Source organism: Tamandua tetradactyla, chromosome 19 (assembly GCF_023851605.1).
Source record: "Tamandua tetradactyla isolate mTamTet1 chromosome 19, mTamTet1.pri, whole genome shotgun sequence".
In the NCBI taxonomy this organism is placed as follows: domain Eukaryota; kingdom Metazoa; phylum Chordata; class Mammalia; order Pilosa; family Myrmecophagidae; genus Tamandua; species Tamandua tetradactyla.
In genome coordinates, this window is record NC_135345.1 from 13,586,202 (window position 1) to 13,647,149 (window position 60,948).

General features: G+C 35.5%; 1 long non-coding RNA gene across 1 annotated transcript; it reads right to left on the bottom strand.

Annotated features, from left to right (window-relative positions):
• Positions 1 to 23,242: 23,242 nt before the first annotated feature.
• LOC143663481 (uncharacterized) lies at positions 23,243 to 56,855 on the bottom strand. Its single transcript, XR_013165953.1, has 3 exons — positions 56,765 to 56,855; positions 28,289 to 28,484; positions 23,243 to 23,351 (listed from the first exon to the last, which is right to left on the bottom strand). It is a non-coding gene; the product is annotated as an uncharacterized LOC143663481 (long non-coding RNA).
• Positions 56,856 to 60,948: the final 4,093 nt, after the last annotated feature.

Genomic DNA, 60,948 nt, shown 5'->3' on the forward strand with positions numbered 1-60,948 from the left:
AATATGCATGATTGTGCATCTCCGAAACTTTAGCAATTATTATCACATTATTCTTACTGCCAACAATATCTTTAGCCTACTTCTAGAATGCCTCGCTAAGAACAATCTCTTGGATATGCTCTAGACAGCCAGAAATGTTTTTGGGAGAAGATGCAATTCTTTAGAATATCAAGACTGTGCTTATGTATTAGCAATGACCTTCAGTGCAATATCTTTCCTCCTTACTTCCATCTCTCTTGCATATGCTAAAGAAATTTAAGACTTCTGGAACCATATTTCAAACTAAAAAATTTGCATTCAAAGTCTTCAAAGTTCATTCTTTGCCCCACAGTGTTGTCCCAGCTTTTGTTTCAAAGGCACAAGGAGTGCTTAAAATGTTTCTGGTGGTACAAATCTACCTCTTGACAGAGTCTCAGATACTTTTACTAGCACCCCATATGCAACAAGTAGAAAAAATCACAGCTATGAAATCAGACAAAAGAAAAGGTAAATAAATAAAATAAAAAATTCCACTTTTTTTTTTCATGGGAAGGCATTGAGAATTGAACCCAAGTCTCTGGCATGGCAGGCGAGAACTCTGCCTGCTAAGCCACCATAGCCCACCCTATTCTATATTATTGTATTTTATACATGTTATATATGTTCCCATATATGGTATATTTGCATATTTATTTTAAATACAAATGTGCATATGTATTTTTGAACCTATTTTGTTATGTATATATAATTGAGTTCCTATAGCATTTTTGTTTCTCTCATTTGAACCTTGGAATATCTTGTTGGTAAGTTATCTATCTCATTACCTATCTTTATTACCAAATAGAATGCAAACTATTTAGCAGTGAGAGCTGTTTAAATTTCATTTATTATTCCTGCACACTACTTTGCATTGGTTATAGGAAGAAATAAAGTATAGAAAATTTATGATATTATGGATAATTGTTTGCAGCCCAGTAACCAAAGTGAGGACTGGAAACGTCACAGTAGATATCTAAGATAACACTTCCCTTTTTTCACTTTCACTTCTTTGGGAATGAATTAAGGCATGTAGGTAACCAAGGGTCTGGATTAGGGGACCTTTTAGTCACCATGTAGAAAGAGGATTAATACTGGATAGACTCAGAACAGAAAAGGAAGGTCAAATTTTATGATGAAAGTCAAGTCAAATGGGAGTGGCCATCAGTTTCAACTCAGCATCAGAAATACTTAGAAAGATCACCTCTCCCATCTTTACAACAAGGAAAATAAACTATGCAAGCTGGTTTTTTTAAAATTTATCAGAGAACTAAGGTTTCTGAAAAAATAACTAAACTGAAATCTGGAGCAAAACAGACCCCTGCGAAAAGCAAGACTCATGCATTTATCGATCTGGGACATTGTCATTCAATGTCAAAAGATGGCAAGAAGATTCAAGAAGAAAAATTTCTGAAGTAGCTAAAGGCTGTTTGGACTAGTGGGAAAGAGTGAAGGTGACACAGACATGGGGAGATTCATAAACTTTTGAAGGTATATTCACCAGGTAGGTACTCACAGGAAGATGAAGTAGAATCCCAAGAAAGCTTCCCTTGTGTGATGACTGAGGAAGTGAAATAGAACTGCTGAAGAAGTTCTTTCCCAAACCAAAGATGATCATCTTCCTTATGAAACAAAACACTTATCTGTGTGGAGAAAGGCAACAAAATTTTAGCTTGAAAGCATTGATGAAACCCCCCTGCAGCTGACATAGAAGACATATAAAAGTGTCCTGCTCCTGGGAGATGAGCAAGAATGTAGGAGAGCTGTACATTACATCAGGAGGAGAGCATGAGACCTTATGAAGGCCAGATCCACAAGGCCCAGATTCACAGTGCAGACTAAGGCTGAGGATTAATTAAAACATCAGAGAATGTCCTCAGGAAATACCACCACTACCACCACCACCCTAACAAGTCTGGAGTAAAAATAACACTGAAGTACATCAGGAAGAGAATTGAGAAACAGTTTCTCTCCAGGTAGCAGAGTAAATGGAAGACCCAAGGCCAAGTGGTGAAAGTCAGAGCAAAGTGGGGAACAAACATCAAATCCAGCCCAACTCTAAGTATACTAACACAAAGCACCACATTAAAGGTCTAAAAGAAGAAAAGCTGGATCATCTTCTAGCATAAAAAGTATTTATGTTAGTCTCTACTTTCATACAACATGCCAAGCTTTTTTTTGTAAGCTATACAATGGGGGTCACATTTCATTCTTTTCCCTGTTATTGCAGCACCATTTGTTGATTGTTTTTTCTTTTTCTGGGAAGAGCATGGGCTGAAAATCAAAGTTGGGTCACCTACAAGCATGGCAGACTTTTAACAAGAAATTATGAGGCATACATTAAAGTTTAGAAAAACACAGTCTGGGGAGACAAAGCAAGCATCAGAAATAGAGTCATTTATGACACAACATCTGGAATCATCAAACGAGAAATTTAAAATAAATATGATGAATGTGCTAAGGGCTTTAATGGAAAAAGCAGACAGCATGCAAGAACAGATGGGTAATGTAAGCAAAGATATATAAATTCTAGGAAAGAATAGGAAGGAAATGAAAGAAATCAAAATTACTGGAAGAGAAATAAAAAATTCCTTTAATGGGCTCATTAGTGGATTGAACATAGCCAAGGAAAGAATCAATGAACTTGAAGATAAGTCAATAGAAATCTCCCATACCGAATTCAAAAAGAAAAATAGTGGACACAAAATAAAATAGAAAAGAACATTCAAGAACTGTGAGGCAATTTCAGAAACACCAGACAAATGAGAAAGAGAATGAAATGGAAGAAACGATTTAAGTAATAATGGCAAACTACTTTCTGATATTAATGACACCAAACCACAGATCCAAGAAACTCAGAGAACACAAAACAGGGTGTATACCAAAAGGAACAAACAAACCCACCTACTCCTATACCCAAACATAGCCTATTCAAACAGAAAAAAACAAAACAAAACAAAACACACACACAAAGTCAGAGAGAAAATCTTGAAAAGGCCGAGGGGTGAGGAGAGAGAAGGGAGTCACCTCAAAGTTCCAAAAGTCTTCCTGTCAGAAACTATATAAGCAAGATGAAAGTGGAGTGAAGTGTCAAAAGAAAACCCACCAACCTAGAATTTTATATGCATCGAAGTTATCCTTCAAAACAAAAACAGAAATACTTTCTTAGGCTAATAAACACTCAAGCAATTCATCACCAGCAAATCTGCATTGCAAAACAAGTTCTACATCAAGAAAGAAACTAATATAGGTCATAAAAATCAAATCTACATATAGAAAAAGTTTCAGTGAAGTAATAAATGAAAATAAGATAAATATTTTATTTTTCTTATTAATTGATCTAAAAGTATAACTGTATATTTAAAATATAATAGTATCAATGTTTTTGATTAATATGGAAAATAGATAAGAGAAACAAATTACAGCACTGTCATACAGGATGGGAAAGAGGAATTGGAATAATCTGTTCTTAAGCACTTGCACTCTACATGAAACAGTATAGCATTGTATAAAAGTGGAGATAGAATAAAATGTATATTGCAAATTCTAAGGAGACCACTACTTTAAAAAAAGTAAATATAATTTCTCTTCTAATAGAAGACATTAAAAGGGAATTATATAAATGCTCAATTAAAACCAGAGGAGGGGCAGTGCGTGCGACCATGGCTCAGGGGCAGAAGTTTGGCCTCTCCATGCCGGAGACCCAGGTTTGATTCCTGGTGCCAGCTTGTAAACAAAACAAAACAAAACAAACTGAAAAACCAGCAGAGGTAGAAACAGAGGTGACAAAAGGAAATGAGTTAAAATGTCTCAGATAACAGTTACAAGCATGGTAGATAATAACCCACCATATAAATAATCACTTTAAATGTGTATGGTCCATATATACCAATTAAAAGACAAAGGTTATCATAGTGAAAAATAAATAGTAATACCCAACTATAGTTTGTCTACTAAAATCCACTTTGAAATAAATAAATGAATTGGGAAAGATATTCTATGTCAACATTAATCGAAAGAAAGCTGGAGAAATTACAGTCATTTCAAACAAACAGACTAAAGAGCAACACAAATTATCAAGGAATTTAAGGCATTTAATCATGAATACCACAAAAAAGCATGTTTAAATCTTAATCCATGTCCCTGTGGGTATGCACCCATTTGTAAGTAGAATCTTTTAAAGATGTGGTTATTAATTAAGATGTGTCCAAGTTGAATCAAGTTATATCTTAATCTGTATAATGGGAGGACTTACAAAGAGAGGAAGTTTGGATGCAGTCATTCAGTAGATACCAGGAGTCAGATGAAGCCAGAAGTCAGGAAAATGAGAGGAACATAGCTCTGACAAACTAAGACATGGATAAAAAAGGGCAATATTCAATGATTAAGGGCTCAATTCTCCAAGAAGACATAGACAAAGATCAATATATAGTGATAAAGCACTCAATTTTCCAAGAAGACATAACAATCATAACTGTGTATGCTCCTAAAACAGAGTGTCAAAATATGTGAAGCAAAAGTTGATAGAACTGAAAGGAGAAATAGAAAAAATCCGTTGTAATAGTTGGATTAAATATTGTTCTTTCAAAAATAGAGAGCTCAAGAAAGCAGAAACTCAGTAAGAATATATTTGACCTAAGTGACATTATCAATCAACTTGATTTAATTTATATTTATAGAATACCTCATCCCCAAACTGCAGAATATACATACCCACTAAGCTCACATAATATATTCAATCAATATTTGACCAAATTTAGGCCCTTAAAACACATTTTAACAAATTTAAAAGAGTGGAAGTCATACAAAATATGTTTTCAGAACATAGCAGAATTAAACTAGAAGTAAGAAACAGAAAAAGGTGGAAAATCTTCAAATATTTAGAGATTAGACAGCACATTTTTAAAAACACCTGGGTCAAATAAAAAGTCCACAGAGATATTAAAAGTTATTTTAATGTACATGAACATGAAAATATAACATCAAAATTTGTGGGATACAGCAAAAGCAAAGATAGAAAGAAATTCATAACATTAAATGTTTATTAGAAAAGAAGAGAGAACTAAAATCAATAACTTAAGCTTCCGCATATGGAAACCAGAGGGAAAAAAAAGGAAATTTAAGCCAAGAGCGAGCAGAAGAAAAGAATACAGCAGTAATCAATGGAATTTAAGTCAGGTAAAGAATAGAAAAAAATCAATGTAACCAAGACCTATAAAAACATCAATAAAATTAATAAACCTCTAGTTAAGAAAACAAAGCAAAAGAGACAGAAGACACAAATTACTAATATACAATATAAAAAAGGAGTCATCACAATTTATCTCATGGACATCAAAATAATAATAAAAGAATACTACAGTAATTCCTACAAAATTGATAATTTTTTCTTTTTTGACTTTTCCTTGAAAGGCACCACCTATCAAAACTCACACAAGGAGAAGTAATTCGTATGAATAGGCCTATTTCTATCAAAGCAAATTAACCTATAATTAATAACCATCTAAGAAGACACCACCAGAATCAGATGGTTTCAATAGTGAATTCTGCCAAACATTTAAAGAGGAAATGACACCATTCTTCACAATCTCTTCCAGAAAATAAAAGCAGAGGGAATATTTTCTAATCATTTCATGAGGCCAGGGTTACCCTAATTCCAAAACTGATAAAGACAATACAAAAATGGAAATCTATAGATCAGCCTCTCTCTTTAAGGTGCATGCAAACATCCATATATATATATATAGTAGCAAATCAAATCCATCAATGTGTGAAAAAATTACATTCAAGAACCAAGTGGGATCAGCGGTTGCCAGAGGTTTGTTTGGAGGAGAAGAAACTTGAAGAGGAAAAGTATGAGGTATTTTTTAGGGTGACAAAATAATTCTGCATGATATTTTAATGGTGAACACACATAATAAATGTATCAAAACCTATAGAACTTTATAGCATACAGTAGACTCTAATGTACACAGATTAGCAAAAAGTTCTTTGCAGTTTGGCAATCCTAAGAAGGAACAAAAACTGAAAAATACTCTAAATGTATTAAAAATGTACGAAATAATTTTACAGAAGGTTGTGAGAGAAAAGGTAAATTTAGAAATGATTGGAGTCCATAAGACTGTGCCATGTGAAGCTGTTGTGCAACCCAGAAAAGCCATGTTCTTTAATCCTCATTCAACATTGTTGGGGGGACCTTTTTTATTAAGTTGTTTCCATGGAGATGTGTCTTCACCCATTCAAGATGGGTCAATTACTGGAGCCCTTTAAGAGGGAATTTTGGAAAAAGCTTCAGAGTTGACACAGACAGAGTCGTTTGCAGATGCAGAAAGAAAATGCCTCTGGGGAAGCCATCTGAAATGAGAAGTTGGGACAGAAACCTAGCAGACTTCATGTGCCTTCCCAGCTGACAAAGAAACCCAGAATGTCATCAGCCCTTTCTTGAGTCAAAGTATCTTTCTCTGGATACCTTAGTTTGGACATTTTTATGGCCTTATAACTATAAACTTGTAACTTAATAAATCTTCTTTAATAAAAGCCAATCCATTTCTGGTAATTGCAGAATTAACAAACCAAACAAAGACTAAAGTCTAAAGGAACTGCACATAAACACTGTATTCTAGCTGATAGAATTCTTTCCCCTAGGGGTATGGGTTAACAATACTGATATTGCTCTACATGTCTACTGGAATGGAACAATAAAACAGACGGATGGCGATGGTGGGAGGCAAACTTCTCACTGCTGTAGTGGTATAAATCTATAGTAAACTATATGGCAATAGATTAGGAGTTGGAGACATCAGAATATATTAATCTTTAGTTTAATACAGATTCAGATGGTTACATATAGAAATACACACACATAGGTTGATACATATACAGATTTCCTTGGTTCTGTTGGCTGAGCAGACCTAGATAGAAGTAAAAACACCTCAATAGCAACATATAAACCTAGCTTCCAGATCTAATACCATTCTCCAATAAAAAGCACCTGTGTTCCTTAATGAAATGATTGTGGCAATGAATATACAATATGGGCCTGAAATAACTTATGGTATGAACAAATAAGAGATACCTAAAAATGAACCCAAAACACAAAGCTTCAGTAAGTCAAAGGGACACAGAAGCTTCCAACAGACTTTAAGCAAAAAAAATAAAAGTTATAACATTGTATTGTAACCCAAAGTATAAAATAAATACCCATAAGTCCATACTAGTATAAACAAGTGATAGAATAATTTTTTTAAATGCAAAGAGATAAATCTCACATGTAAAGAATTTATGCAGATACTACCCTTCAAGGATATGAAGCATAACTCCATTTAACTTCCCACTTCTTAAGTTTAGGCTGCACAGTGATTGCTTTCAAAGAGCACAGTATGGAAAGAGGAGAAAAATAACTTTACAATGGAGGAATGTGACCAACACCACCTCAGCCATGTAATCAAGGTTAACATTAACAGTGACATCATTTTAATAGCATGTACCTTCAATAAGCTATGATTAAAATGCCACTTTACCTTTGTGGTCCCCAAATCACAACCCTAGTCTAATTATGAGAAAAATATCAGGCAAATCCCAACTGAGGAACATTCTACAAAGTATCTTATCATTACTCATCAAAACTGTCAAGATCAACAAAAAAAGGAAATTCTGAGAAATTGTCACAGCCAAGATGAGCCTAAGGAGACATGAAGTTATTATTACTAAGTGTAATGTAGTATTCTGGATAGGATCCTGGAACAGAAAAATGATATTGGGTAAAAACTTAGGAAATCTGAATAAAGATAGACTTTAATGATGATGTTTAAATAATGGTCCATTAATTGTAACAAATGTACCATTCTAATGGAAGACATTAATAATGAAGAAATACTGGTGAACTAACAGCGTACATGGGAACTCTCTGTACTATCTTCACAATTTTTCTGTAAACCTAAAATTGCTCTAAAGTTAAAATTCATTTTTAAGAAGTGAAGGAGACATACATTTGCCAAGGGAATTAATTGCCAGTGGATCTCCACCACAAGAAATATTTGAAAAAAGTTTTCCAGGCTTTAGGAAATAAAATTAAAAATTTGGACCTAAATAGAGAAACGAAAACTGTCAGAAACCATATAAATGAAAATAAAATGTTTTTGACTAAAACCATACAGATGGGAAAACTCAAATATATGAGAATAAGCAACAAGCTAGCATACCTAAACCCATGAATGGCCCTGCATGGCTTTGTTCTAGGTCTCTGGGACTCACTTTTGCAACATATTTTACCTTTCCTTAAATGCACTTGGTGCCCAACACCTGGCAATAGCTATGGAATTAAAGCCTCATAAATAAAATTATTTACTCACTCAAATAACTTCTGTAAAAATCAAAATTACTATTGTCTTCATGTATCTGTGATAGTTTTCTTCCCCAGCCTGAGCATAATTTGTCCCTTAGCCATTCTTCTTCAGTGCATTAGTCATATATAGTATAGAACATATTCACTTTCAGTCTAGGCTGATCTGAATTTGAATATGAGATCCATGATGTGGCAAATTATCTTTGGCAAGTTAAGCTCTCTTTAGTTTTCTAGAGCTGTAAAATGGGTCCAAATGCTATTATAGTAGTATTTTGCCAAGCTAGTGTTTTTGAGAAGAATAATCAAGCATAGAGTTCAATGAAAAAAAAAAAACTTTCCTAAATTAGATTTGAGAAATAATTCTACATGGTGCATACTATATGCCCACCTAAAGATTTCTAATGTCTGAAAAGTTTTACAGTCAAGAAATCTGTATTAGTTTACTTAGGATAATTTCACTTATTTGTATACACAACATATACTTTTTTTTCCTTTTTGAAACATGGGTTTTTCAAACTCAAATTCCTTCAGAGGTCAGAATGCCTAAACTCATATGTAATACTGACAGATAAAGTCAACAGGAGATTGTGGAGGAAACGGTTGTTAACCCAAGAGCATATACCACATCTAGTGATATCCAAATTCAACTATTATTAAAACTCTGCACAAATCAACACACCTGCTGATTATGTTAAAGGACTATATTTAATGGCATTTCACAGAGTGCATTCTGGAAAAATTTGGTAGAGATGAGATATGCAATTCACCTGGCACAGAGGTGGCATGGAGGAAGCACTGTCCTGGAAACTACAACTATTTGGCATGGCATCTACTCTTCTTAACTTCCTGGTCAATAATCCATGAATACACACCTGGTGTTCCAGTTTGCTAGCTGCCAGAATGCAATATACCAGAAATGGAATGGCTTTTAAAAAGGGGAATTGAATAAATTACAAGTTTACAGTTCTAAGGCTGAGAAAATGTCCCAATTAAAACAAGTCTAAAGAAATGTCCAATTTAAGGCATTTATTTAAGGGCATCTTAAACCAGGGAAAGATACCTTGGTTCAAGAAGGCTGATGAGGTTCAACGTTTCTCTCTCAGCTGGAGGGGCACGTGGCGAACATGGCGGCGTCTGCTGACTCTCACGTGGCTCTACCAAAAGGGGACTCTTTCCAAAATGTTTCCTCTTTTAAAGGATTCCAGTAAGCAACTACACCTTCAATGGGTGGAGACAGACCTCCATGGAAATCATCTAATCAAAAGTTACCACCCACAATTGAGTGGGTCACATCTTCATGGGAACAATCAAAATGCTCCCACCCAGCAATACTGAATGAGGATTAAAGGACATGGCCCTTCTGGGGTCCACCATAGATTCAAACTGGCAGGGATGGGGGTGGTGGGCTGAAGACTTCACACATAAGCTCTATCTATCTCACAAGTTTCTGTAAGCTCCTGATTTTCTTTGGTGTCTTTCTTAAAATTATCGATAGTTTAGAAACAGGAATGATCATCCAGTTCCTCAGACCTGGAACCCCTTGGAACATTCTCTGAGGGATTTTTTTTTTCTGCTTCTTTGAATAGTAAGCTTTTTATAAAATCCAGAAACTGCACTCCCTGAGTCAAAAGGGTGAGACACAGGACATGTTTGGTGGGATCTGGTGACTCACTAGGATGGTTTCTTCTCTTATTGTTAAATCCCTTCAACTAGATTACAAAAAGTGATACTTACTTTTTCATTAATTTTTTTCCTTATATCAAGCACTTTAAATTTTCTCCTTATATCACGCTGTGGTTTTGAAAAAGAGAGGATGGGGTGAATTAGGCTTTTGTTATTCTGCCTCAAAACTCTAAAATTTCAATATCATCTCTCACCAGTTCTCTAACTGTTCTTGTATTCATTTTATTCCCCACATAATGCCCTTTGCTGGAAAAACTGAAAACCCTTAGAATCATATATGTTTACAACTCACAGAGAGTTGAGGGATAAACAAATTGAATCAAAGGCTGACTTTGCATAGAAAGGATGGTAGGTAAAGGAAAGGTTTCTTTGACCAGGGGCACTATCACTCTTGTGTTTATTGTTTTTCATGTGTGGTACCATATCTCCATTTACCTTCCTTCTTTTTTGCCTGAAAGGCCATCCATCTGTCCCTGAAATTCAGGCATATCACATGGACAAAGTCAGAGTCAGGGGCCTTTTCTTTTAGGACATTTCCACTGATTTTCTCAATCTATGATCCAGTTTCTCCTTCCTGGTATGAAGAAGATGGCTCCTGACGGGGCACATTGACTTACCTCATTCTGCCCAGTGGTCCAAGATTAGGTCCTCCTGGAGCTCAAGGCATCTAATAGCCTTATCATTAGTGTTTCCTGAACATTGTATTAGCACTAAATGTTAAATATATCAGTGTTTGCTGAATACCAATGAGTGCTGTGAAATGATGGTGTGTTTGTGTATATGTGTGTGTGCGGGGGGGGACACACCCTTGTTAGAGTGAGTTTTCAATTTGGTTGGCAAGATTTTGGTAAAAAATTTTTGTACACTGTTTCAACAAATGTTTGGATAGTGAGAATTACAATAGTGAAGGAGACAGATGATACTTCATGCTTGAAAACATATTTTAAAAGGGAGGTAAGGCAATGAAGTTGTTTAAAGTATGGTCTTCAGAGTTTAAAATCTGATTTTGAAACCTGATTCTGGTATAGCCTACTTGTGTGAGTTCAGCTAGCAGTTTAACCTCCCTAAGCATTGGTTTTTTCTACTGCAAAATGGAGTTCACAATATCAATCTCTCATGTTTGTCATAAGGATTAAATGGGATGGTGTATATAAAGACTTAGTGCAGCTTAGTAGTTAGTAAGTGCTAGAATAAAATATATAATCATAGCTAAAATAAAAAGGGAAAGTACATTGGGAGACATGATTCTTTGACATACCTATGGCTGAACAGAAAAGCTGAGGTTACCTTTGAGAAGTTATGTGTTGGTGGAAGGAGATCATACTGAGAATGTTGTAGACTCTATCTACTGCCTATTCTTAGATACATGCTGACAGATGATGGAACCCTCATCTCTTTTTCTCTAATTTTGAGTTTTCTCATCCCTGCAGGCACTGGGGTAGTCAAGACTGGCTGAACTGGAAGGGAGAAGGAGGCAGAGAAAATGGGCTGAAATATTTGGGCCAAGCACTTTGGGCTAAGACAGTATTTATATGTGTGAATAAAATCATAAAATAATCAAGGTCAAGGACCTCTTCAACTCCAGATTCAACACGTGTCATGTGTCTCATTTAAAATATATTGAGATTATCTAGTCCAATTTCCTTATTTTATAATTGAGGCCCTTAAACCAAGAGGGAAAGTGACTAAGCTAGTTTCCCAAGTCACTTTTTTTCTGAGAGGTAAAACAGATAATCTATGTGAGTTGCTGTGTGTATTTCAATATAAAGAAGAGGAATACTTGAATCTCTCACTCTCAAGGTCCTTTATTTCTTTTGATATATGGAATGGTAGGATGTGAAGCCTGAAAGCAATATGGAGATCATTTGGCTTTAAGACCTTATTTTTCAGAGGATGAAATGAATGAATGCAGAGGAAAAATAGATTGCCTCCAAATCAGTTAACAGTACAGCTGAGATTAGAATCTATATCTCTTGACTTTCAAACTGGTGCTCTGTCCACTAAAATAGAATACTTATAGGATGCTGAGACTCTGAAGGGCATGTAATTGGACTCTAAGATGCTGTCAAATATTAAGAATGAATAGTTGCAGGCTCTTCTTTTAACAATGGCCAAGATACTCATCTGAATATCAGGCTGGTGACTGGCTCTGCATGATTTGATTCTAAGATACAAACTTCCCTGGCATGCAATCCTTACTTTTGTCCAGGTGAATTTAAAGTGGCTTGGCCTAAAGCCTGGAGCTTCCATTAGGTTTCTAGAAAATCTTCTTTGTTGCTTTGATGAAGATTAATATCTAATTTACCCTGAAATTTCTCAGTCTTTTAGGAGGTTCTGCTAGAAATTACCAACTTTCAATGCTGGGAAATACAATGTGGCTGTATGAATGGGATTCAATAAGATTTAGGGGTTGCATATTTATTACCTGGAGATAAATGCCTGGAAAAAGATTTTCTTCTCTCTTCGTTAAAGGTGTTTCCTAGAAGTTTTAGATTTAAGATTTCCAATGCATTTAAGCATAGCCAAATACACCTGTATTTTCAATCTTCAGTTCTGGGGTTCTTAGCCTATTCTCTTAATTTTTCCCAATTTTTGGTCAGCCTTGGTTAGAATGTGTAATTTTCAAGTCACGACAATAATTTTCTTGTTTTAAATGTTTTTTATGAGACTGTTTATACTTTCTTTTTAAAAAATTATAATGGATTTTACTATTCTGTTACTTTTTAAATGTGTATAATAAATTTTGTGAGTCAGTAATATAGTCACACAGTTTCACTGCTCTATAATCTCTATTTTTATCTCTACTTATAACTATTTATATCTCTATCTACATCTATATAATCTATCTATAATGGTTTAAAGTGAAATTCTTCTTCCTAAACTCCATTCTACATTCACTCAGTTTCTGCCCTCCCATCCTTCATTAGGTATTCATGTTATTTGGCTTATGAAATCCTAGACATTTTTTATACATGTAAATATGAATACATATTTCCTAGAACTTCCAATTTTACAAAAACAGTAACATATTTACACTTTTTATGTGCACACTGATCTTTTCACTGAACAACAGATCTTGGTTATCCTTCTATATCATTTAATAAATAGACTCATTAATTTTTTTTAAAATTAGGTTAGTATTCCATTTCAATCCTCTTGATTGGAATTCGGATTGACTCTAATCTTTTTCTATTGGAAGCGATATTTCAAGACGTAGTCTTGTAATATGTAATTTTACAATTACATAAGTAGAGTACATGTTGCTAGATGTATAATTGAAGGATCAATGGAAAAACATTTGTAATTTTGATGCTACAGAAAATTGTGCTACATTTGGATTATATTAACAATATACTAAATGCCTATTTCCTCACCTTTGATGACTTAGTGTGTTTTTAAAATTTTGGATTTTCTTAACAATTTGATTAATTAAAATAGAATGTCAGACTTGTGCTTCTATGGAGGGTGTAATATAGTACAATAAGCCAAACTCCAACTGCAACAACCAAAATTAAAAATATAAGTGAAAAGAAATCATATTTTTAAGACATTAGGGAATAATGGAAGCAATAAAGTGTAGATGGACTAAAATTTCATAGGATAAAGAACACTTCATTTGTATGCTGATGGTCATTTGCTAATTCTGAGTGCAGGCTGAGAATCATGCTTATGCAGGCAAGAGAGGTTCTACTGAGGGTGAAAAAAACCACCATTGGGAGAAAGAAAGAGAGGGGGGGAGGGAGGGAGAGAAAAAGAGAGAGAGAGAGAGAGAGAGAGAGAGAGTATCTATAGAGGAAGAAATGTAAGGCTGAAGGATACATTTTCTAGAGAAACTATGGAAAACAGAAGATAATCAAATTTTAAAGTGATGGAAAAGAGAAAAGCTTCCAAACAAGAAATCTATATTCAGAGAAAATATCTTCCCAGATGTGAAAGTGAAATAAAAATTTTTTTTCAGCCTAACATAACTTTGTCATCAGAAGATGCCATAAGACTTGAACAAATATTTCTCAAAAAAGGATACCTAAGTGGTCAATAAACATATGATGTTAAACACAATTATTCATTAAGTAAATGCAATTTAAACCACAGTAAGATATAAGAACAAACATACTAGAATGAATAAAATTAGAAGACTGATGATATGAAGTGCTGGAGAGGTTATGGTACGCATGGAACTTTTATATATATTGCTTGTGGGAGTATGAACTGGCAACATCATTTTGGAAACTGGCAATATCTTTGCCAGGGATATATATTGAAAGTAGTTTCCCTAGGTTGCAATTCAAAATACCAAAACTTCTTGTTTGGTATTTGCCAAAATTCTAGAACCCAAAGGCAGATGCCAAAGAATACATTAAAATGTACCTATTGGACCTTTATGGGTATGAACCAACCCATAAAGTTTCAATAGGTTGTTTTAAAAAGTTAGAGTTTATGGGTTCTTTTAAAAAGGCCTATCTTTGTCATTTCCATACTATATTTTATTAATTTAATTCTCACAACTGTCTTTTTCAAGTCTATGAATTCTTGGCTATATCATAATAAGTAATATTGATTGAACATCAGTTATATGTCTGATATATGCTAGTTATTCTAATATCCTCTTCTAACATACATTCTAACCACAGTTCTATGACGTAGTCCTTTTTTCAAATTTTATATATGAGGAAAATGAGACATTCAAATACAATAACATGTAAATGTCATACAGATTTTGAATAGCTGAAGCAGGAACCAAGCTTATATATTTCCAAAAGATGTCATAGCAGCCCTGGCAAAAATACCACAAGCTTGTTGGTTTAAATCACAGGAATTTATTTCTCCCAATTTCAGAGGCTACAAGTCCAACCCTCAGCTATTTCCAGACTGTGCTTTTTTCCAGAATCTGTAGCTTCAGGTGGTGGCTTGTCAGCATTCCTTGGGTTCCTTGACTTGTAGATACATCTGCTTCCATCACATGATCATCTCTTTCTCCTTCTCTGTCATGACTGCATCCCAGATTTCCATTTCTTGTACGGACTTCAGCAATATTGAATTAAGGCCCACCTGATTCAAATGGGTGTCATCCAAATGGGATCTTCTAAGGTTCTATTTAGAAATGAGTTCATGCCCAGAGGACCAAGGATTAGAACTTGAACATGTCTTAATGGAGGACATGGTTCAGTCTAACACAGGTGTGGTAGATTGATAACCTGAACATGACATTGCTGGTTAGAAAACACTAAAGTTTTAGGGTATGAGGAAGTGTAGCAATTTCCTAAGGGTTATATAAATAATTCACTCTTATAATTTTTTCTGACATGTATAGTTATCAAGGGACCTATTCTAATTAAATTCTTCCTTGCATATCAAACCAAATTTAGGAGACCAAAATCAGACCAAATGTCTAGCAGTTGAACTTCAAACTGACCATTTAATTGAACACACACATTGTCTTCTATCACAAAGCATTGACACAAATTCTAAAAAAATGTGAATGGATCAAAAATACATATATGTGCTCTCTCTTCTTGTGCTATGGTGAGAGTGGAGTCCACATTTTTCCAGATTATGGAAATAAAAGTCATAATAAAGCAGAACTTTTATCCACATGAGTCCCTGAATGACTGTGTGGTTGAGTCTCCTAGCCTCATTAATCAGTAGCATGAATGGAATTCCCTGAGATTTTGAATTAGTTATCATAGGATACTCTAGACTATCCTGACCAAAGTTCTATGCTATAAGGTTTTTCTGGGAAGAAAGTGACGTTGTACAATGCATATCACATGGACCATGCCAACAAATAGATGTTATCAGAATTCATACTTAAATGTGATTTGATTTTTATAATTAACTGCAAAGAGTACATTGAACTTTACTGTGCCTGTTGTGCATGGCCCTTAGGGAAAAGGATTGAAAATATAATCCAATAGAAAGATCATTATAAAAAAGTACAAGACCTGTATGTTAGTCAAGGAAATAAACCCAACAGGAGATATCTGTAAATATCATGAGATTTATAGTAGTGTTTCATACAACTGTGGGGATGCATGAGTCCAAATTTTGAAGAGCAGGCTACAAGCTGGTAACTCCAATGAAGGTCCTCAATGAATTCCTCAGGAGGGGATGGCTGGCTGAATTAGAGATGAAAATTCTCTCTTGTGACTGCTGAAGTTATCACTTCTTCCTTCAAAGCCTTCAACTAATTGGATTAAACATCTCTCATTGCTGAAGTCACTCCTTAGTTGATTGTAGATCTTATCAGCCATAGGGGCAATCAACTTATTTGGTAATTTAAGGCTATGAAATGTCCTCACAGTAACATTTAGGCCAGTACTTACTTGACCAACAAATGGGTACCATCACCTGGGCAGGCTGAGCCATGGACCTAATGTTCACCACCTTTTTTTGGTATAGTGTTCTTAAAGTAATGCAGATAAAATGTTAAAAATAAATAACGTTTAAAGTAATGCAGATAAAATGATAAAAAATTAATATTTTCTCACCATTGAATCTCCCTCCCCAAAGAAAAAAATCCCCGGTTCTTAAAATTTAACAAAATTGATAAAAGTAACGAAAAATTACTTTAGCCCAAGAATGTATCTTCTGCGAAAATTTATTTTTTATTCATTCATTCACCTAGTTATTGTTCAGGTTTCAGTCATTTTACAAAACACATGTTGAGCTATTACTGGCTATTTCTTCCTTGTCTCCGATGGTGAACTCTGATTATGTTGGACATCGGAAGATGTAGAAGATATGGTGGGACACCTGCACATGCAGAAATGGGGGAAATTGGCCAGAGATAGGGGCTGGGTGTCCTGGTGAACATATCTGAGAAAGTAAGAGAGGTCATGACTGAATATATGAGTGATTGAGACCCCTAATGGTAAGTGCGTGGAGAGGAAGATCAGCACTGAAGAATATCTAGGGGCATAGGAAAACATAAAGAGTGTAGTCACAGGATGGTAAAAGTTGAGAAGTTAGAGAAAGGCCTGGGGAGGTCAAAAGGACTGAGCAGGAGGGGCATTTGTGAAAATGCTTAAGATGAGCACCGTTGGTCACAGTAGAGCCTTCAATAACTCTCACAGTGCTGACAATGTTTGCTGGATGTGCCAAACCCATCAGAAGTGCTTCTAGTAGAAGTTGAATTCTGTAGCAGACAATATATAGAATTTCGAATCAGCAGCTCATACCACTGGGGTGTTGGAGGAATAAAATAAAGCTTGCTACTGACATAAGTCAGCGTTTATTACAGGCACAAAGTATTTTTCACTTATTTATTCATATATATGTATGTAAAATATTTTTATTGGTGAGCTACTCTGTGTTAAGTTCAGTTCTAGGTATCAGGGACTCAGTGTGGAATAAAACAAATTAATTCTCTGCCCTCTGAGAGCTGGTGTCCTAATAGGAGAGACAGACCATAAAATCAAACAAATAAAAGTATGATATAATGTCAGGTGGTTATAAGCTCTGTTAAAAGGGATAAAGTATGGTCGAAATGAAGAATGATCAGATGCAGGGAGTATTTTTTATATAAAAAAGGTTAATATCTTAATTTGAAAAAATAAATTTGAACATATTTCACACAAATCGATAAGAGTTGTCAAGAAATTTAAAAAATAAAATATTCCTTGCTGGTAAAGTGAGGTGAAATTGGCTTCTAATACACTGGTGGGGCAAAATACATTTGCATAGCCATAACCCCTTTGGAATTTAGCACTATATATCAAGACCTACAAAAATGCTCCTATTTTTTCTTGTTTTTGCTTTTAATTTAATTAATTAATTTATTATTTTATTTTAATTTGTAATGCTCCTCTTCTTTGACTTGGTACTCAAATTTACAGTCTTAATTCTAAGTAATTCAAAATAATGGTCAGGAGAATTCTCCCTACAGCATTATTTATAATTACTATGTTGAAAAACTGGACACCACATAAATATAATAGAAGACAGTTATATAGCTGTGTTATACCTGATAAAAGAAGGTATATCTTCTATCAAGTAGAAGGTATATCTTCTTTCAGGTTTAATTCTGGTCAATCATTATTTTAAAATAATATTCCAAAGGCTATGCGACAACATAAAAAACTTTGAAGTTTTCATATAAAAGGCTTTGATAACACACATACACTATGGTTAACTAGAAATATGAAGTGAAAAGGACAGCACCAAGATAATTGTCATGAAAAAGTAAGATTTCTGATAATTTCTCCCCATATTATTTTTGTTTTGCTCCTTTGCTGCTTTTACAATATAATTATTAAATTACAAATAATTCACGTCTACATGAGCTGAAGACGTTTGGCATAAAGAAGTGATCACATGGAGAAGGAACCAGTGAATCTGAAAGTTAAGCCAGGATGCAATTAGGAGTTGATCAATCCTTTTTTTTTTTTTTTTTCATTTGCAGAAAACAATCTTCCTCTGTGCAAAGTTTCTATGGGCCTTTCTTCTGTATGTGTAGCTGTGCTAGATGGAACCATGGAAGTACTTTATCTTAGGATGGGCAGATTCTCAGATCATTTTATTCCAAATTTCCATCTAATTCAAGAAGCATCCACCATAAGTAACTGTTCATCTTCTCGTGGATTGAATGTTCCTGGGAATGGTGTGTTCACCCCCCCCACAAAGCAGCCTGTTCAGTCTATGACTTCAGAGTCATGCCTAAGGCTAAACTACATATCATGCCTCTAAATTTCACATGAAACAGGGCTTCTTATTCAATTAATTCCTTTCCACGGTGACTTCAAGCCACAAATCACAAACTAAGGGATATATCATTCTTCAATGCATTTAGGGAAAAATATTAAGTTGAATATAGGAGACTATCCCCAGCCATAAAAGATACAATTCTAGATACTGGAATATAGAAACCCATGGTTATCCTACTGATGAGAAAAAAATATTATGGGCAAAGATGAGTTCCCAAACAAAAAAATCCTACATACAGTTGCCCAAGTTTCTATCTAAAGACTAAAAATGTTAGACTCTCCACAGACTCTCATTTTAAAACTTCATTCAGCTCTTCTAAATATGAGAGAGAGAGAGAGAGAGAGAGAGAGCCTCTTTCCAGTACTCACCTTTCTTTTTTTTAAGGAAGCATTTTTTAAAGGAAGATTGGGGAAAGACTGCTTAGGACTACATGACTGTTGTACAAATATAACATGATAGAAGCAGAATGTTTTTAAAGTCAGACCTATCATGGTGAAGGAAATATTTTGTAGTGGAAAAAATCTTGAGGCAGGGGAACCAGTGAGTGTGAGATAATGAGAAATGTCCTCAAGTGGCAAAAGTGTAAAAAGAGAAGAATGCTTCTGGAGTAATCCCAGAGAGACTATGGCAGATTCAACAAGAATTCTTTTCTCCAAACTATACAAGCACAAACTACTTGAAACACTGCTTTGCAACTGTTTTAGTTTGTAAGCTGCTGGGATGTGTTATACCAGAAATAGAATGGCTTTTAAAAAGGGGAATTTGTTAAGTTGCAAGTTTACAGCTCTAAGGACATGAAAATGTCCAAATTAAGGCATCCAGGGAAAGATTCCTTGGTTCAAGAAGACTGATGATGTTCAGGGTTTCTCTCTCAGCTGGAAAGGCACAAGGAGAACATGGCACATCTTCTAGATATCTCTCTAGGAATCCTCAACAGCTTTCCTGGGTCTCTGTCCCTCCTGTTGGCTCCATCTGTTCTGGTGGCTGTAAAGCTTTTCCCAAAATGATTCCCTCTTAAAGGACTTCAGTAAGCAATTTCACCTTGAATGGGTGGAGACACATCTCCATGGAAACCATCTAATCAATTGAGTGGGTCACATCTCCATGGAAACAATAAAAAAGTTCCCACCCAGCAATACTGAATGAAGATTAAAGAACCTGGCTTTTCTGGGGTATACAACAGATTGAAAGCAGCATGGTAACACTTTTTCCATTTCTGTCTCTAAATGTTATTTAAATATTTGAACAGTTTAAATTAGCTTGTTGACTCTTGGAGAGGGGAAAACTATGTCTTAGATTTTTTTACATTTAAACTTCTAAGTGAAAGTACATGCATGGCAGTGAAAAGATGAGAAAATAAAAATGTATAGAGAATTTGATTAAATGTGTAATGACATCCATATGAAAATGCATTATCCCAACTTTAACATTGTGCTCTAAAAGAACACTTGATAATGGAAGAAGTGATCAAAACATAATGGTAAGTGAAAAAATGAGAGCAACTTTTTGCAGGGCGTGATTCCAGTTTTCTCAAGAATTGTGTGTTTTCTCAACAAGATTGTGTGTGTGTGTATGTGTTGTGTGTATTTATGAGTGAGTTTGTTTGTGGTATAAACCTGGAAAAATGTAAACCAACATATGAACAGCTAATATGTGTGTGATAAGTTTATAATTTTCTGTTGCCCATTTTTGAGTATTCTAAAATCATTTCATAAACACACAGCACATTTATAGTCATACATTGTGAAACATTATTGAAAACTATGAATATTCAGGTTGGTAATTAAATAAAGCAAATGAACAAAAACTTTCCAGCAGAATAAATAACACATGGGCATATGAAAAAAAATCTTCAACTTCACTAGCTATCAAGTAAATGTGAATAAGAACAAAATATCATATTTTTTCAAAGTAGCAGTTTGGAGAAAATTAATAGTCACAGTAAAGGTGTTTATTGAGTCAGCCTCATTCATGACTGGTTGAGTACAAAAGTATGCAATATTGTAAAGCAACAATTTGGCAATATCTAGCTAGAGCTTTACTTATGCTTATTTACTTTCGAATCTACAAAGATTTTTCTTGGAATCTGCCTTGAGGATTTAATTTGGAATGCAAAGGTTTACCTAAATTATGCTTCCAGAATACGTGTTTGATGGTTATCCAAACATTAGTCAATAGGGGAATTATTCAATAATTGACACTCTATAGACATGAAAAATATTTTATATATATATGTATATATATATATGTATATATATATGTATATATATATGTATATATATATATATATGTGTATATATATATATATATACACAAACACACACACATATATATATATTTCCAATGGAGAAGAATTGCAAAATAACCTTTTAATAAAAATAAAACTTTTTTTATTATTCCCATTTTGTATATTTAGTTGGACAGAAACATGTCAATATCCTGAAAGTGGTTATCTCTGCATGATGGAATTATCAGAAAGGTTAATATTCTTTAGTATTTTTTTGGACTTCTGAAATATGTAAAATAAGCTTGAAAAACTAAGCTCAAGGAAGTTAAGTGATATGCACTTAAAACCTAGGGATTTTTTTTTTGTGCAAAGCCCAGGGTTTTCTCCCATGTCATGCTGTATCCATCACACAATGCTGTATCTGAGGTATAGTGGTTACATGAAGCAATGCTGTTTACGGGAGCCTTTTCACACAACACAAAATGCCTAACATTTAAACTTTCCGTGTTTATGAAGATTATAATGTCCTCAAAACATGCCAAAGTCTCATCTAATTTCTGAGCCTCACCCCATTGCATGGTCCTTTCTCTGAGAATTCTCGGGCATGAGATGTTTTGGTGTGAAGTCTAGGGACAGTTAAGGAATGGGAATAAAAATATGGTGGGGTTTAGGTCAAGCATCGTCTGGCAAGCAGATCACAGACAACCAGGGTTCAAACCCACCAGAAGAAGAATTAGAAACGTCTCAAAGTTAGTGCATGTCATGCTCTTAGAATTCACTTTAACTCCTAAAGTCTGAATCGTGTTGGCTCTGAATTCTTATTTAAGGTTATAAATCATGCTCATTTATTATAATTCATAAGTAGATGTGACTATTTAATGAGGAGATTTTCTGTTTTCTCTTTGAAAAACCCCAAACAAGCACCCCTGCTTTCGTACACTTTCTGTCTAACATAGACAAACTCAAATCGGCATATGAAGCCAAAATAAAATCTAACATTTCAGCTTTGAACAATGCAGATAATTCTCAATAAGTTCTAAGATTAATTTTAAGACTATCAGGGAGATACAGACATCATATTTACTATTATAAAAGTCCTTTCTAGTTCTAACAGTTGAAACTTATTTTCTGATTTCTGTAAAAAAAAAGTTTCCGTAAATAACAAAGGTTTTTAAACAAACTATATTATTTTAAAAAATCTATATAAACAACAGGCTATAGTAAAATATAAATATTTCAATTTGACTTGGTGATTAAGGAAGCTGTAAGGATTAGAAAAACAAGTTGTGTATATTTGTTAGTTACGACAAATGGTTAGTGTTCATTTTAGTTTTGTCTTTTTTTAGTTCATTTGCATTCCATTTTCAACATGGTGGTCTCAGAAAGTTCAGCTTCAGTTATTTCCTTTGTCTCCAAGAAAATATTCCATAAAATATTCCCTGGTGAAGCCCTAGAAGACTACACTGGCATGGATGTTACTGAGAAGGGGAAGAAAGATGATAATCACCACCAGGTAAGCAGAAGCACCATCTGGATGGGACTAGGACTTCTCTACAGACCAAAGTCAGCTCAGTTACCCTTTCATCAAGGATCCAGACCCGACAGCTTTCTAAAACAGCCACCTGGAGGCATATCTCTGTCCAAAGTGAAATGAGCTTTCATTCTGTTTTTTATTCTCTGTATACTGCAATGTCTAACAGCTTCTTTCTCTGAGGTCAACTTCTGAAACCCCTAAGGAATGACCACCATTAGGGAATTTGCATTGATGGCTCAAATGATTTCAAAAACCTGTGGCATTTGATGGATTCAAATCTTTCCTGTGTCTTTCGCTTATCATCACTTCTCTGTCTCTTTTTTCCAAACATTTATTTCCAAACACATTCTTCCATCCATTCTTATATCTTAGAATTTAAGCGCTGAAGTATATTTACATTTAAATGGAGTGCTGGGCCCTTTTGGTATTTGAGAAAGCTTTTGAGATTTTTAATGAACTTCTAAAAGGTTCTTGGGCTGAAATTTTGCCAAGAGTAGGTCTATTCCTAAAAACACAAAGCCTGGGTTCAATTTAAAACTACCAAATCATTAATTCAGGACAAATTGGATCTGTCAATGATCTGCAGTTGTTTCCCAGCTCTGTAGCCTCATATTCAAGGCCCTTACTATGGGCCCTGGCCTCCTCTGTCAGGCTCATATCTCACTCCACAAGAACCACTTTACTTACCTGCTGCTCTCTCATTTCCCTGAATTTCCATTATTTTTGTCTTGCCCCCTACTGTTCCTTTCACCAGGTACATCCTGCCTCCACTCTTTGTCAGCTGCCTTTTCAAAATTCACAGACCATCTCAAATTCATCTCCATCAGGAAACATTTTTTTGTTGCCTGTGGATAACTTAGGGAAAGTAAATAAGCCAGTGGTCAGAAAAGCCTGATTTCATGTTTTACATAATCCCTAAGAACCATACAACAAAGACAAGTATATTGCAGCTTTCTTTTTTTTAAATGAAGTATATGATTTCCGTTCCATGACTTCTGGGTAAAAAAAGTCATATATATGAACTTTTGGGAGATAATCATTTCCATTAACTGTGGGAATTACAGCAAGTTACTTAAGCCCTCTCTGTCCCAGATTTCTCATCTGGGTTATGAAGTTAATAATAAGGTATTCCTCCCAAAATTTGTAGTGAGGATTATATTAAAAACTCTATGGAAAAATATTGTAACAATATACAGCAAGTATCAACAGTTAATAAGAGAGTAAGTTATTCTTATCAATAAATGGTCTCTTCCCTGCTTCATGCCTATTTTGATTTAGTTCTCTATGAAATAAAATCAAATACAGTTTTGCCTTAACCAGACACTAATAACTATTCCATGACAAGAATCATATTCTCACAAGGCCAAAGACTGTTCATAGTACATTGTAGGCTTTCAATACACTTATTTGTGTAATATGATTAAAGGAAATCCAGACAAAAATAAGTTCTGCCCTATTTTTAAAGGCTCCATACTTGCAAATATCTCAAAACTTCAACAAATAAAATGAGGTAAAGAATGTGAATGACAACAAGTTTGACTTCAAATGAACATCATTCATCACTTAACTCCCACTCCACTACTTCTGTTGAGAATTGGGAAAAGACTAATAAAATTATTCCCCAAATGACACATTGGTCCCTTTAACTTTTGGCTGTTTTATTTTTCTTTCAAAAGCAGAAACCATGATAGGGTGTATGTTATAGACAGATGACATTTCTTTTTCTAATTTAGATGAAATGACTATGAAATATTGGTATTTGGTTGAATCTACGTGGCTGCTCCAAACTAAGACTTTTGATCCCGAATGCAGGCCTGCCAGTACTCTATGTTTCAGATTGATGGATGGTGTTACCAGCATCATATTTCCATTATTTTATGCTCCCCTGTTCCATGTGCCAAACCACTATTAAATCACCGATACTAAATGTTGAATAAAGTAAAACATCTATTAATTAGAAATGAGTTCTTTCATTTTTCATTCACTTGTCTCATCCTGTGCTACATTTTCCATCATTTTTCTAGTTTTCCCAGTCTCCCAGTTTATCTTTCTTTTTTGACCTTTCTCTAGACCCTTTGCATTTTTAAGGAGGCAGCACGGGGGAGCTTAAGGGGCTTTGAGTTGAAAGTCAAGAAACCTTCCTGTGTTGAATTTATTTTCAACTTCCTTCATGACTTTGAGAATATTATCTCTCTAGACCTTCTCATCTATCAATAAGTACGGTGTACCACATGATCTTTATTTAAATCTCTTACAACTCAAACTCTCAATATTTTCTAATTTTTGTCTAGAACTTGTCCTTTTTACCCTCTATTCTGAAGGAAGGATCTTTTCTCCAGTTCTTTTTTTTTAAAAAAATTGAAGTAGCATTTTAGTTATGTCCCCTTCTTCCCTATTTTCTACCTGGGTCTGCTTTGAAGATTAATGAAATAATCTGCATTGAAGGTCTTAGCACCATCTCCTTTCTTTTATCAACCTTCTTTATTGTGCACTCTCCTCTTCTCCTACTATAACTTTGTTTCTATCCTTCTTTCTTTTCTAAAATTCTCTTTGATTCTACCAGTATTTCACAATCTCAAATCTTAAATCTAACTCATTAGTGAATTATTTTTGAAATTTAGTCTATATATATATATATATATATATATATATATATATATATATATATATATAGCTGCAATGGGCCAGCTGCCAGATTATTTGGGGGGTTTTAGAAGACTCAGCAAATAAAATTCCCATTCTTTTGCCTGAGGTTGAAAGCAATTGAGAGATAGATTAAAGAACCTGAAAGATGAAGATAAAAATATGCTGATAAAGGGTATTAGAAAATGTTTTTTGGTCTATTTACCAAATAAGATTGATTATGATTCATATCTAAATTAGATGACTTACCTGAGTAAAGATACAGCCACCTCCTCACCTTCCCCAGGGCCTGCCTTAGTAAAATACAGGCAGGAAAGAGGAAGGAATGTCTATTTTCTAGGATGAGTCAGTCTACCCAAGTCCAAAATGAGGGCAGTGACATATACCCAATCCTTCTCCCAAACTTAACAGCCAGCTAAGTTCCTTTCTCTGCCCCTGGGAAAGAGTAAATGTGGAAGATCTGTGACAAGAGAGAAGTCAGGGTTTAACTAATGCAATTCCTGCCCACTGTGGAGGGGGGCAGATAATACTAGGGACTGGCAATATGGTGATGGATATGAATTAGAAATGTGGTGGGTTTGTAATGTAGAAGTTGGGAGTGTTTTAGTGATGTACGGGAACATTACATTTTCTGGGGAGTCAAAAAAACTTCTTCTAGAAAGTAATGCATGTACTGAGACCCAAACTATGAAGAGGAACAAGACAAAGAACTAGTTGATGAGATGATAGGAGTGTCTCAGAAAATGGGAAAAACACAGGAAAGCTGAAGGAACATTTGGAGAGCTGTAGTATGACCATATCCTGGGCACTGAGGAGGAAAATGGCACGGGATGAGGAGGGAATCAAACACAGCCCAAATTAGAGCTTATACTATATACTAATGCCAATAAAAATACTTTTGGGGATTTAATATATCTGTAACACATCTATCATGATGTCCAGTAGACAATTGGGTCTGGACTTCTGAAAAGAAGACTGTGTAGGGTATATGAACTTGAAAATTATTAGCAAATAGTTTGCTGCTGAATCCTGGAAAATGAATATAATTCTCTACTGAGTAGACTTAATGAGAGCAGAGGAGACACTGTGAGAGATCTCTGAGAAGCTCCAACATTTAGTTGCTGGGTAGAAGCCAGACGTTAGGACCAAAATGAGAAGTCAAGGAACATATGGCTTAGGCATGAGAAAAAGCAATATTCTCTAATGCTACTGCAAGGTCAAGTAGGATGAGGGCTGCAAAGAGAACATTGGCTTTAGTAAAGTAATAATTGCAGATGCATTAGCAGGAGCAGATTCAGTAGAATAGTGGAGGGGAGGATTCTGAAGTTGGACTGGGTTTAACAGTGTTTTGGAACAAAATTTTAATTTGAAATATTTTTGGATAAAACATTAAATGAACAATGAAGGAATGAACTGTAGAAAATGAGAGAAATTCTTTGAACATGTCTTTCTCTTTCTATTACAGCAGAAAGAAAAGAAGAAAAATGGGTGCACATTCAAAAGGATTTGTGAACTTGTGATGGAAAGGTCAGATATTTTCAGTTTGATGGCTCCTAGTTTTGTGTAAAGTACACGTGATATCTACTGAGATTGCAAGTAGAGAGGAGGGGTCTGAGTTTGTAAAGAGCAGAAGAGTTGGAAAACTAGAAGCACATGTTGAGATTTTTCTGCAAGACAAGTTGTAATCGAGATTAGAGTCTATAAACTTACCATGGTGCAACTATCTGATTATATGAGATCAAAGACCACATGCAGGTGAGGAATTGGAATCCATCCATATTTAGCATTTTTCAGAAGAATGCATAATGAATGGACATAAGGGCAAAACCACAGGTATGAGGTTTTATGTGAATAGGGGTGTAAAGAATTGGGCTTTAAAATAGAATCTGTAGAGAGATGGTAGAAGCTGCAGTAGATTGCTACTGGTTTCAAGGAATTGCATGTTTATTCTAATAAAGTAAAATATTAAGTATAGATTAGCCAATATGCTATAAGGTTAGTAAATTATGGACATAGAGTGTGGAGTCAGCATTTATGTACTCAGAGGCAAAGCTGTTTTTGTGTATAGCATGTTGCAGGATGGTCCTCAAACATGCTATCTGAGGTGGGATAAAAGGGATGCATGGAGGAACACTCACGGATATTTTTCTATTCCCTTTATTTTGATGACAGAATATGAGCTGAAGCAAAATATTGCATGCCATTTTCAAAGTCTTGAATTAACAGGGGGCTTCTTGGTTTTCTCTCTCCATCATGTATTAACAGATCCCTTGTGACTCCCCATAGACATACACTGATGTGAATGTGAAGGAGCCCCTCATCGGATATTTGTCAAGAACAGAGAAGCAGCTTTGGCCAAGCCTTAAATGTTGGTACCTTTCTAATCATCATTGAGGCAGTCAAATCTGGTATCCCCTGTCCCTGTACTCTATTCTCTGACAGTAGCAGTGATAACTTTGTTATCAAGTGTAAAATATGGTGAATATAGGTGGTGGCCACAGGAATGGGGGTGAGAGGGTGAGGCATCACAAGCAAGGTGAAGATATTAAGAATTCTGTCAGACAGTTTTGGAGGGTACAGATGTGATGCCGATGGTAAGTACAAACTTGTATTTTTGCTTTAGGGTAGAAATTGCTAGGTCCTGAAAGTGTAGCAGAGGAAGCACAGTGATGCCCTCAAGTATATCTGTTTACTTATATGTTTACCCAGTTAATGTTTTAGTTATGGGGTTATGTGAACATGGGAATAATTATATTAACTAATTAATTAATTGCTTAATCCATTAGGTAAATAAACTACAGTCAAGGAGAGCAATTGATTCTGTTAACCTGTTTAAAATATGCACATCTGAACAGAGATACTGTTTTCCACCTGCAAGACTGTAAGAGTCAAGGGTTGGCAAGTGGTAGGGATTGAATCATGTTCCCCACAAAAAGACATACTGAAGTCCTAGCTCCTGCTCCTGTAAGTGTTAACCCATTTGTAAATGGGACTTGTGAAGGATATTATTTGCTAATGTGTGCCCAAACTGAATGAACTGGGCTTAACCCAATTTGGCTGAAGTCTTTATAAGCAAAGAAAATTGGCCATGTAAGTAGAAGACAGAAATCAGAGGAAGCCAGAGAATGAGGTATATTACCATGTGATGGAGGCGATCATGCATGCCAAGGAATCCCAAGAATTTCTAGGCACGATAGCATCAGAATACTACAGATGCTGGGGAAGGCAGGGTTTGTTGAGACCTTGTTTGGATTTCTGGCTTCCCAAACTATGAGACAGTAAATATATTCCTGCTGTTCAAACCAAACAGTTCTGTGTTATTTGTCATAGCAATCCTGGAAAATGAAGACAGACAGCATACTATTACAGTGTGGCTGTAGGAAAAGCAGCACATACATCACAGCAACCATGGAAAGGTAAAATGGTACCTCATCTATGGTTTGGCCATATTCTTCAAATCACAAAGCCCATATATTTAGATATAGCAATTCTATTATTCAAGTTTTCTAAGTACAACTTCAGTACTTTATAATTACTCTCCCCCATTATCCCTTCATTCTAATATCTAGCATCATTCTATTTTATTACTGTACACTCCTAGCTTTTTACAATTTCTAGTCAGAAGCTAGGATGGTCCATATGTATGTTATGCATATACCTTGTAATTCTGAACAGCTCCATGTAATACCTGGTTATGGGAAACCCCTGATACTCTATAAAACATTAAAATCTCCCAAGAAAACAGGACAAGTCTTTGATTTTGAAGCTTGCTCTTATGAAACTTATTTTTATAGTGGAGATGCTAGGACCACCTATAATTATGCCTAAGAGTTGTTTCCAGGAAACCTGTTTAATTTGCTTCGTAAACACTTTAAATACTTAAGATCACATTTTACAGGCCAACGTAGTAATCTTTCCCCACTCTTATTTGGGGCCAACCCCAAATTTCATATTTTAAGGGAGTGTTTTTCGAAGCAAACATACCATCACATTTGTTTTGAAATCAATTTTCCTTCGATACCACATGCATACACTGTTCCTATACTCCATTCCTCCATCTTTTTGTTGGAATTGTTACAAATTATATCGTTATATGTTGCATGTCTAAAACCATAGATTTATCATTACATTTTATGAATTTGCATTTCAGAATCTGTAATAAGTAAAAAGTGAAAATAAATACAATATTACTGGTGTTCATAATTATCCATATGATTACCTTTACCAGAAGTATTTATTTCCTTATGTTGTTTTATTTTATTTTTTTTCCTTATCCTGCTTTGATCCACTGTTTGTTGTCTTTTACTTTCAGTATGAAGAACTCTTTTTTAGTACTGCTTTTAGGGTAGGTTTAGTGGTGCTGAATTCTCTAGATTTTGTTCATCTGGAACTATTTTAAACTCATTGGTTAAAATTCTTGCTGGAATTTGTTTTCTTTCAGTACTTTAAATATTCTGTGCCTCAGTCTCCTTACATTTGTGCTTTCTGGTCAGAAATCAGCATTTAAACTTATTGGGGATTTTCTGACACATTGCTTTCCTCTTGTAATTTTCATAATTCTCTCCTTGTCATTCAAAAATTCGGCACCCTACAGTCTGATTACTGTGTACCCAGGTATAGCTCTCTGAGTTTTCCTTTTGGGTTTTATTGGGATTCTTGAATATTTATGCTCATGTCTTTTGAGTTTGGGAAGTTTTATGCCATTATTTCTTTGAATATTCTTTATACCCATTTCTTTCTTTCTCTCCTTTTGGCACTCCTATAATGCAAGTATTGGTGTGCTTGATCTTGTCCAACAGGTCTGTTAGGCTCTATTCACTTTTCCCATTCTTTTTGCTTCTGCTCCCCAGCTTGAATACTTCCAACTTTATTCTCTTTAAGTTCACTAACACTTTATTCTGCCAGCTCCAATCTGCTGCTGAAGACATCTAAGCAATTTTTTCATTTCAGTTTTGTGACTATGTTTGTCCTTGGTTATTTCTCCCACTGATATCCTATTATTATATGTGTATTTCTCCCATGATTATTTCCTTTCTCTGCTGTCTGCCTATGGCATAGATAACTCCTTCTTGGCCTAGATTTCCCCAAAGCACCACTCACAGAAGTTAGTCACATGGAGAATTTTACAGGAGATTTGGATGCAAAGCAGAATGAAGTACAAAGCCAGAGGATAGTGCAAAACACAAAAATCAAATATTGACTAGTCCTGCTATTTAGAATCTCTCTTGCTTATACCAGCCATAGGCGATTCTCAATGCTCACATTTTTCAATCCCCTAGATTTCCATAAAGACTGCCATCTTCTTTTCTTTCTCCTGCTCTATAATCCCTCCTTCTCAGTCATTTATTAAACTTCAGAATTCCTCTAATTAAAGCAGTTTAATAATTTCTTTGTGTCATCCGAATCCATTTTAACTGTTGTCCCCCAACATACTTATTAAGTGCAGCTCTTATATAGGAGAATATTTTTTACCCTGAAGTGAAATATTAAATCAGCTTTGATGATTGGTTATAGTTTACATCTCTCCACATTGACATCCTTCCTCATTTACTATCCTTCCTTCTTCGTTTACCATTTCTTTTATACTGTGCAATTATACCTTGGGAAAATATCATATACTATCCTTTGATAAACACCTTGAGTTTGTGTCTTTTTTGTTTCCTACTATTCCATCCATAAAGCTGAGCTCTGATGGCTGCTGTTTAACCTAAGACCTGACTGTGAATCAAATTAGTGCAAAAATAAACATAAAAGTCATACAACTGCCTTGGGGACTGTAGCACTGTCAAACCACTGTGAGTCACCCATTGAGTTTATATACCAGGTTGAGACATGTCTGTCTTTGAGTTTTATGCTATCCCAGGTGACACTGCCCACATCATTATATTTTGCAAACGTATGTGTTTATTATAAGTATATGTCAGCTTTCACCTTCCTTCAGGCTTCACTATCCACCCGTATCTTTGCCTTTCTCCTCTTCCTGTCCCTCCTACTTTCAGATTATCAGGTAAGCTTTCCTCAAGTACAACTACGATTTTCCCACTTCTGAAATCAAGAACTTTCTATAGATCGCCCAACTAACATAATGTCAGGAGGAGGAAGAGCTAAGAGATATCCTTAAATCTTGACTCCTTCACGAAAAATCTGTGAGACTTTGGGCAAATTGGTTACATCATTGACTTTAGTGTCTGTTTCTGTAAAATGGGCAGGTTTTCTGACTATCTTCAGGTTTATCATGAAGGACACTTAGGAAGTATATTAAAGAGTGCCTAAATTTAAAACATTCTATTTTACATGCATTGTTATACTCCTCGTAAAGTGAAACCTAATCTTCTAGTGTTCTTAAAGACTCTATCAGGTTCCTACTTATTTCTTCAATTCTCCACCTTCTTACATTTACAGGAAAGGCTTCATACAGCTGTCATTTACATGGGCTCTGTCAGTCATAGGCTATGTGACTTTAGAAGATTTGACCAACTTCCCTGAATATCAGTCTCAACCCAATAAAAGTATTTACTTTTATACCTACTTCCCAGTGTTAGCTCTTAAATTATACAAAATAATGGTAACATAAGAATCTGAAGAAAGACATTTTAACTGTTATCCCCAAACATACCGATTAAGTGAAGCTCTTACATATGAGAGTTTTTTTTTCTTAAAAATTTTAAAACTTTCCTACATAAGAAATACTTGTTTCATATTTCTTGAGAGGTTTCTACTTCCCTAATAGAGCCTTGGACATACAGTAACTTCACAAACTCAACACATCCAAAAGCACAGTTCACTCTTCTCTTGCCAAGCCACTACTATATTCTCAATTTCAACAAAAAGTCTCAAACCCCAAACACTAGAAACATTTATGTTTTTCACTCTTCACTCCCCTTCTCCACAGTCTGAGAGTCACCAAGTACTGTTGATTCTACGAACTATCTATCTTGAAATTCTTCTCCTACTTTCTACTGCTGCTCTTCTTTATTTAAATATTCACACTGCTTGTCTGGATGATTGCAGCTGCCTCCTTTCTAGTATTGCCAGTTTCAAGCTCCATTAATTTTGTTATTCTCATCTCCACCCAGATACCAGCATGAGTCCTCCCAACTTGATACGTGATATGACATTTTCCTGCCTTAAAGTGCACTTTGCTACCTACGGCTTGCTGGACACATTCTCCATGGTCTGTGGTCCCCTCACAATTTTGTACAAAGATATCTGGTCCTTTTTCAAGGAATCCATGTTCTCTTCCCCTCCAACACACGCATGCACACACACACACACACACACACACACACACACTTGCTGGATGCTCTGAATATAGACTCTGGAGCCACATTGCCCAAAATAGATCCTGCTACTTATTATCTCCATGGCCTTAGGGAAATTATATCTCAGCTCCTTAGTTTCCTTGGTGGTGGACCTGAGAATTTGCTACTCACATCTCTGACTGCATGGGGTATAAAATGGACTAGTGGACCTACATACTGCACTTTGAAATCCATCACCACATTTACAGGATGACTCTGTTTCCCTTTTGCTTTCTGCCAGCCAGTAAGTGGAAACAGTAGGGACACTAAGGGAGAGTCTTTACTGGGAAACACTAGACTCCTTTGTCTTTGGCTGGAGGACTCCCCACTGGCCTTGTGGTTCTTTCTAATACTGCGTTCTACTGGAAGACTCCACCACCCTTCATTCCTCCTTCCTTCTCGTCTTCACAAAAGTCAGAACCACATTCGGGTTTGACAGTTTTCCCAGTCTCCCCTGGCTAACACTCTATTTTCATTGCAGGCAATTTATCTAATAAATACCTTTCATGTCTAGCTTTGTCTATTATTTAGTTCTTGAAAGTTCTGGACTAGCATACTTCATCTATAAAATAGTTATAATAATTCATACTTTGTCAATTGCTGTGAGGATCAAGCATAATATATAAAACACAGAGCAATCTATAGCATCTATTTGGTTCTTTAAGTATGTTTTATTGCTACTTCTCTGAACTCATTTATTAGCTCAAGTAGTTTGTTGTCATTTTTTTAGGATTTTCTAAATATAAGATCATGTCATCTGAAAATAGCGACAGTCTAATTCTTCCTTTCCAATTTGAACACTATCTATTTCTTTTTCTTGCCTAATTGCTCTAGCTAGAACTTCTAGCACAATATTGAATAACAGTGATGACATTGGACATCTTTGTCTTGTTCCAGGTCTTAGAGAAAAAGCTTTAAGTCTTTTACTGCTGCATATAATGTTAGCTGTGGATTTTTCATATATGCCGTTTAGCATGTTGAGAAAGTTTCCTTTGATTCCTACATTTAGAAGTGTTTTTGTAATGAAAGGACACTGAATTTTGTCAAATGCCTTTTCTGCATCAATCAAGATGATCATGTGGTTTTCCCTTTTTGATTTTCTAACATGATTAATTGATTTTCTTGTATTGAACCATCCTTGCATACTGGGAAAACCTCACTTGTTCATGGTGTATAATTCTTTTAATATGCTGTTGAATTCGATTCTCAAGTATTTTGTTGAGGATTTCTGTGTCTGTATTCGTTAGAGAGATTGTTCTGAAGTTTTGTTTTCTTGCAGTATCTTTATCCAGTTTTTGTATTAGGGTAATGCTTGCTTCATAGAATGAATTAACTAGTGTTCCCTCTTAAAATTTTTGGAAAAGTTTGAACAGGAATGAAATCAATTCTTCTTGGAATGCTTGGTAAAATTCACCTGTGAAGCTACCCAGTCCTGGACTTTTCTTTGTTGGTAGGTTTTTCATGACTGATTCAGTTTCTTTACTTGTGATTGAGTTGTTGAGGTCTTCTATCTCTTCTTGAGTCATTGTAGCTTTTTTGTGGATTTCTAGGAAGTTGTCCATTTCACCTAAATTGTCTAGTCTGTTGGTATATAGTTAATATTAACCTCTCATGATTACTTTATTTCTTCAGGGCCACGGTGATGCCCTCTCTTTTTTTTTTTTTATTTTTATTTATTTATTTTTTATTTTTTTATTAACGGAAAGAAAAAAAAAGAAATTAACACAACATTTAGAAATCATACCATTCTACATATGCACTCAGTAATTCTTAACATCATCACATAGATGCATGATCATTGTTTCTTAGTACATTTGCATCGGTTTAGAGGAACTAGCAACACAACAGAAAAAGATATAAAATGTTAATATAAAGAAAAGAAATAAAAGTAGTAGTAATAGTAAAAAACAACAACAACAAACAAACCAACAAGCAAACAAAAACAAAAAAAACCCTATAGCTCAGATGCAGCTTCATTCAGTATTTTAACATGATTACTTTACAATTAGGTATTATTGTGCTGTCCATTTTTGAGTTTTTGTATCTAGTCCTGTTGGACAGTCTGTATCCCTTCAGCTTCAATTACCCATTGTCTTACCCTGTTTCTAACTCCTGCTGAACTCTGTTACCAATGACATATTTCAAGTTGATTCTCGAATGTCCGTTCACATCAGTGGGACCATACAGTATTTGTCCTTTAGTTTTTGGCTGGATTCACTCAGCATAATATTCTCTAGGTCCATCCATGTTATTACATGGTTCATAAGTTTATCTTGTCTTAAAGCTGCATAATATTCCATCGTATGTATATACCACAGTTTGTTTAGCCACTCTTCTGTTGATGGAGATTTTGGCTGTTTCCATCTCTTTGCAATTGTAAATAACGCTGCTATAAACATTGGTGTGCAAATGTCCGTTTGTGTCTTTGCCCTTAAGTCCTTTGAGTAGATACCTAGTGATGGTATTGCTGGGTCATATGGCAATTCTATATTCAGCTTTTTGAGGAACTGCCAAACTGCCTTCCACAGTGGTTGCACCCTTTGACATTCCCACCAACAGTGGATAAGTGTGCCTCTTTCTCCGCATCCTCTCCAGCACTTGTCCTTTTCTGTTTTGTTGATAATGGCCATTCTGGTGGGTGTGAGATGATATCTCATTGTGGTTTTGATTTGCATTTCTCTAATGGCCAGGGACATTGAGCATCTCTTCATGTGCCTCTTGGCCATCCGTATTTCTTCTTCTGGTAGGTGTCTGTTTAAGTCTTTTTCCCATTTTGTAATTGGGTTGGCTGTCTTTTTGTTGTTGAGTTGAATAATCTCTTTATAAATTCTGGATACTAGACCTTTATCTGATATGTCGTTTCCAAATATTGTCTCCCATTGTGTAGGCTGTCTTTCTACTTTCTTGATGAAGTTCTCTGATGCACAAAAGTGTTTAATTTTGAGGAGCTCCCATTTATTTATTTCCTTCTTCAGTGTTCTTGCTTTAGGTTTAAGGTCCATAAAACCACCTCCAGTTGTAAGATCCATAAGATATCTCCCAACATTTTCCTCTAACTGTTTTATGGTCTTAGACCTAATGTTTAGATCTTTGATCCATTTTGAGTTAATTTTTGTGTAGGGTGTGAGATATGAGTCCTCTTTCATTCTTTTGCATATGGATATCCAGTTCTCTAGGCACCATTTATTGAAGAGACTGTTCTGTCCCAGGTGAGTTGGCTTGACTGCCTTATCAAAGATCAAATGTCCATAGATGAGAGGGTCTATATCTGAGCACTCTATTCGATTCCATTGGTCGATATATCTATCTTTAGGCCAATACCATGCTGTTTTGACCACTGTGGCTTCATAATATGCCTTAAAGTCAGGCAGCGCGAGACCTCCAGCTTCGTTTTTTTTTCCTCAAGATGTTTTTAGCAATTCGGGGTACCCTGCCCTTCCAGATAAATTTGCTTATTGGTTTTTCTATTTCTGAAAAGTAAGTTGTTGGGATTTTGATTGGTATTGCATTGAATCTGTAAATCAATTTAGGTAGGATTGACATCTTAACTATATTTAGTCTTCCAATCCATGAACACGGTATGCCCTTCCATCTATTTAGGTCTTCTGTGATTTCTTTTAACAGTTTTTTGTAGTTTTCTTTATATAGGTTTTTTGTCTCTTTGGTTAAATTTATTCCTAGGTATTTTATTCTTTTAGTTGCAATTGTAAATGGGATTCGTTTCTTGATTTCCGCCTCAGCTTGTTCATTACTAGTGTATAGAAAAGCTACAGATTTTTGAATGTTGATCTTGTAGCCTGCTACTTTGCTGTACTCATTTATTAGCTCTAGTAATTTTGTTGTGGATTTTTCTGGGTTTTCTACATATAGTATCATATCGTCTGCAAACAGTGATAGTTTTACTTCTTCCTTTCCAATTTTGATGCCTTGTATTTCTTTTTCTTGCCTAATTGCTCTGGCTAGAACTTCCAACACAGTGTTGAATAATAGTGGTGATAGTGGACATCCTTGTCTTGTTCCTGATCTTAGGGGGAAAGTTTTCAATTTTTCCCCATTGAGGATGATATTAGCTGTGGGTTTTTCATATATTACCTCTATCATTTTAAGGAAGTTCCCTTGTATTCCTATCTTTTGAAGTGTTTTCAGCAGGAAAGGATGTTGAATCTTGTCAGATGCCCTCTCTTTTGATTCAGATTTTATTTATTTGCAGCTTCTCTCTTTTCATCTTTGCCAGTCTAGCTAAGGATTTTTCTATTTTATTTGTCTTCTGAAAGATCCACTGTTTGTTTCTATTGATTCTTTTAATTGTTTTTCTTGTTTGTTTGTTTTCTAGCTCATTCATTTCAGTTCCAACCTTTGTTATTTCTTTCCTTCTGCTTGCTTTGGGATTAGTTTGAAATTTTTTCACCAGTTTCTCCAGCTGTTCAGTTAGGTTATTGGTTTTAGTTCTTTCTTCCTTTCTAATGTAGGTGTTTAGGGCTATGTATTTCCCTATCAGCACTGCCTTCACTATATCCTGTAAGTTTTGATGTGCTGTGTTCTCATTTTCATTCACTTTGAGATATTTACTGATTTCTCTTGCAATTTCTTCTTTGATCCATTGATTGTTTAAAAGCATGGTGTTTAATATTCATACATTTGAGTATTTTCTGGTTTTCCATTTGTTATTGATTTCTAGCTTCATTCCATTATAGTCAGAGAAATGCTTTGTATAATTTCAATCTTTTATAATTTATTAAGACATGTTTTGTGCCCCGACATATGGTCTCTCTTGGAGAATGTTCCATGAACACTTGAGAAGAATGTATATATTGTTGTTTTGGGATGCAATGGTCTATATATGTCTATTAGATCTCGTTAATTTATAATACTATTTGGGTTCTCTGTTTCATTATTTATCCCCTATTTATATGTTCTATCCACTGGAGTTAGTGGTGTTTTGAAGTCTCTAACTATTATAATCGAGCCATCTATTACTTCCTTCAGTTTTGTCAGTTTTCACATCATGTACTTTGGGGGTCCTTGATTAGGAACTTAGATACTTATGATTGTTATTTCTCTTTGGTGAATTGCCTCTTTTATTAATATATCACATCCTTCTTTACCTCATAACATTTCATATTTAAAGTCTATTTAGTCCTATATTAGTATAACTAACCCAGGTTTTTTTGCTTTTGGTTATTATTTATATAGAAGATTTTTTTTTCATCTTTTCACTTTCAATCTATTTGTATCTTTGAGTCTAAGATAAGCCTCTTGTAAACAGCATATAGATGGTTCATTTTTTAAAAATCCATTCTGCCTTTCTGTTTCTTTGAAAGTTTTTACTATAAAGGCAGTTCTTAATTTAATCATCTTATCATTTGGTTTTTATTTGTCAGATCTATTTTTTCTCGCTCTTTTTTTTTATTGTTTAAGTTACCCTTACTAATATTCTTCAATTCTGTACCCTCCTCTAGACTTCTCTCTCCTGTCTTTTCAGCCAACAGCACTTCCTTTTGTAGTTCTCATAGGGCTGATCGCTTATTAATGAACTCTCTCAGCTTCTGTTTATCTGTGAATATTTTAAACTACCCCTCATTTTTGAAAATCAACTTTGCTGGAGAAAGAATTCTTGGCCGGCAATTTTCCTCTTTCAGTATCTTAAATATACCATTCCACTGCCTTCTCACCTCCATGAGTTTGATGAGAAATTAGCACTTTGTCTTATTTGTTTCTATACACTAGTAATGAGTTATCTGAGGAAGTAATCAAGAAAATATTTCCCTTACAATAGAAGCTAAAATAATCAAATATCTAGGAATAAACTGAACCAAGAATGTAAAGAAATTATACAGATAAAACTACAAAAATTGTGAAAGAAATCAAAGAAGACCTGAATAAATGGAAAGACATTCAGTGTTCATAGATTGGAAGGTTAAATGTTAAAATGTCAACTCTATGCAAGTTGTTCTATGGATTCAGTGCAATCCCAATCATAATTCCAACAGCTATTTTGCAGTCATGGAAAAGCTGATAATCAATTTTATTTGAAAGGGTAAGAGGCCTTGAATAGCTAAAAACACCTTGAAAAAGAACAAAGTTGGAGGACTCACACTTCCTGACCTTAAAACATATTAAAAAGCTACAGGGGTCAAAACAGACATATTTATCAATGGAATAGAGTTGAGAGTTCATAAATAGAACCTCACATCTATGGTCAGTTGATTTTTTGACAAGGTTCCCAAGCCCACTCTATTGAGACAGAACAGTCTCATAAATAAATGGTATTGGGAAAACTGGTTACCCATAACTAAAAGAATGAAAAAGAACCCCTATTTCATACTCTATAGAAAAGTTAACTCAAAATGGATCAAAGACCTAAATATAAGAATATATTAATATTCAATAACATAAAACTTGTGGAAGAAAATGAAGAGAAACATCTCCGAGATCTCATGATAAGTGGTAGATTCCTGTGACTATACCCAAATCACAAACAATGAAAGAAAGAAATAGATAAATGGGAACTCCCCAAAACTGAACCCTTCAGTGTTTCAAAGGGCTTTGTCAAAAGGGTGAAAAGGCAACTGACTCAATTGGAAAAGATAAATGGAAACTATATACCCAATAAGTGTTTGATATCCAGAATCTATAAAGAAATCTTATAACTCAACAATAAAAAGACAAACAGCCTAATTAAAAAATGGGTGAAAGACGTGAATAGACATTTTTCTGAACAGGAAATACAACTAGCTAAACATCACATAAAAGATGCTCATCTTCATTAGCTATTAAAGAAAAGCAAATCAAAACCACAATGGCATATATCTCACACCTATTAGAATGGCCACTATTAAACAACAGGAAACTACAAGTACTGGAGAGGATATGGAGAAACTGGAACACTTATTCACTGCTGGTGGAAATGTAAAATGGTATAGCTGCTGTAGATGACAGATTGGCCATTCCTCAATAAGCTAAGTACAGAGTTGCCTTATGACCTGGCAATCCCACTACTTGGGATATGCTCAGAGGATCTGAAAGCAGGAATGTGAACATGAAATCTGCACACTGATGTTCATAGCAGCATTATTCACAATTGCCAAAAGTTGGAAACAGCCCAAGTGTTCATCAACAGATAAATAGATAAACAAAATGTGGAATTTACATATTATAGAATATTATTCAGCAGTAAGGAAGAATGAAGTCCTGAAACATGCAACAATATGGATGAATCTTGAGGGCATTATGTTAAGTGAAGTAAGTTGGAAACAAAAGGACAAACATTGCATGATCTCACTGATATGAACTAATTATAATATGTAAACTCATAGACATAAAATATAGAATATGGGACATAGAATGAAAGTAAAAAATGGGGAGTGTTTTTTTAATATGTGCAGAATATTTAATTAGGTTGAATTTAAACATCTGGAAATGGACAGAGATGACAGTAGCACACTATTGTGAATAACTAACAGTGCTGAAAGGTATGTAAATGTGGTGGAAAGGAGAAGTTTAGAGTCATGTGTATCAACAGAAGTTAAGTTAGAGGTTAATATATAGGAAAGTATAACACAGTGAATCTTGTGATGGACAATCCCCATGATCAACTCTACAAATATTTTAAAGTTCTTTCATAAACTAGAACAAATGTATGACATTATTACAAGGAGTTTATAACGGAGGGTTCATGGGAAAAAAAGTCTCTACTACAAACTAAAGAGTATATAATAGTAATATTTTAATACTGTTTCATCAACAGTAACAAATGTACTACACCAATACTACAGGCTAATAATAGGGGGTGATAAAGGGTATGGGAGGATTTGGGTTCTATTTTTTATTTTTTATTTTCATTTCTTTTCTGGAGTAATGTAAATGTTCTAAAATTGATTATGGGGTTGTATGCAGAACTTTGTGATGATACTATGAGCCAGTAATTATACTTTGGATGGTTTCTATGGTGTGTGAATGTATCTCAATAAAAGTGTGCTAAAACATTTGTTTTATTGCTATCATCATCTTTATTATTAGCTTGATGCTCATTCAAAATATCATATTCTTCCATGGATCAACCGTATGTATATATATATGTATATATATATATATATATATATATATATATATAATATATTATATATTATATAATAGTTTATATTGTAATTATAAACATATAAATTCCTCTTCCAAGTAAAAAAAGAAAAAAAAATCCATCTTTTTTCCAACCATGCCTAGTAATACTTACCAGTGAAAACCCAGCTCTGAAATTATCATCCTTTTTGAAAGTTTCACTAACTTACCTCCTTTTTTCTTATACCTTATGTCACCAAGCTTCTACCTGCTATATTAGCACTAATCATGTTGTTGGGCCACTATGTTTCTGCTGCTACCTCCAGAGCATGAGACCCTCAAAACCTTAGATTTTCTCACATCTAACTTTGTGTCTGTAATGTTTTGCACTAAATCTGGCACATTTTAGATGTTAAGAAAGTATTTATTTATTGAATAGATGCCTGAGCGTATGCATAATGCTGATTTGGTAGAAATGCAGGAATTAAAAAAAGCCACAATATCACTCAAACTTGACTAGACTCTACAATACTTAAAACGTCTTACATTTTTCAGTATCAATCTCCAAGTCAGAGAGTAAGGTTTTGTAAACCAAGTGGAATATCCATCCTTGGTTTTAGTGTGAAGGCACTATAACGAAAAATAGGTCCTATTCTTCCATAAATCACTTCGTCCTTCTACAAGTTCCTTCGGGCTCTAAACAGGTTATGCTTTAAACCAAAATCAAGCAGAAGTTACTGACAACTCAACTTTACTTTTGAGTTTTCTTATTTTTACCTTCTCCCTTCAAAAAAGAATTTAGCAAATAAACTTCTGAGAAGATATGTTTAAATCAGTGTATTTTCTTCACATCTGCCCTAACTTGGCCCTCCACATCTATGTCAGCTGATCCCTCCACATCTATGTCAGCTGATAATTATTTACAGACCTAATTATACCTTATTATGCTAGTACTAGTAAATGACAATGATAAAGACATCTTCTATTTTTACTTATTAAACAATTATTTATTGAGTATCTACTATGTACCAGGCACTATTCTAAGCACTGAGGAAACACTAATAAACACACCAGATAAAAATAAAACTCATCTGCCTTCATGGAGCTTGCATGCTAATGAGGGAAGACAGTAAACAAACAAACAATAAAATAAAGGTGTCAGATAGTGATTAGTGCTATGGGGAAAAGTACAGCAGGAAAGGCATATGTTTTGGGGTAAGTTAATAATTTAAAAATATGATGACTAGTAAAAGTCTTACTGAGAAGGGGACATTCAAGCAATTACCTGAAATAGTTGAAGAAGAGAGCCAGCTGATATCTGGGAAATGACATTCCAAACAGAGCAAAGAGTAAATGCTAAGTTTCTGAGATGAGAGCATGTGCAGACTATTTCAGGAATATTAAGAATTCGGATAGATGGAACAGGAATATCTAAAGGGAGAAAGTGGCAGGAGATGAGGTCAGAGACATAACAGGGATCTAGTCTATGGTCATGGTAAAGATTCTGGATTGTACCCTGAGTGAGATGTGAAGATATTGGATGTGTTTAATATGTTTTCAAAAGCTGCTGTGCACACACCCAGAATCAAAGAACTTTATATGATACTGTGTCCTCAGTAGGAATACTACACAGGTCTAGGAGCCAAGGAGTGGAAGTAAGAGTGGCTACCTAACTATCTATCCCAAACCCACTTGGGGAATTTGATCTTCTTGCTCCTATATCCCTAGCCTCTGCAATGTTAACAGTCCTGATGCTCAGGGGGTGGGGAGTTATTTCCATAAGGGAACAAAGCAGGAGTTCTATATTAAGTTATGGCTGTGCCTGGCATTTTTGTCTTCCATGCAAACAGGGTTCAACTGGCAAGAAGAGGAGTTACTGTTCTACAGAGATAACTGACCCTGGTCATCAGGAGGAAATTTGGCTTCTTTCATACAAAGAAGGTGAAGAGGAATATGTTTTGGGTTCAGGTGATTCAACTCATCCAATGGTGATAGTAAATGAACAAAGACAGCAACTCTGGCTTGGAAAAAAGCATGGTAGCTAGGAGCTCAGATGTTACAGAAGAGGATCTGGGGCTTGCTACCAGCAAACCTTTAAGATTATCAGAGGTGATAGCTGGAGGTGAAAGTGATGTAGACTGGATAATAGAGAATGGAAATGATGAGTACCCTTTGTAGCACTGAAACTAATTGCAACAGAAAGGGTTGGATTTTACCTCACTAACATTCATATTTTAAGTCATCCTTCAGAAAGAGAGGCCCCCCAAATCCAGAAGAAATTTCTCCCCAAATATATGCAAAAAAAAAAAATAGATATGAGGCACAAAGGATGTGCTTTGGGAGCAAAGAGATATACCGTCTAGATCTCCTTTCAAGGAAGGACTTTTTGGTTTCTGAAATCACTGAAGGTAGATGGTTTTTAAGTGCCAGAACCTTCTGGTCTTATCTCAGCTGCAGGGAGTCATTTTGCTCAAGGTTCTTCCCAAGGAAGCCTATGTATAATGGCTGATTGAAATGTACGTTTTAAAGGTCCAGTCATTTCAACCCAATAGGAGACAATTCCAACAGATCACTCTATCTCCACAGCTTCCCCTGGGTTGGGTTGAGGTTGTCAAATCTGCATTGCAGTTTGATTTCTACCTTTGTCCAATACTGCTTCCTTTACCTTTTCCCACAAGTAGTGATCCCAAAGATACTACTAATAAACATTCTGCTTGCTAAACTCTGTCTCAGAGTCTGCTTTCCAAGGAACCCAAAATTCAGCAGGTAGGTAGATAACTGCTGCTTGATGCTAGCTTTTTTTTTTCTTTTCTTTATTCCACTGACCACCTACATTGGTTTCAATACTCAAATCATAGAGATGAATGTATGAGTGAAAGGAGAAGATAACTCTACTGGCCAAGTCTAAAATTTGTGATTTCTTTTGGCTAGTTTTACAGGAAGTGACAAATAAAAAAAAATAGGAGACTAAAGATGGAAAGATGAATCTGAAAATGTTGCAAGGCTGAAGCCATCTGGAATTAAGGAAGCAACTGAAAAATTCTGGTGGTGGGGTAACCAAAAGAATATGCAGAAATAAAGGTATCTAATATACAATTTTATATCACTCAGTTTCATCTTATGTAAACTGCTTGTTCATCTTCCTTAAATATTCAATAAAGTTTACTTTAAACACACAGGCATTATATGGTAGATTTTTTATGAATGGGGTCATATCTGCATAATAAAGAACAGGACATGTGGCAAGATGATCCACTAACATATAAAATTCATTGGAGTCAGGTTACCATGCCAATATATGCCAAAGTAGAGATGTTGGCATTCAATTTTATCTAAATCTTAAGGAGTATTTGAATTCATCTGTTTACTTGGTTGTTTTACCCATTAAATTGTGATTCCCTACAAACAAGAATAATACCCAAAATGTAAAGCATTAGTATGCTCCTAATTAATCGTCCTAAAATACTTGTCAAATAAGTGTATACAGGCATGAATGTAAATATTTAGTTGCACAAATAACAATCTCCCCCACTGGACTGTGCATCAGAGACCTTTGCAAATGTTTTTAGCCCATTCAGAGCACTTAGAACATGAATTCTTGGCTCATGAATCAATCAGTTGTTGAGGAGAATTCCTGAAAACTAATACTTGCCAAAATCAAGACACAGATTACTTGAAGAATACTTATAGCAGCTGTGCCAGTTAGCAGTTTATTCTCTCAGCTCTAAATCTACCCTTTACTGCTTGCTCTATGATAATGGAAAAGAGCCCTGTAAGTATTTCTTCTTTGCCACCTCACACAATGTTAGGCTTTTTCAGTAAAGGTCACTAGAGAAATCTTGTAGGAGGAGGTCTTTCATTCCCAACGCTTCTATGTTTACTCAGCAGGCTCCTTATCCAACACCTGGGTCCTGCAGCTTCCCAGTACTTGGCCCCCAGTGCACGTGCAACTGCTCCAGCACCTGGTTCCTGCAGTGCATGATAGTCAATCTCACCTTTCACTAGCAGCTTACCTTAGCAACTCTTGAGGATGATTTCATAGTAGAATGCCTCCAGCAATGTACCTATATATGAATATATTTCTCCTGTATCCTAGAGGACATATTTCTAGCAAACATTGGAGGGTGGGTTTCCAGAAAGTTTCTCTGGCCCAGAAGCATAGAGACTTCTCTGCAAGCTAGTGAACAAGGTCCGGACCTCAGCGTAGGGGGTGTCTTTCTTGGGGTGCTCTATCTCATCCCTGGGGGTAGTGCTGCTCCTTATATCTACTATTCCTATATCCTTTAGAGTTCCCTTCTTATTATCCAATCCTTCATGACTCCAATCTCCTTTCATTTATTTATTTTTATTTATTTATTTATTATTACATGGGCAGGCACCATGAACCCAGGTCTCTGGCATGGTAGGCGAGAATTCTGCCACTGAGCTACCATCGCACCGCCCTCCAATCTTCCAATCTCCTTTTATACTTAAGATTCCTTATGCTAAATTTACTCTGTTCGATGTATTGCATGCTTCCTCCTTCCTAATGGGAACTTTATCAACTACAGCAGTAAACTCAGGATTGGAGGTTTAAGAACAGCATTGAGTTCAGGGTTCACCTTCCCAAGTGTTTATTCTAGAAAAATCTTGCATGTTTTCCACATGACCTACAGCATTCAAAAATTTAAAACCTGGAAGAAACTAAGATTAGTTCAGTGAACTAAACAGTCAGTAGTGGTATCAGATCAAATATCAGCAAATATGTCAAATATGCTAAAAAAATTTGTGAATGTTAGGTAAAATTAAGTTTAACAGATTTTGTCCTGTTTAAAAATTTTTAAATTTATTTTGATATTTTATCCAAACAAATTCTCCCCAAAGGAGTGTTTGTTTGAAAAGTAAATAATGTTTAGTTTTACTTTTAGCCATGAGACTTTATTATGCCAATGTGAAATTTGCACATCTAAAATGTAGATAGAGCATCAACAATTTCCAAAATATATTTAACCATGATCTCTTTATGTAGAAAGCACATCATCAGACATGTTTTTCAGAAACATGTCAAAGAGCTGCCTTTGGAAGCATCAAGCTTGGTGATTCTTAATTTGCCATTCTTGGACCAGCATCAGTACCACCTGAGAACTTGTTAGAAATGCAAATTCCAGAGCCTGTCCCAAGTTACCAAGGCAGAAACTCTTGAGTGTAAGGTCCAACAATCTGTTTTACCAATCTCTCTAAGTGATTCTGAGGCACACTAGAATATTATCTAGCTTAATCATTAGATTGACCACTGATCTAGTTTAATAGTAGATGAGGAAACTGACTCAGAAAGTGGTGGTGACTTGACAACTTCAGATAGCTTGCAACCAACAAAACAAGTGCATTATATTAAAATATGCCTACATTCCTGGTTCTTTTCTTATGTCACATCTTTAGTTGTCATAGCCTCTGCTACTTTTATTTATCAAGTTCCCTCCCTTTCTTGGGTGTGTGACAGGAGGTCAGAATATGGATTTGTTCATCAAAATACAAGAACCTTCTTTGGAGCCTATCTTCATTCATGCTTTCATGCTTCTCATTCCTTGCAGACATCATTTCCTAATCATTTCTTGAATCTCTCTGCTTCTCTCCATCTCCACCACTTCCAGCATATCCTTTTAGTACTATAACACCCTCCAACTGGTCTACCCATATCCATGCTGCATCCACATGCTCCCCAAGGAAGACAGTGATTTCTTTAAAACCCATACATAATTATGCCACACACATGTTGAAACCCTCTGGTGCTCACATTACTTTTGGGGTAAAGTCAATAGTCCTTACCACAGCCTGATAGATCCTGCATGGTTTGGGTCACCTACATATCCAGGTTCTTTAATTGCTTACCATGGCCTGTTAGATCCTGCATGGTTTGGGTCAACTATGTCTCCAGGTTTTTTTATTGCAATTTTCTTTGTCTGACTCCTGGCTTCTAACACACCGGCAATCCCTTAGTCCTCTGTGTTCTCTCTTAATCCTTTTGTAAGTTGTGCATATGTTTTTTCCAATGTCTCGAATGTTCTTCATTCCCTCTTTTTTTTTTTTGGGGTATTTTATACTAGCCATAGTACAGGTCTCAGCTCAGTCTCTGATTCCTTGATAGAACTTTACTTGTTTTCCCTGAGAGGGCTTAACTACCCTATCATGAATTGTTTTCATATTTTAGCACAATCAATTTCTTTATAATACTTGTCACAAATGACATTTTTCATGTGTTTGTTTTATTATATATATATATATTATATATATGGCAATATTAAAAACACTTTTCATTTGCTCATTATTATATTTCCAGTACAAAGTACAGTGTCTGAAATACTGCATTTCTGTATATAGTTGCTCAACTAATGAGTGAATAAATCTGAACTAGAAATCACCTCTGCCCTTTTAAGTGCTTTGAAGATTGTTGTATTCTGTAAAACTCCACCGCAAGACCAACAGTTTATCATTAAGATGGAGAAATAGCCTTGGAGGGCTTCAATTTGTCGAATTAGTCATTCTATCCATGTAATCTATCAATTCTTCTGAATTGATCAAAAATAATTTTTCTTTTACCTAAAGCACTTAACAAAATTCTTAATTTGGCAATATGAGTTTAGAATCTCCAAAATAGGAGTAGAATATCCAGACTCCCAAACACATTAAGGGAGTTGAAAGCTACTGTAAAGTTCTTTGAATTTCATTCCTGCTATCACCATTTGAGTAGGATATAGATTAATGGATGCACTTTCATACAAGAGGGAGTAAGAATGGTAAAGAATTCATGTGCATATAACTTAAGAGTACTTATATTTTATTATAATGATGACATTGATTTAATGCCCTGTCTGTGCCAGTTATTATTAGTGTCATAGACTTTTTTCATTTAATTCTCAGAAATCCTGATAGGTAGTTACCATGGTAGCTATATAATCTATTACTATTATTGCTAATTTATGAATGAAGAAATATACAGAGACATTAGGCAATAATACTCAAGATCGCAGTTAGTGACCAGCCAAGTTGTGATTTAAACAGAAGCTGTCTAAACCCAGAACCCATGCCAGGAAATGGGCACATCTAGACTAGAAAAAAGAAAACTAGAGAAGAAGATGGTACCATATCCACATATTTGATTATGTATCATGTGAAAGAAGAGGTTGATTTATTATAACTTTCTTAAAGTGGTACAAGTAGAACCAATGGTAAAAACTACAAGAACACCGATTTTGAATCGAGAGAAGATAGTCCTTTCAAAGCTGTTACAAAGAACAAAATTGCTTTATAAATATGGAATCGTATCTCAGATATGGTGAACACTCTGTTCCTGGAGTGCTCAAACACAAGGGAGATGATCATTTGGTGGAAAATAAAACAGAGGACTCAAATATGTGACTGAATTTGGACCAGAATCAATGATTTTCTTTATTTTTTCATCTTCAATTTACTGTTTTTTATTTTCCTGCATGGGCAGGCACAGGGAATCAAACCCGGGTCTTCAGCATGGCAAGCAAGAACTCTGCCTGCTGAGACATTGTGACCTGCCTTTCAATTTACTTTTTAACGCAATTTTGTTGATATATATTCATACATCATAAAAAAACATCTGACTTATGGTTCTTTTCTTGATTGTATACTTCAGTTAAGTTTGTTTTTTTAAATATTCTTATTGAGAAATCTTCACACACATGCAGTCCATACATGGTGCACAATCAATGGCTCACAAAATCATCACATGGTTGTATATTCATCACCATGATCATTTTTTAGAACTTTTACATCACTCCAGAAAAGGAAATAAAAAGAAAAAAAAAACTCATGCATACTACACCATCCACTTACCCCCTCTCTCACTGGCCACCAATATTTCAATATATCCATTTTTTCGCCCTTTACCCCCATTATTTATTTATTTTTTACCCTTGTTTTTTACTCATCTGTCCATACCCTGCATAAAAGGAGCATCAGACACAATATTTTCACCATCACACAGTCACATTGTAAAAGCTATATCATTATACAATTGTCTTCAAGAATCAAGGCTACTGAAACACAGTTCAACAGTTTCAGGCACTTCCCTCCAGCCACTCCAATACACCATAAGCTAAAAAGAGATATCTATATAATGTGCAAGAATAACCTCCAGGATCACCTCTCAACTGTTTGAAATCTCTCAGCTACTGAAATTTTATTTTGCCTCATTTCTTTCATCTTTTGGTCAAGATGCCTTCTCAATCCGTTGAGGCTGGGTCCCAGCTTAACCCGGAAGTTCTGCCCCATGTTGCCAGTGAGATTTACACACCTGGGAATCATGTTCGAAGTAGGATTGAGGACAGGGAGTTCACTTGCTGAGTTGGCTTAGAGAAAGGGGACGTATTTGAGCAACAAAAGAGGTTCTCTGGGGGTTACTCTTAGGTATAATTATAAGTAGGCTTAGCTTTGCCATTACAGAAATAAGTTTCATATGGGAGAGCTGCAAGATTGAGGGTTCAGCCTATTGATTTGGTTGTCCCCACTGCTTGAGAGAATATCAGGAATTCCCCAGATGGGGAAGTTAAATATTTTCTTCTTTCTCCCCAGTCACCCAAGATGACTTTGCAAACACTTCCTTATTTTCTTCCCAAATTACTCTGAGATATATTGAGGTATCACACTAACCTTTACAAACCAACAAGATCTCATGCCCTATTCAAGATTCATGTGCTTATGGTGTTCAACTAAACTTACCATAAGTTAAATTAGGGAATGTGCTACCCAAAATATAAATTTTGCGCAAATAAACATCTCACCCTTTAGTCTCATACAGAATTGAAGTTTTAAAACATGGACCACATAATCTGTTACCCTCTTTTCTAATTTGCCTTAGTCCTGTCCAGATAAGTTTCATTCACATCTCTAGTCGAAGACTGATCACTTTTTCAACTTTGTCAACAGTTCCTGTCTAGGGTACTGCTAACTTTCATAGCTTCAGAACTCTAAGTCACAAGTATCACATAAATACCTGAAGTTTCTGGGAACAATCAGGTTATATACAAACAGCTCATTAACTCAGAATTTAGGAATAACAGTTACACTCATGAATATATGTGACTGCTGTAAGATCTTACAATCTAGGACCCTTTACAATAGGTCAATGCCTTCAATTTACGAAGTTTGTACATTGTAGTTAGTCCATATGAGTGAGGCATGATGATATTTGTCTTTTGTTTTTTGCCAGTTCATTCAACATACAGTCCTTAAAGTTCACTCACCTAATTGCATACCTCATACCTTCATTCTTTTCTTGCCACAGGTCAGTAGTCTATTGTATGTATACACCACAGTTCCCCCTTCCTTCTCTCAGACTCTGTAATCTTAGGCCACCTCCATCCATTGTGAATCTCAAACACTGCCACTATATACATCAGTGTGCAAATGTCCATTCATATCCCCACACTCAGTTCCTCAGGTATATACCTAGCAAAGGGCTTGCAGAATCATATGGCAACCCACCCCTAGACTTCTGTGGAACCACTGCACGGTCCTCTGTAGGGGCTGTACCTCTTAGCTTCCTTACCAACAGCGAATGGGTACATCTTTTTCTCCACATTTTCTTTAGCACTTGTTTCTTTCTGTTCATTTTTAAACAGCTTTAGAATCAATGACTTTTTAAAGCAATTCATTCATGAGATTTTTTGATTTTATAGTTTCATAATATGATGCTCCTATCTTATCAAATAATCCAAAATCTTCCCATGGGAGAAATGTCCCCTGAATTGAGGTAAAATCCTTCTGGTCTTAGCCTCCTACCTCCTTCTCTCTCCACAAAAACTTGTACTTGGCCAGATGCTTCTCCTCTGCATTTTCCATTTAGGTGACATTTTCAAATATAGAAAACAATTTTGTAAACTCCCTGCCGTTTCTGTTTTGCTTGGGCTCCACAGAGGCCCAAATAATTTATGGGAAAACAGCACCTGTGTTTTTCACCAGGAATGGCTTTCACAACATTGATGAATTTGAAATTAAGGGCAACTACCTCATTCAAGTTAAATGGAAAGAAGGTTCTCTCTCCATTTCCGAAAATTGATTGTCAAATGTGCTCAAAAACTATTTTCTTGCCCATAAAAACATTTAAACCAGATGTAGCAGTTTCACATCAGGGTATAGCCTTTGAGGGATAGAAACATTGTAAGTTCAAACAATTTTTCAAGGGAAAAAATTCAAGGTTGATGTTTTCTGAAGATTTCTCCAATTAGATTGACTTAGTATTTCATTCATCCGGGCAATACAACTTTCTGATGCATTCATTAATTCATTAAAACTATTAATTCATTCAGAACCTATTGTATCCAGATGATAACTAATCTTGGCCCTGTGTGAACACTGGACATTGCTACTTCTCATCCATTTAAGTGGTTTTTCATTGGCCTTGGCTAATTTCCTCACCTGCATGCACTTCTGAGTACTCAGCTGAATACGTGTGGAGTTCCTTCTAAAACTCCAAAGATTTTAATTTACTTCTTATCTCTCTGATTTGTTTTTGCAAACTCTACTGATTTTGTTTTTCCTGGATTCTTAGCTCTGTCTGCTCTGCTCAAGCAGTCCATTGTGGCTCCAATTCAGTTCCCCTAACCTGTGTTATATCTGGAAACTCTACCTAGGAAGCAAGGTGGGGCAATAATAAGGCTTGCCTAGTCTGTTTTGCATCTCCCAGTAATCACTGTTCTTTCTTATCTAATATCAGTGTTAAGAAGACCATTGTTTCATATAATTTATCTGATTTTTGGTAATTTCATATAGAGAGCAAATTTGGGACCTGTTTCTCTAAAATGAGCAGAAGCAGAAATGGAGGTCTTGGAATAATGACTTGGCTCTGTGGTAAAGAGATTTGATGCCTTTTTAAGGAATTTGGAGCATCTTTAACCCACCATTTCCCATCTGGCATATCAAAATGAAATAATCATCTTTGGCCATAAGAAAATTTATCTGTTTATACTTTACCTGATATCATTTTCTAAGTGTACCATAAAGTGAAAATCAAGGAAAGAAATTTCTTAGACATTGGGATTTTCCAAAGATGGTTTTAAACTGGCAAGTGACAGAAGCATGCCTGGTTTTATACCTGTCATAGTGGGAATAAGGAATTTGAGAGGGGTCAAAGAGATATACAGTTAAGAAGACAAGTTAAAGGCTTATAAAAGACCCAAGAAACCATTTTTTGACTACTGGATAGGTAGTCAGAAAATAAAAAAAATTAGAAACTTTTCAGTCTGATTTATCAAGGTGCATAATGTGTTGGGTTTTTTTTTATTTTATTGTGGTAAAATTTCTCATAACACAAAATTTTCCATTTCAGCTTTTTATATGTGTACAATTTAGTGATGCCAATTAGGGTTAGGGTTATTGTGCCATTACACTCAATATCGTGCCACCTTTACCACCATGCATTGCCAAATCTTTTACATGGCCCCTAACAGAAACTCTATTCATTAAGCAGTAACTCCTCATTTCCCTCTCCCAACCTCTGATAACCTGCTTTCTGTCTCTATGAATATGTTTATTTTAAGTATTTCAGGTAAGTGAAATAATACAGTATTTATTCTATTGTATCTGGTTTATTTTACTCAATATGATATTTTCAAGGTTGGTCCATGTTTTAGTATGTAACAGAACATCGTCCCTTTTATGGCTGAGTAGCATTCTACTGTAGACATACCACATTTTGTTTATCTATTCATTTGTTGATGGAAATTTGGGTTGCATCCATCTTATGGCTATTATGAATAATACTGCTATGAATATTTATGTACAAATATCAGCTTGAGTCACTGCTTTCAGTTCTTTTTGATACATGCTGGGTCATATGGTAATTCAATATCTGTCTTTCTGAAGAATGGCCAAACTGCTTCTACAGCACCTGCATGATTTCACATTCCTACAGACAATGTAAGAGAGTTCCTATTACTCTGAATCCTCACCATCACTTGTTATTTTCCCTTTTTCAAAAAGTAATAAGCATTTTAAGGATTCTGAAGATTTCTTTGTGGTTTTGATTTGCCTTTCTTTAATGGCTAATGATGTTGGACATCTTTTAATGTGTTTTGCCCATTTGTATAAATCCTTTGGAAAAATTATTGCTCAAATCTTTAGAACACTTTCCAATTGAGTTACTAGTCTTTTTTCTTGATAATGTTTTTGTTATGATTAAGTTGATTTATCAAGTTGGCTATGTTAGGGTGTCCAGTTGTTTGGTCAAGCAAGCACTGGTTTGGTTATTACTGGGAGGTTATTTCATGGATTTAAATCATTAGTCAGCTGATTGCATCTATGGGTATTACATATACAGTCTTAAAAGAGATTGCTTTCAGCAATGAGAAAAGTTCCAGCCAGTCAGATGAAGGCCTTAAATTAAGAACTGATGATTTCAACAATCAGAAGGAAAAATCTCTTTGCTTCAACCAGAAAATTTCTCCTGTGGAACTGACTAATCAAAGTCTTCAATGAAGTTTCCAACTTATGACTTCCCATATAGAATTCAGACTTGCCTGTTCCAGCAGTCACATGGGCTAATTTCAACAGTAAATCTCATAATACTTACATATATACGTCCTGTCTCTTCTGTTTCTTTGGCAAACCTTAACACATCCTTTGATGTAAAATGTTTTAAACTTTAATGAAGTTGAATTTATCTATCTTTTCTTTTGTGTTTGCTTGTGTTTTTGATATAAGAATATAAGAAAACATTGCCTAATAAAAGTTACTGAAGAATTTCTGTTCTAATTTCTTCCAACAGCTTCATGACTTTAGCTCTTATATTTAGGTAATTGATGCATTTTGAATTAAATTGTGTATATGGGGTCTGATTTTATACTATTCATGTGGATATCCAGATATTTTATCTAGATTATCTAATTAGTTGATGTTCAGTTGTTCATAGTGTCCTGTTAATTTTTTTTTTATTTCTGTGGGATAGATAGTAATTCCCCTTTTCATTTCTGATTTTAGTTGCTTGTGTCTTCTTTCTATGTTTCTTTTTAGTCATGTTAAATGTTTCTCAATCTTATTGATCATAACAAAGGACCAACTCCTGATTTTTTGATTCTCTATATGTTTTTTTTTCTATTTTCTATTTCATATCTCTGTTCTAATCTACATCCCTTCCTTCTACTCACTTTGGGTTTAGTTTGCTCTTTTCTCATTCCTCCTGGTTTGAGGTCCATTCTCTGAGTTGATATCCTTCTTTTTTAAATGTAAGCAATGACAGCTATAAATATCCCTCCCTGTACCTTAACTACAATAGCATACACAAATTATGTTCCTGTCCCATTCTGTCACTTCCTCCTTTATGACATTCTCTCAAGATTGCACATTTTGCATTGTATGTCCAACACCATAGATTTATAATTACTTTTTATATCTTTATATTTTATATCTTGTAAAAAATAAAAAGGGAAGATGAAATCCAAAAATACAATGATACTGTCATTTATATTTACCCAGATGTCTACATTTACCAGAGATCTTTATTTCTTCATGTGTTCTTGAGCTACTGTATAGTGTTCTTTAAGTTAATCTTAAAGAATTCTTTAGAATTTCTTGCATGGTAGATCTACTAATGTTGAATTCCCTCAGTTGTATATCTTGGAATGTCTTTAAATCTTTCTAATATTTGAAGGATAGTTTTGCCAGATAGAGAATTCTTGCTTGACAATCATTTTCTTTCCGCACTTTTGTTCACTATTTCCATAACATGTCTTCCATCCTTATATTTTCAATTTATTTATTTTGAATAAATGTCTTCAATTGTTTCAGATGAGAAGTTGGCAGTAATTCTTATTGAAGGTCCCTTATACATAGTGCATTAGTTCTTTCCTTCAGTGTTCAGGTGTCTCTCTTTGTCTTGGTTTTTGACAGCTTGACTATCATGTGTCTCAATATCTATCTCTTTGCATTTATCATATTTGGAATTATTTGAACTTATTGGACTTGTACATTTATGTCTTTCATTATATTTGAAAAGTTTGAAGCTACTCTTTCTTCAATTATTCTTTCTCCCCTTCCTTTCTTGCTTCTTCTTCAGAGATTTGTACAGTGAGTATATGATGCCCTTTATGGTGTCCCACATATTTCTTAAGCTCTGCAATAATTTGAATTATGTACCCCAGCAATGACATGTTCCTAATTTTAATCTTCATCTCCATGGGTGTAAACCCACTGCCAATATGGTCTTTTGAAGATGTTATTTTCAGTTAAGTTGAAAGGGGCCAATTGAATCAGGGTAGGTTTTAAAACACATTACTGGAAGCCTAATGAAGAAACCAGAAGGCAGAGTTGGAGAAGGTAACAGAATATGATGGAAATTAAGAGATACTGAAAAGGAGGCACAAAGAGAGAGATATCAGCATGTGATAGGAGGCAATGTATAAGCTGAGACATCTCTAGGATTTCCAGTAGCCAGCACCAGAACCCTTTAGACTCTGAGAGAAAGTAATCCATACTGTTACTTGATTTTGAATCTCTTCTAGCCTCAAAACCATGAGCCAGTAAATTCCTGTTGTTAATTTAAAAACAGTTTGTGATAGTAGCTTTTGCAAAAACAGTGTTTACTTTTTCACTTCTTTTTTTTTTCTTATTTTTTTATGTCCCTCAGACTGAGTAATTTCAATTGTCCACTGAATCTTTCTTCTGCTGGTTCTAAACATCTGTTGAAATTTTCTAGAGATTTTCTTTTTTTTTCTTTTAGTCACTGTACTGTTCACTCCAGTATTTCTCTTTGGTTCCTTTTAATAATTTCTCTTTCTTTACTGAAATTTTCATTTTGTTCAAATATCATTTTCCTGGTTTTCTTTAGTTCTTTTGTCCTTTCCCTTTAGGTTTTTGACTGTATTTAAGATAGCTTATTTAAGTCTTTGCCTAGTATGTCCAATGTCTTATCTTCTTCACCAATGTCTTCTATAACTTCATTTTGTTCCTTTGAGTGGGTCATATTTTCCTATTTCCTTATATGCCTTGTAAGTTTCAGTCAAAATCTTCACATTTGAATATTTAAATGTATTAACTTTGAAAATCAGATTCTTCCCCTTCCTCAGAGTTTGTTTTCTTCCCATCTTGTGGTTGAAGGTTCTCATAGTCTATTTTTTTATTGAAGTTTCTGTTCTTTAAGCTTGTATTGAGTTAGTGTTATGGCAGAGATTTCCTTCAATGTCAGCCGCTATCAACAACAACAGAAACAACTATAAACCTTTCCAAGGCTTTTCAGATTGGCTGGGTGTTGGTGCTCTCTTTCAATAACTAGCCACCCGTAAAGTAAACCTAAGGAACAGCCTGAGGTGAAAGTTTAGGGTGCTCTCAGGTCTTTGCTGAACACACATCTTTTCCTTGAAATTAGGACCTGGGCCCTATCAGTTCTTCCCTATGTATGTGGTAGTTAGGTTCAGATGTCAATGTGGTCAGGTGATGATGCCCCATTGTTCTGTTTCCTTTGCCTTAAATCATCAATATGTAAAATTCATCTGTGGCTGATCTGAGGTCAGCTAAAGGGCATGCATTCCACAATGAGTGAGGTATAATTTAATTACGGGAGGTTTAAAAGAAAGAAGTTAATAGAGGGCTCAGCTGCTCAGTATACCTCACTTCAACATTAGCAGCTCAGCCTAGATGTTTGGAAATGCAGAAAGGAATTGCCCCAAGGAAAGCCGCTGGAACCCAGAAACCAAGCACATAGTAACCAACAGAGGTCACTATGTGCCTTCCCATCTAACAGGCAGCCTCAGATGAAAGGCAGCTACCTTCCCTCTGAAGAACTATAGATTTTAACCAAATAAATCCCCTTTTATTTAAAGCCATTACATCTCTGGTGTGTTGCATTATGGCAGGTTTGGCAGACTAAAACAAAGGAATATTTTGAACGTTCCAAATTTCCCCAAGGAAATTTAGACTTTCCCACCAGTCAGGGCACTGTTGTATGTCTTTAACCAGTAATATTTTTCCCCAAGTGGCTGAAGTTTGATTGCTTCTTTACAGTGTTTTATTAGCTTTTCCAGTCACTTCTATATCCAGAGAAAGTTCTGTGGCTGGTAAGACATACACTAGCATCATGGATCAGTCATTCAGGCTGCCAGACAGTTGTGGAGTAGCCTATATATATAGTGTTGCACAGCTGCCTTTGGAACCTAAGACTGGGGACCCATATTATGAGTGCAGGCTAGTGCTGCACCGAGCTGGGAAATGAGGAGGGTCAGTACAAATTCTATGAGGTGTTCTTACTGTTTTTAAGTTACCTTTTTTTGATTCCATGCTGCACTGGTTTGAATCTGTTGTGGGCCCCAGAAAAGCGAAGTTTTTCAATCCTCATTCAGTATTACTGAGTAGAATCTTTTTAATTGTTTCTATGGAGATGTGACCCACGGAATTGTGGGTGATAACTTTGGATGAGGTGGTTTCCATGGAAATGTGTCTCCACTCATTCAAGGTGGGGTTTTTTATTGGAGCCCTTTAAAAGGGAACCATCTTGGAAAATCGACCTTTGAGATGAAAAAGGAAAATGCCCCTAGGGAAGCTTCATGAAACAAGAAGCTGGGAGATGAACCTAGCAGACTTCACCATGTTCCTTTCTACCTGAGAGAAACCCTGAACTTCATCTGCCTTTCTTGACTGAAAGTAACCACTTGTTGGTGGCATAATTTGGACATTTTCACAGGCTTAGAATTGTAACCTTGCAACTTAATAAATTCCCCTTTTCGAAAGCCATTCTATTTCTGGTATATTGCATTCTGGCAGCTTACAAACTAAAACAGATTTTGATACTGAAAAAGTGAGTTTATGAACACCAAACATGTTGGAATGGTTTTTTAAATGGCTAAAGGAAAGATTCTGGAAGACTTGTAAGGAGTTTGATAGAGAAGGCCTAAAATGCTTTGAAGAGACTGTTGCTAGAAATGTAAACTCTAAAGATACTTTTGATAAGGCCTTGGACAGAAATGATGCGTGTATTGTTGCAAACTGGAAGGAAGGTGATCCTTGTTTACAAATGGTAGATAATCTGGTAAAATTGACTAAATTCACTAAAAGTGACTTTGGCTGGAAAGTAGATTATAAAAGCCATGAACAAAGTGGGCATAGTGGTAAAGATGGAGGTTTTACATGGGTTCAGCAACATGGGCATCCACTCACCAAAGGTGACCTAGTTACAGCCACTGTTCAGTGCCCAACCTGCCAGCAGCAGAGACCCATTCTCAGTCCCAGATAAGGCACCATTCCCTGAGGTGATCAACGTACTACTTGGTGGCAGGTTGATTACATTGGACCACTCCCATGATGAAAGGGACAATGATTTGTTCTTACTGGAACAGAAACAAACTCTTGGATACGGGTTTGCATTCCCTACCTACAAGGCTTCCACAGAAACTAAAATACCTGGACTTACAGAATGCCTTATCCACCATCATGGTATTCTACACAACATTGCTTCTGATCAAGGAGCCTACGTGATAGCAAATGAAGGGCAGAAATGGGCACATGTTCGTGGAATTCTCTGCTCTTACCATAATTCCAATCATGCAGAGATAGCTGGGTTGATAGAACAGTGGAATGGCTTTTTGAAGACCCAACTAAGGTGCCAGTTACTTGATAATACGTTGCCAGGCTAGAGCAATGTTCTTCAGGAGACTGTGTATGCTCTGAATCAGCACCCACTCTATGGTGCTATTTCTCCCATAGTCAGGATTCACAGATCCAGGAATCAAGGGGTGGAAATGGGAGTGGCACCACTCACTATTTCCCCTAGTGATACACTAGGAAAATTTTTGCTTCCTGTCCCTGAAATCTGAAGCCCTGCTTGTCTATAGGTCTTAGTTCTAAAAGGAGAAGTGCTTCTTCTAGGAGAAACAATGATTTCTTTGAACCGTAAATTAAGACTGATACCTGGCCACTTTGGGTTTCTTATACCACCGAATCAAGTGACACAGAAGGGGATTACTGTTCTACCTGGGGTGATTGATCCTGACTATCAGGAGAAATAGGACTGCAACCACATGACGGAGATAAAGAAGTATTTCCCTGGTACACAGGAGATCTCCTAGGGTGTCTCTTAGTACTACCACACCCTGTGATTAAAACGAATGGAAAACTGCAACAATCCAATCTGGTTAGGACTACCAATGGCCCAGAAACTTCAGGAATGAAGGTCTGGGTCACCCCAAGTGACAAAAAACCATGGCCAGTTGAAGTGCTTGCTGAGGGTAAAGGGAACATGGAATGGGTAGTAGAAGAATGTAGTGATAAATATAACTATGACCACGTGAACAGTTACAAAAGCAAGGACTGTGATTGTATTAATATTTCCCTCCTGTTTTGTTATGAGTATGTTTGCATTGGTACATAAACAAATATCTTATTTTTGCTGTATCAGATGATATAGATTGTATTGTTCATGTAATAGTTTTTTTTTTTTGCATGGGTAGGCACTGGGAATCAAACCTGGATCTCTGACATGGCAGGCGAGAATTCTGCCTGCTGAGCCATGGTGGCCCACCAAATGTTATAGTATTTAAATCAGAGGATATGAAGTTTAAGAATGAGTTACTTAAGGACTTGCACCTTATTCTGGAGAGATGTAGTGTGTTTCCAGGTGCACACAGGATGATTAAATATTGTTAGTTGAAACATATGTACATTTTTGTGTTCTATTTGGAAATTAAGTGTGTTTCATGGTCATGAGTTAAGCTGCCAAGTTGACAAGGGATGGACTGTGATGGTTAGGTTCTGGTGTTAACTTGGCCAGGCAATGGTGCCCAGTTGTCTGGGCAGGCAAGCCCTGGCCTGACCATTGCTGCAAGGTTATTTTTGGGCTGGTTGATTAAATCACCAGTCAATTGATTGCCTCTGTGGCCAATTACATCTGCGATTAACTAAGGCAAACCACCCACAGTGAGATAATCCAATCATCTGAAAGACTTTTAAGGAGGAAGAGAGACTTTCCCTGCTTCTTCAGCCAGTGAGCCTCTCTTGTGCAGTTTGACCAGACCATTCACAGCCTGTGCTATAGATTTTAGACTCTTCCATTCCAGTGGCTGTGTGAAATACCTTTATAAATCTCAAATTTACAGATCTCTCCTGTTGGTTTTGTTTCTTTAGAGATCCCTGACCAACTCACAAGGCCCATGAGTTGCTTCTAGGAAACCTCTTTTGTTTCTGAGATGTGTCTTTTCTCTCTCTGTAAGCCCAGCACTTCAAGGAAAATCATTACCTTCCCCCTAGATGGAACATAACATGAGGGGTGAAACTCTCCCTGACAATGTGGGGCATGGCTCTTAGGGACGAGTCTGGCCCTGGTACCATGGGATCAACAGGGCCTTCTAGAAGAAAAGGGGGAAAAGTGTAATAAAATAAGGCATCAGCACCTAAGAGAGATCAAATAGCATCAAGAGACTGTTCTGGAGGCTACTCTTATGCAAACTTCAGTAGATAGTACTAATTGCCATGGTTTGCTGCACCCCAACCAAGATCACTCCTGTTAAATCTTAAGAACATCTAGGGCTTGAACTGAGATTCTACAAAAGTTTCATGCACTAAGTTTACTTTCCTGGAATCTATACTTTCCAGAGGATTCCTAGACCAGACAAACCCAGAGGGATCCATCTCTCCAAGATTATCAACTAATAACATCCTCCCATCCTTTAGTATCGACACTCTTTCTCAACATCAAAAACCCAGATTGGACATTGCCTAAAGATCAATATAGACTGGGAGAATAATCAAAGGAGAAGGATGAGTTATAATAGAGAAAATAGGATTTAACAAACGAGAATGATTGCTGACTCACTACATGGATATTTCTTCTAACCTCCAGCATCTTGGAGCAGCAGAAGGAAAAATCTGAAATAGTGGAATGGTAAGCCAGAACAAATTCTAAAGTCTGTTCTGACACTACTTGTTGAAGTGTACTTTGAAAATTATTGCCTTTTCTTTTTCTTCTTTGTATATTTGTTACATTTCACAGTAAATACTTTCTTTAAATGTCATCAAGCCTACCATAAAGGAAGTTTTGCAAAGTGAAAGAAGACAGGAGGGAGAGACTTTGAAGAGAGACTAGAAATTGTTAGTAAGGGTAACTAAAAGATTAAAAAGAGAGATAAAAATAAAATATGACATATGAAAATAAAAGGATAAAATGGTTGAGGTAAGGATTTCTTTTATAGTGATAACATTGAATATTAATGTATAAGCTTCCCAATCAAAAGATACAGATTAGGCAGAATGGATATAAAAACATGATCCAACAATATGTTGACTACAGGAGATTCACCTAAGGGCAAAAACAGATTGAAAGTGAAAAGATGGAAAAGGATATTCCACACAAACAATAACCAAAACAGAGCTGGGGTAGCTATACTAGAATAGACTTTGAATACAAAGCTGTTATAAGAGATCAAGAAGGGCATTATGCATTAATAAAAGAAGCAAT